Source organism: Aethalodelphis obliquidens, unplaced genomic scaffold (genome assembly GCF_003676395.1).
Source record: "Aethalodelphis obliquidens isolate GAN/ISIS:26980383/991018 unplaced genomic scaffold, ASM367639v1 scaffold16, whole genome shotgun sequence".
In the NCBI taxonomy this organism is placed as follows: Eukaryota; Metazoa; Chordata; class Mammalia; order Artiodactyla; family Delphinidae; genus Aethalodelphis; species Aethalodelphis obliquidens.
The window spans coordinates 16,943,885-17,015,973 of record NW_020837960.1 but is presented as its reverse complement, the minus strand read 5'-3'; the positions used below and the strand labels follow the sequence as shown (position 1 = coordinate 17,015,973).

Sequence of the window (72,089 nt, the reverse complement as noted above, 5' to 3'; positions counted from 1 at the left end):
ATCCTGAATATTTAAAACCACACTGACTTTACCTACTACAAATATGACAAGTAAAACAGAAGAAGAGACCAAACCACACTGACAACCCAGGAAGCTATAAATGCTGCACTGACTCATCATCTGATATTACATACTGAAATATTTAAGTATGTCCCGACTTTTATACCCATCCGGATCTCACATCCCTAAATAGACATAAACTATTTTCCAAGTGCAGAAATCAAGCTGGGTCCTCTCATCCTAGCTTTCTGGGAATTCTGACCACTACTCCCCACCTCCCTTCACCACACATGCATTTTCACCACTTGAGACATTGCAGGGTGAGGGAAAGAAAGAGAAAGAAAGAGAAGTCTCATGACTTCAGAAACTGGAAAGAGGAATTAAATTCTGAAAAGGAGAAAAGAATGGAAGTTTTGCTTAATTCAAGTATTGAGCAAAATATTGTTGCTTAATGATCTTTTAAAAGATACACTAGATCTTTTTAGCCATCTATTCCTTTATTTGATTTATAAGATGTGAAACTATAATGTAATGAAACTTGACCACACAAAAATCACTTCGCCCCACACACCTGATAACATCCCAGTCCCCCTTGCCCCCCAAATCATAGCTCGAGTGATAGGGCCTTACTTTGTACTCTTAAATATCAAGCAAACTAAATGCTAAAATGAGGAGCCTAACACGGTTGAACTGGGAAAAACACAAAGTGGAAATTTACCCCCTCTCGGAAAAATAAGTAAAGTATATGTTAAGGAAATGGGTAATTCAGGGAACCAGAGTACTTAAATAAATTCCCAGATGTTTGTGTTGCTGTCTGAACGTTTTAAAAAGGAAACAGCTTTTCATTACTTTATGAATCCTCCCTCATTATGAAGACAGTTTCAAAGCCCCCAGCATTCAGAAGAGAAAGCCTGTTCTTAGCGTTGTCAGGTTCCTGCTGCGTCTCAGTCACCACGAATGTTCCAGGAACCCACAGAAAAAGCTCAGGCCTGCAAACATGTCTGATTTTGACCTCCCAACCCCCAAGTCTGTGTTTATATAATTCATAATTAAGGTGGATTTATGAAGCTCGATAAAATCACATTTCATATTTCCCTAATCAATATTTCAAAACAAGTAAACCAACAGTCATTTTAACATTAACAGCATGGACAGGATAGCCATAAATCCCCACACCTTCCCCTGGACATCACACGTCTTCACTGGGAAGCTTTAACTGCCTTTGGCAGTGCCAATGGATGTGGTTAAAAATCAAGCAGAAAACATCCGAATATGCACACTCAGCCACATGATTTTCACTGTCTAAGACTCAAAATTTTTTTTCAAACAATTTTCACCCAATTTAGCTTGCCTTCCTTGCCTGTAAATTGCAATACTGCCAAGTTACAAGTTAAAGATTCTGCCAATTTTTCAGTTTTGTGAGCAAGAGAAGTCAGTGTATTTCCCTAAACGAGTAATGTGTGTGTGTGTGTATGTGTGTGTATGTGTGTCTGTGTGTGTGTGTATTGAATTAACACTTGGTTATAGCAGTATACCACAATAACATATGGAAATCTTGTTCAAAATTTCCAAAATAACTCGCACGCACGCGCACGCACACACACCCTTCGTGTATAGGTCATGGAAAAAAAAGTCAAACCCAGACTGAACTGAGAGGGACTGGGAAAGATATCATTTGTAAGTTATAAGTGCTAATATCCACTGCCATTATTGATTCAGTTTAGGGAGAACAATTTACCACCATCCTAGATCTTTATTCTAATGTGACTCATGTTACACATGTGAGCAAGTGACTAGTTTCAGCCTCCACACAAACAAATTTAACTTCTAGAGAAGTCTCCAAAGCAAATTTATAGCCAAAGACAGACTCAGTTCAGAAGCAGTGGTGGTCATGGTGGCGGAGGTTCTTCTTGGGTAATGTCTCATTTAGGCACAACCATGAGGCTCTGGAGAAGAAAACCCTCAGAACACCCTGCAGGCATGAGGCTGCAGCCATGGAGCCAGCTAATCAGCCTTCCTTCCTCAGACTATGCTGCTTTTTAAGAAAAAACAAAATATTGAGATAGCTTTTTAACTGCAAATATCTGGGAAATATCTACACTACACCCAGGGCTTTAATACCCTCCCTCCCTTCCCAAATCTAGGAAAGTGGTGTGCTCCCTGTCAAATAACCAGTACAGATCATAAATAGCCAGATGGTCATTGCAGTGTGAGGACCAAGAACTTGCATCCATTTTCAGCAAGAGTCCAACCATTCTGGAGGGTCAAAAGCCTTAAAAAATAAACATACCATAAATACTGAGACACAGACACACACACACAAAGATTAAAGGATACTCAATGTCACACACTTCATACTAGTGAAAAAATGGAAAATAACCCAAATGTTCAACAATAAGAAATTAGTTTGACAAAATGTGGTATATTCTTCCATAGATTATGATGTAGAAATTTTAAAATGATGTTATAGAACAATAATGACATAGGAAATATTCATGTATATTATTTAATGATAAAAGCAAGTTTAAAACACATTAGGGGGCTTCCCTGGTGACGCAGTGGTTGAGAGTCTGCCTGCCGATGCAGGGGACACGGGTTCGTGCCCCGGTCTGGGAAGATCCCACATGCCGCGGAGCGGCTGGGCCCGTGAGCCATGGCCGCTGAGCCTGCGCGTCCGGAGCCTGTGCTCCGCAACGGGAGAGGCCACAACAGTGAGAGGCCCATGTACCGCAAAAAAAAAAAACAAAAAAACACATTAGGATGTAATCCTAATTTGAAAAAAAAGAATACTGTATAAAGATATGACTGGAATGATAGACATCAATAACAGCATTATCTCTGGGTAATGATAGGAAAAGTAAATTTTATTTCCTTCTTTGTGTTTTACTGTATTTTCCATACTTTCTACGGTGAAAATATATTATTTTCATCATCAGGTAAAAAATAAATTTTATTTTTAAAATTAATCACATGTCATTCTTACAGAGAAATGGTTTCCTTTCTTCCTTTTTGTCCTATCCTACACCTCCACCCCCCAAAAACAAACAGCCTGAATTTCACCAGTTTTCCTGACTTCACCTGGGTTCTTTTCCTGTTTAAGTCAAGTGGAAACAGTCCTGGAGGAAATTAGACTGTAAAGACCAAATGCTTCATAAATTCATGTTCAAAGAAGGCAAGTAAGACCATAAGTGGCCAAAAGAATTTGGTGATGAAAATAAGCCACTAAATGGATTATTTACTTTAGTCTTTACTGATAAAAAAATATTAGCAAGCTTTGCATTCTTCAATTACATTTTGAAGCAGAAATTATGCCATTTTACTCATTTATTCATTCAGTCACTGTAGTCCATTTGGGCTAATATAACAGAATACCATAGACTGGGTAACTTAGAAACAAGAGAAATTTATTTCTCACTGTTTTGGAGGCTGTGAAGTCCAAGATCTTGGTGCCAGCAGAGTCAGTGTCCGGTGTGGGTCTGCTTCCTGGTCTATAGACAGAAGTCCTTTCACTGTAGCCTCACCTGGTGGAAGGAGCAAGGGAGCTCTCTGGGGTCTATTTTACAAGGGCAGTAATCTCATTCATGAGGATTCTACCCTCATAAGCTATCATCTCCTAAAGACCCCATCTTCAAAATACCATCAAAAAACCATTGGAGATTAGGTTTCAACATAGGAATTTGGCAGGGGTTGGACACATTCAGTCCATAGAAGCCATCAAACACTATGCACTTCTTATGTGCCCACATGGTGCCAGGCTTGGAACACAAGCCTGGTCCTTGGCTCAAATCCCTCACAGGCTGCTGAATTCCCAGCTGCACTTGTGGTTTTCAGGGCACCCACCTCTTCCTCACCCATCCTTTTCTTCAGCCACGGCAGTTCTTTATGTGTCAGCCTTCCATTAAAGTTTCACTGGAATAAAAGATTCCTTGGCTTAAAAAAATAAAAGAACGTTTGGAACTCTCTACTCTCCTATTATTTTATTATCAATTTTTTTTTTTTTTTTTTTTTTTTGCGGTACGCGGGGCTCTCACTGCTGTGGCCTCTCCCGCTGCGGAGCACAGGCTCCGGATGCGCAGGCTCAGCGGCCATGGCTCACGGGCCCAGCCGCTCCGCAGCATGTGGGATCCTCCCTGACCGGGGCACCAACCCGTGTCCCCTACATCGGCAGGCGGACTCTCAACCACTGCGCCACCAGGGAAGCCCTCTACTCTTATTTAATCAACTAGATGCTCTGGAGTTGAGTGGCAACCACTCACAATTTTAAATTAACTCATGGGTAAGACTATTAGCCCAAATGCTTCTCCCCCCAATATGATGTGTTATAATTGTATGCTATCATCATCTGCTTTGAAAACTTCCCATCAACCTTTCCCACCCTTTAGCATACCAAATTCCCTAAGTGGGTTTGAATTCTTAACCTTTGCTGGTAGAGTATAACCACATCCCAGTTAGGGACCAGGGGACTGTTTTTCTTTAGGCCACTTGACTATAATCAAGTGGTCTAGCTCTTTTTCCCAAATTCTGGTCTAGAACTAGAATAAGAACTATTGGAGAATTTGTTTAAAATGGAGAGTCAGGCCCCACCTCCAGAAAATCTGATTATATGAGAGTGAAGTGGGATTCCATGTTTTTAACGAGCTGCCCAGGTGTCTCCTAGCTTGATAAACACTTTTGGAGACAAAGATTCTAGCCTTGGTGAGGGAGGCTCAGAACGTTGTTAGATCTCAAGAAACCTTGGGCATCTGTCATAACACATTTTCATTATTTACCTGTTTATATATTCTATTTCACCCACTAGATTTGAAGCCCCTTTTGGAAAAGTAACTTGACATAGTCGCTGTATCCACTGGCTCAGTGCAATTCTACTATGTCTAATAAATGTTTGGCATTAAATTAATTAATAAAACAAAGAACAGCAGTAATTCATCAAATTCTGATCCTACTGGACTAAACTACTTTTTCCATCAATAGACTACTATTAATAAACCTGTTATTAGAGTTAATATGTTTTTTTCTCCTGTGAGATCCAATTCAGCTAAACAATTAGGGACAGCTTTTTTAAAAAAAAGTTTCTTACAGTTTGAGTTTTAAGAGTGCTCCATGAGGTAAACAGGATAAGAACAGTTATCCAGCTGTTTTAGCTGAGGACACAGGCCAAGGAAGGATAAAATGACTAGCAAGTACTCACAGTTTTTAGTATTTGCACAGGCAAGAATGCAGTGTGTTGTAGTGAAAAAGCATACTCTTTATTGCCGCGCTTGAATTGGAGCCCTGCCATTTACAAGCTGTGTGATCTTGAACAAGTTATTTAAATTTTCTGAGCCTCCCTTTTTTTTTGCATGTACTCTATACACAGGGACAGACAGCAGGTTTGTCTGAAGCATTAAATGCGTCTAGGAGAGTGTTTGGCACATAGCAGGAGCTGAGCACACATTGTATTCCTTCCTTCCTGACACACTCTCCACAGCAAGGACTCGGTTTGTCTTCGCCTGGCAGTAGTATGTACTCAACAAATATTTATTGAATTGATTGATTAACGTAATCCTAGGATTAAAAATAACCCCACAAACGTCTTTTCCTTTTACCTATCAAATGTTATCAATCTATAAAATTATAATATTACCATAATCCCTCCCCCAATCACAAACCCCAGATGGTCTACATACTAATGACAAGCTATATTCAGTTATAACCCAAGGAGAGTGACTTAGAGACTACAAACTGTGAAATAAAGAGGGAGTTTCCATTTAAATATAAGACTATACATATGTTTCTCTGTATAATAAAACAAAACTAATACATCAGCATCTCTTTATTCTGAAATTTTCTAGCAAGCAAGGATGGTAAAGACAAATTAATCACATGTGTGAATTCAATCTGTATAAAACATTCCTACTTATTGTGATCTCCTTAATTTTTATATTGGCAACCCTAAAATAACTTATAGGGATACTATAAGTTCACTCAACCCTATTTTTTCCACAGGGATTGAAAGTCCTCAAATGTGAATACTCTTAATATGATTTTCTTTTCAAGGATCATCACCCTCTGGGTTGCGAAAAGCCCTCATGAGAAGAGTGAACAGACTTGGAGTCAGATAGCTCTGCCACTTTGACTCGCCAAGTGACCTTGCATAATAAACTCACTAGGCCTCAGTTTCCTCATCTATAAAATGGAAATATAATAGAAATATAAACACCTACTTCATGGAGTTGTTATGAGGGTTAGGAAAGGCAATGTACGTGAAGTGCCTATGAAACACAGCAGGGACTCAATTTATTGTCCCTCCTGCCCCTACCAAAATGCTACAAACGGATTCAGTGGTTCCAATTAAAAGTACAACATCTAGGTATTTTCATAATTAATCATTAAGACATCAAACTAACATTTTTTAAAGTCTAGTTAGTTGCAAGACTTTTCCTTTGTCCCTCTAGAGAAGAGTCATTAGCTTATAGCAGTCCTGAGACTCACAAATGTCATGAAGGCACCGGCATTTCCAGAGAGGATAAGGGCTGTTTCAACCCATGAAAGCTTTCTCTTTCCTATGAATGCTCTCCAGATTTCTCCTTTGGACTTCCTTGAGCTACCTTGAGCTAAATGCCCCACCCCCATGATCTGACTTTCTGAGAGTTTAAAGCCTGCCCTGTCTGGTGCCCTTTATATTCCAGGGATGCTGAACAACTTTATTTCTCTGTATCTTCCATTGGATTGTAAACTCCATGAGGTCAGGGCAGTATCTTCTTCACTATTTTAGGTTTCATCTCAAATGTCAATTTTCTAACTGCAGTATCTTCACAAAATTTTCTGCTAGATGAGTTCTCTTAAAATTAATTTTTAAGGGGAATTCCCTGGTGGTCCAGTGGTTAGGACTCGAGGGCCCGGGTTTGATCCCTGGTCGGGGAACTAAGATCCCACAAGCCTCACAGCACGGCCAAAAATTCTTTTTTAAATATTTTAAATTCGTTTTTAGGTTTCTTTTTTTCTTTTCAAGGTGTGAAATATTAACCATGTAGGTAGAATAAGCATATATATATATATATATATATATATATTAATCTATACATGCCTCAGCAGATGCTGGCACAGAATACCAGATCCTTTAATAAAATAAAAGTGAATCTTCAAATCTTAACACCAGAAGGGAAATCTAGAGGGCATCTGATCTAGTGCAGCACCATGCCCCCCTTAGCATCATTTCCTGCCACCACCATGAAGGCCCCATGATGCACTGCTCACACTTTAAACCCCTCTTTTGGGTCCAGGTTAATCACCCAAGGCTGTCTCTCTACACCCCCACCCAGTCCTCTCCCCTCTATGTTCCAGAAATATTGAATTTCTTGTAAGTAGCCCTAAACAGCCATGCTCACTTCACCATATATAAGCCCATGTGTCCCTTTTCACAGCATATTTTAATTGCCTTGTTTTTTCTCTATAGAGAAAATTGGATTGTGAGCCCTGTGAGGTCAGGAAACGTCCTATTAATTATCCCATTCCTATTCCTGGCATGCAATGGGCTCTCAATAAATATGTTAACTGAATGACCTCCTTTTGGCAAGAGTTTCAGAAACACTTTACTAAAGAGTAAACAGAAAACAAATGGGAAAGAATTAAAATAGAAGGAACAGCCAGGAAAATATAGATATGCCATCCTAGTTTGGTCTCTGGGAGGTGGGAGTCTTGTGCCATCCACCTTTAGACTGGGCGTACCCACCCTGTCTTCTTAGTCCAGGCAGCAAAACTCCACAGGCCTCTTTTTCTTAGGGAGAGGGCTACCCTCACCACCTCCAGCCCTCCACACACAGCTCAGGGCCTGTCTCCTCCTCCTTTCCGTGCCTCCCCTGCCGTCCTCCAGGTAGGCCTTTCACCCCCATCAGACTAGTCCTGCAGGGAAGCTCACCTCCCCATCACAGGTCAGGACCTCCTCCCCCCACCCACCCCGCAGGCCCAGCAGTGTGTGGGACACACCACGTCCCAAGAAGGAGGCACAGACCTGAATGTGCCTGGTATAAATCTTTACCAGGCCTGTGACCAGCTCACAAGAGGGAAAGAGGAATGGCTCAAATTCACTTCTACAGGCAAAAATACCTATAGGCTCCTAAGAAAGCAGTCGGCCTTAAGATCACTGCAGATCTGGAAAACTTGTGTAATTCTTTTTTGGTGGAAGCAGAAACCTGACTCTGAGCTAACCCCTGACCAGAGGCCGCTGGGGCCTAGAAATACCCTTGTGAATTCTCCGCGTCTAGGCCGGGGCCTGGGGGTTCCCTGCCGTCCGGCCATCGTCAGAGGCCTCCCTGAGGGCTAGGCCGGCCCCAACTGGACGACCTGTGGCCCGACTGCGGCCCGCACGCAGAAGGCGGAGACCGCCGCGCCGCTTGGGCTGGGAGCGCCGCCGGGTCGCTCAGGCCAGGCCCAGCGCGGCCGCTTCGAGCTCTCAGAATCCTGCGACCCGCACCCCAAGCGCTTCCTATGACCGACCAGACCCTCAGAAACAGAGAGTTCCTCCCCGCCTTCCCCTCCCCGCCAAACTTGCCTGCTCCACGAAGCTCGAGAAGCGGTTCCCCTTGCGCGCCCCTCGCTCCAGGCCGAGCTTGGAAGCGCCTCTGACTTCGCTGCGGCGCCGGAACCCGCGTGGGCTGCCCTGGGCCGCCGCTGCTCGGTGGCCCCGGCTCAGCGCGCGAAGCCGTCCCCGCTGCCCCGCGCCCCTCGGTGCGAGGCCCGATCGGGACCCCAGGGGTCCTGGGAGCCGTGGCCCTTCCGACCCCTAGACATCCAAACCAGAGAGCCCTGGAGTTATTCCGGGCCGCGGGGGTGGTGGAGGATGGGGGTTCCATTCACGTCTCCGTTTGCAACAATAATGACACGTCCTGGTCCCACTGATGCCAGGAACCCCCCGAAGGCAAGCCGGTGGCTCCGCCGGCCCTTCAAGCGCGACGTCCAGTTTGCACGAAGTAATCACCAACTTCTGCACTCTGGGAAGGATTTTGAGGGGGAACCGGGCTGAGCCCCAGACAGCAGCTCCGGGCCGGACTTGGAACATACTTTTTTTTTTTTTTTCAAATCTGACCCGGATCCGTGGCTCTGAACTTATTGTGACCTCAGCGGCCCGCCTCGGGCTCTGCGCGAGCGGGAACCCGGTGCGGGACTCAGGATTCATGCTCGCACCCGGGGCTTGCAGACCACTGGAGGGGAGAGCGGGGAGGTATTCGTATGGGTTCACTTATGGGGTGTTTTTCTAGAACGAGATAAATAGATCTCAAAACAGTAAAGTCCTGGTCCCGAAGCCACGACCGCGCCCCTAGGTCTCTCCAAAGATCCCCTCCGGGCGCTTGTCTAAAAAGGGGACTTTGGAGCCCCAAGTTTTCCTCAGGCGCGTTGGGTTGAACTTGGGGGCAGCTCTCGCGAAGCGCGCATTGCGCCCACGCGCTCACCTTGGCGGGAGCCACGGACTAATTAGGTGCCCCTGTTCTCCCGCTCAGCCGACGGGGCAGCCCGGCTCCAAGGTGCTGAGACCTGCGGCAGACGCCAAAGTCACCCGCCGTGACCGGCCTCGTCATTTAGAAGGAGAAAGGGCAAAAGGGCTGCTCGAAACCCTTTTTTAATACTTGACAGTTTGAGGCAGGAGCCTTGTAAGCGGAGACGAACGTGCGATAATTCTCTGCTGTTTGAAGAGCAGTGCAAAGCTGCCAAGAAACTCACTACGACGTGACTGTTTACTCCTGCGAATGGGCCTCAAAGAAAATATGCTTGGACCAGGTGACCCGGCGAGATCCGCAAAGCCGCTCCCGGCGACTCTCTCCTCCAGCGAGTCCGAGACCGGGGAGAGAGGAGCGGGCAGGTGGGTTTCCTCCACCCCTGAGTGCTACAACCTCCTTCTCTATTTTCTCATTTTATTTTTTAAAATTAAAAAGACAGAGAGAGCGCGCGCACAAGTCTTAAAAGTGGATAGCTGAATAGCGTCTGATAAAATTTGCGCTATGAAAAACAGGAGGTCGAGATAGATCAGTGCGTGGGTGAAGGCTGCTCTAGCAGAAACTCGAGAAGTGAGCGGGAGCCCACAATTTTCGTTTTTACTGTAGAAATTGGTAAACGAAATCAAATGGCAATGGTTACCTATTACAGCCACTGAAAAGTTCGAAATAATTTAATGTGTTTCGGATTTATATGTATGTAATCACCATACTTTTTATTTTGTCTAGCTATTTCCATTAAGTTTTAATAAGCTATCAAAGTTCCCTGGATAAATTTTGTGAGGGTTTTTTTGGGGTTTTTGTGTGTGCGTTTTGTTTGGTTGTTTTGTTTTGTTTGTTTGTTTTGTCTGAGTGAGTGGAGATTACATGAACCAGAAGCGAAGTTTGAGCATAATTTTCTTAGCCACTGGGAAGTCTATCTCCTGCCAAAATTCCAAGGATGGGAAGAAGAAAGGGAGACTAAATACTCATTGAGTACCTACTATGTGCAGACAACCTGATAGGGCTGGCTTTATAAATTTTATTTAATATTAATAATTGTTTATCAATAAGAGCTCTTTTAAAAAGACCAAACACTTTCTTCTGCATCCGGACCTCAAAGGGACAGCTTCCATAATTTTATTTTATTTGCAAGAATTTTGTTTTTATTACTTCCTTCTTCTAAGTGACGTAACTGCTAAGCTTAGTGGAGAGATCCATGTTTAATGATATTAAAGTCTGTTAGTTTAACTGATTACATCTTTTAGTGTTAATCCTGTCTGGGGCGGGGGGTTCGGGGTGGGGAAGTGAAGGTGAGTCAGCACACGGTGAATTTCTCCTAACTCTTTAGGTCCCTGTAAAAATAAAGAAATCCCGAACTGCTCGGGAGGAGAAGGAACTTATAACTGGGAGGAGAGCACTGTCACTGAAAGCGATGGCGGGGGGTGGGGGGGGGGGCGGGAGGGAAATGCAAAGCAAAACTTTTTCGTCTCTGTGGATCAAAGGAACCGAAAACATGACCCGTTTTGTAAGGGCTATGCAAACACTGTGGCTTGTGCTGACCACTGATAGAGGCTGAGTTAGACTAGAGGCTACATATGTTACAAAGAATACGATGCAATTGCGTATGCGGAGCTTTAAAAAAAAAAAAAATGAGAAGGGAGTTGACAGTCAGATGAAGTGGGAAAAGAGGGGAGGAGAATACACCCAGGAGCCTGAGCAGCCAGGTAAATCATCAAAAACTCAGTTCCTGCAACTAATGAAAAAACCAATCTCACTGTAGTCCAGGGGAAATGGTTCGCTGACGCAAGGCTGATGGTGAGTCCATTTGTCGTGCTTCTTTTCCGGACTATCAAAAAAGTTATTTCGAGATTCAGCCAAATGTTTTGACTGGGAGACTGAAAACGGGACGAGGCGTTTCCTGCCTTAACGTCCGAGCCCGCAGCAGGGCCCAGAGCGGGGCGCGCTCCGAATCGCGCGCTTCCCGCCCGGGGCGGTTCAGAAAGGACGCTCCCCGCCGCCCTGGGAGAAGCGAGCCCGAGGTCAGGCGGCGGGGGCTGCTCGGGTTCCACGTGGGGCCTGAACTTCAGCCTTCCTCTGGAGGAATGCTCCTCTAGTTTTGTTCTGGAAGGGAAAATGGGCTCAGCTCTACGAGAGCTATCAAGAGTCCCACTCGCTGGACAAACCTGGAAACTCTGGAAGTTCTAAACTGAGCTTCCCTCGTTCCCTGAGTCCCTTTCTATCTTCTTTACCGGCGCTAAAGGGCTGCTTGCCGAGGGGGTGCTCTTTTAGATGATTTTTTTCCACGTAGACCGGAGAAGGGCCGCCGCCCGCTCCGAACGCGACTTGCCGACCTCAGCGCCCTGGGCTCGCGCGGCGCACCGCCCGCCCCTCCGCGCCCGCCCAGCCCCGCTCGCGGAAAGAGCCCGAGGGGGGAGTATCTTCTCCGCGGGCCAGAGCTCGGTGCCAGAGCGCTCTCCTGACATAACCTTGCCCAGGGTGGGCCAAGACGTGCACTAACCATCGCTTGGCTCCCCTGCTGCCGCTGCCGTCCCCACTACCGCCGGCAACTGCCTTGGACCCAAGAGCAGAAACTCTTGCCTCACAGCTCCCCTTGGTCCCCGCTTTCCCAGCCCTTTCCGGGATCCCACACCCCCACCCCACTTCTCCCGCCCGTCGGGGCCGAACACTGGCACCGCTCCTCGAGCCCGTTCCGCCGCGCCATTTTAACCCCTTGGACGTTTCCGCTGCGAAGAGGGCGGGAAACAGAGAAGAGCCGCCATCCTCACCTCACCTCACCCCCACGCCACCCCGCCCGGTCCTCACCTAAGGCGGCCCAGAGGGGATTATGAAACAACTCGGTGGTGGGCGCGGGTGGGGGACAGGCTACCTCCGGACTCCCGAATCTTTGGCAAAGTCTCGGGAACACTTGTGCTCCCCCAGGACAGTTTTCTTCGCCTCGGGGCGAGCGCGGGGTGTCCGAGTTTCTTAGCACTAGCTGCGAAGAGCTTCTCCCTTTCCCCAGCCCCTTTAAGGACATCTGATCTTCAGTCTCCAACTTTCTCCTCTCGTCTACAAGCTTCGTCTGCCGCGGAGAGCGACCCCAGGCGAGGCCGGGAAGGGAGAGAGCTAGTGTGGGGTTAACCCAAACCAGGGCGCCCAGAGGTTGGCTGAGGCCCTGCGGGTCGAGGCCCCGCGCGCTCTTAAGCAGGAGGGAGCCCCCGGGGATCCGCGCGGGGCATGTTGCCGCGCCTGAAACAGGCGTTCCCTTTTCCAGATCATATTCCGCATAAAATCTAAAGCCAGATGCATCGCTTGGGCAAGTTACCATTTTACTGCGAAAAGCACAGATGTGTTTCCAAACTGGACTCCAGATCAAGGTTTCTGGTGCGGGTTCCAGTGGCCTGCGCAAGGTTGGGCTTTCGATGCCTTAAGGGACTACCCGGACGGGTAACGTTTTAGATGCTGTAGTCTGAACCTAGCCCAGGCAAAGCATCATTTGCGAATGCGAAGATTTAAAATAAAAAGAAAAGGGGGAGGGGTGCGAAATAAAGACAACTGCGGGCTTTCAAGGCCGTGTGTGTACTTTTTAAGTGGGGCGGAGGAGAAAAGACCAACTTCATAATTATAGACGCCCAGTTTAGCAAGATAACCTGATGGAATCTCTGTTTCACGAAAATAAGTTACAAGAGGAAAAACTTGTAAGAAAGTGAGAACAGCGGCCACATATGAAACCAAAGGGCGAGCATGGTGAAAGCAAGCATTTTAATCAGTCTGTTGAGTGAGTCAAAAATAGCTTTTGCTGAGTTTTTTTTTTTTTAAAGAAATAGAAGAGTCTTTCCAAAAGTAATAGCCTACGGGTCTATTTCACCTGCAGGTCTCCTCTCATCATTGTATAAAGAAATTTGGGTGGAGTGGGCCATGTTTTTCACAGAACTTTCTGGTATTTGCAGTTGTGGTAAAGAGGGAAGGAATAAAAACGAACAAAATTAGTCTGGGATTGGCTGCTGCCTGTTACCGGCATAACATTAGCAGGAAACCAAGACTGCCTTCTCGAGATTCGCTTAAAAGAATTCAATTTTGCATCTTTTAAAATTATAGCCGTTTTTGAGTCCTTTCGGTGAAATGAATAACCAGAGATGCAATATCTAAACAATGCACACATGTACATAATTCCAAGTCTACTTATTTACAGAGTGAAAGGGCGCGGTGCGAAAGCGCCCCTGCACAGGTAGAGGTGTAACAGCTATGCGCTGCGCCGTGCATTAGGCGCCAGTGAGAGAAAACACAAACCCAAACTACTCGCACAGAAAACTATGTTTCCACATTCGACTCATTTAGGATCAAATGATTTTTTAACACTTGCCAAAACCCACAGCTATTGCTACAAGAAAGGTACCATGCAATGGAATAAAGTTAGCTGTTTATGTGGGCAAGGTGGGGCTTTTCGGGCGTTTGGCTACACAAATGTACTGGAGTGACAGGGCGAGCATCTTGCAGGCCAATCTCCCAGTGTTTGTTCATTGCGGGGGCAGGTGGGGGAACGAGGACGCCTTTTAGCTGATCAGACTGTAGCTGTCACCCCTGAGGGGTGGTTGTGGAGGTTACCTTCACCTCATAAAGATACTCATCCTTCTCTTAAGTGAAAAAGTCTGCGGCCGCTAAGGCCGCCCACACGGGCCGCGCCTCGTCCAAGTCTGCGCAGGCCGCCTTTGTCCCCGCAGTGACTACCGCGAGGGCGGGCGGGCGCGGAGGTTGTCACCAAAGTTCCCTTAAGTCCTTATACCGCGTAGAACTCTGGTTTTTGCGGGGAAGCGGGCTGCTTATCCAACCTCAGTGGAGCAACAATTCCGTGGGCCTCCACTCCCCGGCGGCCTCTGCGCGCCCTCGCTGCGCTCCCGCTCGCCCGGACCTCTCCCCGGGATCATCCGCCGGGGGCCAACGCTCGTGCCCGCGCCACCATCCTTTGCCTCTGCGACCCCTCCGCACGGTCCCAATCAGTCTCGAATTTCAACTCAAGACCCAGACCAAACTTTTCCTTCGGGGCCGGTATATTCTCACACGCGGTGGCTTTTCCCAAGGGAGGAGGAGCGATGGAGCTCCCGGCAGCTCCCGGGGGCCCTGCGGGGACCACCCGCCACCCGGTTTCCACGCAGCCCCCGCGCCCACCCTTGCCTTCCGACCCCAGACCTTGGCCTCCCACCGCCGCGCTCAGGGAAGCCGCCGCGACTAATGCGCCCCGGGTGCTTTCGTTTTGCTTTCGCTCCCTTCTCTCCGCAGCTGGGAAGACTGCAGAAGAACAAAGTAGGGGTGAAAAGCGCGTGTCCTGACAAAGTGATGGGTACACCGCTGTTCGGTCCGAAGCGGGCCGGGGGGAGGGGAAGGTTCAGGCTGAGGCCTGGGTACCCCTGTCCCTTTCAGGGGCGAGAAAAACCAGGTGGCCCTGGCTTGTTTTCTTCGCGCAAAGAAACGTGATTTGTAGATATTGATGCAACAAAATTGGCGCGGAAACGAATTCGCCTTCATAGGACTGTGCCTTTCAAATACAGAAGAATAGGCAGGGTAGAAAGGCGGGAAGAGAGGAGGCCGGGGCCTTTCACTAAACTGGAAGGAAACCGAGAGAGAAGGCTCGACAGCCGGGATCCGGCTCCCACACCAGGCCCTGAGCACCATCAGGTGTGAGGGGACTAACGCCTAGTCCCATTTGCTGCCGGTCCACTCAGCTCTGCGCTTTGGAAACCCAGCAACCACTGCACAGGCTCGCTTTTCTTCATCTCGCCTCCCTCTTTATGGCGAGCAAAGCACACGTATCCTACATCGATGAACCCATGGCCTAAGGTCTCCCCCTTTATTAAAAAAAAAAAAAAAAAAAAAGCCAAACCTGGAAAGGTTTCTCAAATAGAGGCATGCTTGCTGCTGCCCCGTGTGGCCCGTGCGAAAGCTCCCCTAGGACTGCACGCTCCCAGTGCAGGGCCAGGAAGCACGGCTCCGGGTAAGGGCCCATGCAGAGTCCCGCCCCCACCCCCGGCCTGCACTTGAGCCCGAACGCGGAGGGGTGCAACGGAAAAGTCTCTCCAAACTCTTTAGAAAAAAACGTAAGTCTTCCAGACTGTTTACCACACTGTCCACAGCTGCCCGGAAAGGTCCGACGCGTTTCCTGCACTCGTCCCAGCTCAGCCCGGGCTTTCCTCCACCCGTGATCTGAAGGGCTAAATTATTTTATTCCGACTCTGTAAAGTTAAACTGCGATCTAAATAAATCACTTAGGGAAATGACCGGAAGCTGCGAAGGTAAATTACACTCAAACCAGCTACTTGCACTTGGTTTTGTTAAAATAAGGCCTTCCTCTCGTATTTACCGCCCTCCTTGTTTACATCGAGCTCAGGAACAGAGGCTTTAGGCCGGCAAGGGAGCTCAGTTTCATTTCGGGGCGTATGGCGGGGCCTATCATTTCGTCATCAGGTTTTAAAGAAAAGTTCGAATGTTGTTGTCACAGATCTAACTTCCAGTAACTCCTCAAAAACTATATTACCCCCACTGTAGCTCAGGCCTGCAAACTCCTTGGTCCGCAGATGTCCGGGAAGCAGTTAAGTGAGCTCGCGCAACGCCCCGCTGCACCTGCGGAGGAGGGAAAGCGTCTCCGCGCGTCTCGGCACTGCCGCACCGTACTTCCCGCGCTCCGCCGGCCAGCCTTAGAGCTGCCGCCAGCCACCCCGGCGTCCCTCAGTCCCCCGCCCACAACCAGTCGTGCGGGGGTCTGGGGGGGCCTGGCATCCCAGCTTCTGGGGAAGCGGCCGCGCGAAGGACAAGTCAGGCCCCTGTCTCCCAGCGAGGCCCGAACGCGCGCACACTCCGCGCCGGGGCGGTGGCGCTCCCGAGACTGGGCGGGGTGGGGGAGGAGGGCGGAAGCACGGAAGGCTTGTGAGCACATCCAAGAGTCGCGGACCCCGGCTCTCCCCCCCCGAGTGACTAGGGTGCGGGTGCCCACGCTGTGCGCGACGCTTGGGCCACGGCCGGAGCCCACGAGCTGGGCGCACAGCTGAGCGAGGCAGCCGCCGCCGCCGCCACGGAGCCTGGCGGGCGGCGCGGAGCCCCGGGGAGCTGGTTTTCCCGGGCGGGCACGTGACGGGGTTGGCAGCGCTCTGGCCCGGGCAGGGAGGAGGGGGAAGCGGCGAGCAGGAGGCCGGAGGCGGGCGGGCGGCTGGCGCGCTGTGTACTTAGGTCGTGTGCTGGGGCTTTTCTCTCCCAGGAGCCGGCGGAGGGAGGGGAGGGGGAGGGGCCACCGCTCCGCCTTCTCCTTTTCGCAATGTTGACGCAATCTATAAATAGTGGAACAAAAGGACCAACTTCCTCGGAGCTTTGCTGAAACTGCACAAAAAATCGAGCTGGGGGGTTCCCTGGTCCCTGGCGATGGGGCGGGGAGCGCGGCGCCAGGGGAGGAGGCGGGCGCGGCAGCGCGGGCCCCGCCGAGAGGGGACACCTGGCTGAGGCACAGCTGCTGCCCGCCGCGCCGCGCCGCTCCACGCGAACCCAGGGCTCCGGTCCCTGCGCGGGCTCGAGAGCTCGCCCCGACCGGGGGTCTTCCTCCTCCGCCGTTGACAGGTCAGTCCGCACCGCCCCTTTCTACACTGGGTTTTCTATTCCCTCCCCCAAGCCTCTACTTAGAAGAGAATTGAGGGGGGAAAAAATGGAACGAGGCGCAGCAGTGACAGCCACCCAATCTGGAACCCCAGCAGTGCACGGCGGGGTGACCGAGGGGGCTCGAGGAGATGGTCCGCGCCTGCCCCTCGTCGTACAGCCCGTGGCCGCGCCGCGGCCCGCGAGGAAGCCAGGAGTAGCGTGCGCCGCCCAGGCGGCAGGGAGAGTGGAGGCGGGAGCGCCGCGGAGGCGCGCGCCGCCGGGCAGGGGGTCGACGGCTGGCTCCCTGCTGCCGCTCCCGCCTGGGGGCCGACCCCCAGCGGAGACGTGCCAGGACCTGGAGGCTGCTGAGCACAACTCGCCCCCTCTGAGCTCGGACCTGGCGTCTCCACCTCGTCCTGCGGTTGCTGTGGGAGGGCTGAACGGAGAAGCGCTGTCGCCGCACGCCACCGCACACCCTGGCTCCGGTGCCCACGCACCCAGCGCGCCGTCAACTGGGGGCTAGGTGAGGACATAAGGCATGCTCTCCTCCAGGAGCCCTGACCTGAGCGCGAGCGCCCGCCGCGCCGCCGTGGCGGTTACACTGGGCGCGGGGGAGGGGGCGGAGCTGGCGCTGTTGACAGCCTTGCTGGAGCGGGGAGGGCGAAAGTTGGGGAGAAGGGGTTGGGGGAGGGAGCGCGCGCGCGCGCGGGATTCAGCTGCGAGTGGGGGGGCTGGGGTCACGTGACGGGCAGACGCCCCCGCTACAGGCCGACAGTAGGGGTGACGTCACTATCCCCTGACTGCAGGGGGTGGCACTTCCGCTCCCTCCCCCAGCCCTACTCCCCCAGCCCCCAAACCAGCGGCCGCAGCCATTTCGAAGTGTGGGAGTGGACAGAGGGGAGATGGGGGTTTTCGTTATCGCCCTAGCTCCTGGCTGCTTCCCCAGCTGCCCATAGTCCCGGGCCTGGGACCAGAGCGGGTGCCGAGGCCGTCCTCTCCCGACGCGCCCCATTGTGTGAGCAGGCGGCGCAGGGCGGAGGCCTGTGCCGGCCCCCTGCGGCTCCCAGCTCCGGAGGGGGCGGAGACGGTCCCTGAGCGGTCAAGGCCAAGTCCGGCCGCGTCCCGAGAGCGCCATCGGCGCTCAAAAGGTCCGACACTCAACTCTTGGCTGGGAATAGGTGGCTTTGCCCGCGTTCTCCGGGAGCTGGGTGGTTGGGGACCCGCCTAGGGTCTAGCCTCGCGGGTGTGTGATAGGAGCCTGTCACCGCTCTGGAGGACTCGATTCCAGCAGTCGTTATAAGCTATTTGGGGAAACTCCGGGTTTTGGTGACTCAGCGCGGTAAGCGCTATTTATAAGTTTATGCGTTAGTAGCAGGGAAATACACTTCGTTGAGATCCGTCCGCCCAAGAAGGGCAAAGAGCTCTGTTTCGAGGCAACAATTAAAAGACAACTTTTTGAAAGAGTGAAGGGTTGACTTAAAGTCTGTGCTGTAAGACAAAGCAGGTCTCACGAGCAGACTTAGTACACGGTTTATCTCAAAAAGTTGGAACATCTTCCTGGGTAGATGGAGAATTTTAAGGACACATCATGATGTTAGACCGTCTTTTTTGGGTGGTGGTGCGTGAACCAAGGAGAAATAATTCAGATTAATGACCCAGCAGTCCTAGTAGATGGCAGAATATCAGAACTATGTTGTTTATTAATTTCAGTATTTGTTAAATACATAACACCATTTGTTGGCTGGGCATAAAATAAAGGAAAACTGGATGATGTTGAAAATTCATATAGGATATTCTCTAACAGGAAGGTGTGTGTTGTATTTATCATTAACACTCTGAGGGAACTATAAACTACACATTTACTACCCAATCTCACCCTCCCAAGAAAGCACTACAAAAATGTACACTACATCCTGGGGTTCTTCTTCTGTATAAGTGCTGCACAATTATTAGTCACTGCTTGTTTTACAGGTTTTACTTTACGTTTTATCTTCTTTTCTCCCACCCCCCACCCCAGTTTGTAAATCCAGGAGGTAGATGCTAAAAGAAAGAGCAATTGCTAGGCTGGATTCAGGGAGGCAAGAGTTCACACCTAGCTTGCTTAGCCTGCACAACTTTCTGTAGGTAGCATGGCCTGAGGTGCTTCTTAAAAGAAAGAAGGCAGTTTCCTGGATGGGCAAAAGTTAGACCAGCTAAGCAGAGAGGAAAGGAAAGGATTTCCCCAAGCTGAGCAAGCAAAGCATCATGTACAAAGGCCTGTAGTGAACAACCACAGCCAAGTAAGAATGGGTGGGATGTGAAAGGGGTAAAGAGAAGGGAAAGAAAGGAGGCTGGAAGAATGGCCAGGTCACACCCATGTAGTCCATGCTGGGGAGTTTGGACTTTAGCCTGAGACCTACAAGTCTTTATCTTTTGGGGGAACACATACCCTTTTGAGAACCTACGGAAAGCAATCTGGTCTCTCTCCAGGAAAAAAAGATGTACCTATAGACTTCTATTACAATTTTGCATACAATTTCAAGGGTTTACGCTGCTTTGTGAGTAAATGACTATTGGGCCTCCGGATTGAAACCTGCAGGAAAGGGAGAACCATGAAAGGATTTTTTTTTTTTTAGTGGAAATGCATGGTCAGGTATGAAAAGATTACAGGTCCTTGAAAAGATTACACCAGTTGGGGTCCTGGAGACTGGAAGATGGAAAATAAAATATCCTGTGATCTAAGTAAGAATCAACTAGAACCACTGCTGTGTACCTAGTGGCAGTGGGGATAGAGAGAAGAGGGGTTCAAGAAAGGTAATTTGAAAGAGTTGGTGGGATGGGAAAGTGACTGGCTGGTGGGGCCAGAACAAGGGATCCATCCCCATTCTGGTCTGGGGAGGGAGGAGACGTGGGCCTCGGGTTCAGGAGGAGGAACTCTGTTTTGCTTCCTTCATAAGGAATAAAAAGCTGTGGCTGGCTTGGTCCCTTTGTAAGACGGAAAAGGCTGTGTACCTTTTCAGTGAAAAAGAAAGCACCTTTCCAAAGATTTGAATTCAGAAGGGAGATGAGGGCAGGAGAAGATTAAATCTTGCTTTCCCCTCTTTTTTAAAACCAGGGATACCTAGTGAAGAAGAAAAGGAGAGATGGAGGGCGTCAAGCTTTCTTTTTCCGCAGCTCAACCACTAAGCCTTCAAGGAAAAGGACTTTGGCTAGAATGGGTCCCCATAATGGTGGGTTTTGTTCCTAACAGCACTTCAAAACCACACTTAATCATCCACAATTAGTACCTGGAGGTGCTAAGATCTCAGTCTGGCTAGGGAAACAAGGAAAAGTGGAGGGAAAGTGTTCCTAGTTGTTACAGCTAACCTGAGCTAGAGATTTAATGGAAGCAGGGACTCAAATACAAAACAAACCACCCCCAAAGCTTAGTTGTTTAAAACACATTACTTGCTCATGAATATGCAGTATGGGTAGGGCTGTGCAGACACCTTGTTTCCGGTCCACTGGGAGGCAGCTGGGGCAGCTCATAGGCCGAAGGCTTGCATCACCCGAAGGCGTGTTCACTTCCACACCTAGCAATCCGTACTCATGTATGGCTGGCACCTTAGCTAGGGCTTTCAGCCAGAACACCTGCACATGGCCTCTCCTTGTGGCGTGGGCTTCCTCACAACAGGGCTCTGGGCTCCAAGGGTCCCAAGACTGAGAGCCAGGTGAAACTGTATCACTTATGACCTAAGCGTAGAAGTCTGGAGCATCCTATCCACATTCTGTTCGCTAGAGGCAAATAACTAATGCCATACCAATTCTAGACAGGAGAATCAGACTCTACCTTTTAATGGGAAGAGAATTGGCAACGTGTTTGAAATCACCACACATATTAACTTCAGATAAATAGATGTATAAATATATTGTATATGAAAAATGTTTAAACATAAGAAACCAAATAAATATCCTCTTTTTGATATTAGAATGAAATATAAAAACCCAAACATTTCATCATTACAGCAAAGCAAATCGAGAGCCAATCTGATTGGGCAGTCTCATAATTATCCCCCATTTTTCTCCCTCATGACCATTCCCTCCCCTCCAGGTTAGGCCTCCTATACACAGACACTTCTCTCTCTCCTAAGCTAGGTAGGACACGCACAGTGGCTGCACCTTCAAGGAGATAATCAGGTCCTAAAAGTTCTTCCATTCCCTCCTTGAATTGTCCCTGACTTTGGACCTCACTAGATCATTGGCAAGGCCATCAATGACTTCAAAGTTAAAAAACAAAATGCTATCGAGATTATTCCTATAAGTAATTTTATAATAAACTCATGTTACATAATTAAAATAAAATGACATTTAAAGGGTTACATGTTTTTAGATGTCGGGATCTTTTTTTTTTGGCTGTGTTGGGTCTTTGTTGATGCGCGCGGGCTTTCTCTAGTTGCGGTGAGTGGGGGCTACTCTTCGTTGCGGCACGCGGGTTTCTCATCGCGGTGGCTTCTCATTGCGGAGCATGGGCTCTAGGAGCGTGGGCTTCAGTAGTTGCAGCACGTGGGCTCAGTAGTTGTGGCTCGTGGGCTCTAGAGCACAGGCTCAGTAGTTGTGGCACACAGGCTTAGTTGCTCTGCAGCACGTGGGATCTTCCCAGACCAGGGCTCGAACCTGTGTCCCCTGCATTGGCAGGCAGATTCTTAACCACTGCGCCACCAGGGAAGTCCCAGATGTCAGGATCTTGACTTTACTTGGGCTTGTTGGTTCATAAAACTCAGTAATTCTAAAGTGATGGTTGAGATTTTAGGTATTTTATAAGAATTTGCATGTTTCCTTGAGGTGATATAACACTTGATTAACATACAAAATCTGAATGACTCTTCTCCCACTTGTACAACGCACATTGCATGACACATTCTTATTTAGTTGGTAAAGGAGCTCAAGAGTTCTCTAAGGAACTGAAGATACTCCCTTTCTCTGTGTAATCAAGATAAAATAATCTTATAACCTAGTATCTTTTTAAATTCTCCCAAAGCTGATATTATTATAATTTATATATCTTTGATGTTCTCATAGAAAACTTCCTTTATGACTTACAGATAGAAATAGTGCTTAGGCCGTTTTAATAATTCATACTCTCCTAAAGCCTGTGCTCTATACATTTTGGTAATTTTGCATAATTATTTATAAGTCAAAATCACACTGTGAATTCATGCTATAGAGTACGGGTTTTAAAATAAGTACATTTAGGTAATGAGCAAATGTACATTTATGAACCTTTTGTGTGTGTGTGTGTATTTCTTAATGATTTTTGAAGTAGCAAACTTTTTAAAAAAATAAAATGAATTAATATCCTTGTTTTTAAAGTTCCTTATATGGCAGTGATAAAAACAAAATTGACAAAGTGTTCACATTAAACTAATAGACTTTGTTATCAGGCCCCAAACTGTTCCTAATTCTCAGTGACTTCATAGCTACCATGGAGGCAGCCCAAAGGAGCTTAAGTAAACACTTTAAAATTACGTAATGCAGTTCTGAAGGAGGAACAACCCCAGCCAAACTATGCAATATAGTTTTACAGAAACTATTTTTCTGTATGCCAGAATGCTTATTAACCTATCTATAGAATGACTTCATAGCAAAGATAACGTGAAAGTTGGAAGTAGGCCAGTCTGTTTTTAGGCCTCTTGAATGAAGGCAGAGTTGAGGAAATTATTTCAAAGTAGTTATCTAGTGAATGTTTTTCTTAACCTTATAGACTAAGCATTTTGAAGCATTTTGAAAAGTGCTGTAGTAAAAATGGCACATTAAGCAATAAATTCAATATGATTTCAATAAATAAAATATGATATTGCTGGCTGATAGTAATAACGCTCTATGACTACATTAAGAATTGAATACAATCTTACTTTTTATTAAGTAAAATAATTTGGATCCTTTTTGATGTTATCTTTCTTCACCTTTCTATGTGTTCAAGATATAATGTATTTTAAAAGAAATGCTGCCAAAGCCAATAAAACAATACATTTCTTCTGTATCTTAGCAAGGCTCTGTTAAGCATCATGGAGAAGACAAAGAATTATAAGTCCTTGAAATAGTAAAGTTATTGAGTGGATCAGCAAAAATGCAACTTTATCAAACTAAATTACAGAAAGAGTCTTCCCATCAGATTGACAGAGATTGAAAATAAGTGCTAACATGAAAGGATGCTCAACATCACTAATCACTAGAGAAATGCAAATCAAAACTACAATGATGTATCACCTCACACCAGTCAGAATGGCCATCATCAAAAAATCTAGAAACAATGAATGCTGGAGAGAGTGTGGAGAAAAGGCAACCCTCTTGCACTGTTGGTGGGAATGTAAATTGATACAGCCACTATGGAGAACAGTATGGAGGTTCCTTAAAAAACTAAAAATAGAACTACCATATGACCCAGCAATCCCACTACTGGGCACATACCCTGAGAAAACCATAATTCAAAAACAGTCATGTACCACAATGTTCATTGCAGCACTATTTATAATAGCCAGGACATGGAAACAACCTAAGTGTCCATCAACAGATGAATGGATAAAGAAGATGTGGCACGTATATACAATGGAATATTAGCCATAAAAAGAACCGAAATTGAGTTATTTGTTGTGAGGTGGATGGATGTAGAGTCTGTCATAAAGAGAGAAGTAAGTCAGAAAGAGAAAAACAAATACCGTATGCTAACCCATATATATGGAATCTGAAAAATAAAAGTGGTTCTGAAGAACCTGTGGGCAGGACAGAAATAAAGACTCAGATGTAGAGAATGGACTTGAGGACATGGGGAGGGGGAAGGGTAAGCTGGGACGAAGTGAGAGAGTAACATTGACATGTATATACTACCAAATGTAAAATAGATAGCTAGTGGGAAGCAGCCACATAGAACAGGGAGATCAGCTCGGTCCTTCGTGACCACCTAGAGGGGTGGGATAGGGAGGGTGGGAGGGAGACGCAAGAGGGAGGGGACGTGGGAATATATATATAAATACAGCTGGTTGACTCTGTTATACAGCAGAAACACAACACTGTAAAGCAATTATACTCCAATAGAGATGTTAAAAAAAGAAAAAAAGAAAAGAAGTGCTAACAGGTAGTGTTGCTAAGAATGCAATGAAATTTACAAACTCATCTATTACTATATTACTTTTCTGGAGTCAAAAGTGTCCAAATCTTTGATAATAGTAGTTCCACTTCCAGGAACCAATCCTAAAAAAGTTAGATATGAAGTCAAAGATTTATATATGATCATTACAGCACCTATAGAGAGGAGACAATCTGAATATTCAGTAGTAAAGGAGTGATTAAATAAACCATGGTACATCAATCTAATGGAATTTTTGCAACCACTAAAAATACTTAATGCCACAGAGAATTTAATTAATTTAATGTACAGATAAATCTTTTAGGTTACAAAACTATTTCTCCTCAAGGGTTGGGAGAAAAAATATACCAAAATATATTATGTAATTATGGTGGTTTTTACCTTCTTTTTCATATTTTCTAAAATGGGCACATATTTTAACAATCAGAAAAAAAATCATTAAAAGATTTCCACCAAAATATGTAAATCAAATAACATATATTTACATTTTCATAACACTAAGATATTTAATAGAGTAATACAACATATTAGTTACTTTTTACATGCATCTTTTCATTTTGCATACTTATAACAATGTCTGCCAGTGAATGGTCTCTGTTTCTAAAATTAAATTAGATAAGGTATAAGCAAGTACAGAGTATTATGTGAAGGGTATAATTTGAGGGGTAATCTTTGGTGGAAAAAATTGATTTGAGGAGAATTTGGGATAGTCAAAATCCATCTGTAAAGCCATAATGGCTGGACCTATATCATAATTTTTATAATAGTATTTTTTATTTTTAATTGTGGTAAAAAAACACATAACAAACTTTACCATCTTTTTTTTTTTTTGCCGTACGTGGGCCTCTCACTGTTGTGGCCTCTCCCGTTGTGGAGCACAGGCTCCAGACGCGCAGGCTCAGCGGCCATGGCTCACGGGCCCAGCCGCTCGGCGGCATGTGGGATCTTCCTGGACCGGGGCACGAACCCGTGTCCCCCTGCATCGGCAGGCGGACTCTCAACCGCTGCACCACCAGGGAAGCCCTTTGCCATCTTAATAATTTTAAAATGTACAGTTCAGTAGTATTAAGTATATTCACACTGCTGTATATAATAGTATTTTAAGGATAGTGTTTTTATTGGTTTCATAAAAACAATACATGTTCATTTATAAATAATTCAAACAATATAGAAAGTTATAGGAAGGTTTTTAAATCTCCTCAGATCCCAGATTTTACCATCAATATTAAGTGACCATCGTGGTAGGCATATTTCTATGCACTTATACAAATAAGTTAATCTTATTTAAGATGAGAATGTGCATACTTTTTAAATTTTTAAAGTGTTAAAATTATTTGAATTTGGTAGTAGTAAGATAAGCTGAAGGAATTGCTGAACTCTAGAAAAATGTTTCTTTGCCACAAGAGATTTCATGTCCTAAAATATCCAAAGTTTAAAAAATTAAGAGTTTGGAGATTTTTTTATCTGTATGTTTCCAATTTAGAAATGCAAGTTGACTCTGCCATGAAAAAGATATATTTTTATTTATGTCATTATTTTTTAAAGTGAAGGTTTTAATGTTCCTGTTTTGTAACCTTAATTCCTTTGGTCATTTGGTCTTGATCTCTATTTTAAAATCCAGTGGTCGCAACACACCTCAGTTCTCAATTCCTACTTATTAATTTTGATTCATCACTTAGCTATCTGCTCCTCACTAAGTAGTTTTTTTTTTTTTTTTTTAACATGGATTCGTGGATGTTATGTTTGCCTTTTTCATCAATTTCTGAATGTCACTTACTTAGATATCATAGTTTGGCGTCATGCTGGCTTTGCCTTAAGACTGCAAACATTTTTCCTTTGTTTTCTGGCTTTGAATATTGCTTAGAGGAAGTCTAAGGCCAGCATGATTTCCTCCCTCTGATAAGTTAGTTTTCGGCCTGGAGGTCTGAATTTTTTCCTTCATTCTTCATGGCTAATAGCTTAACCAGTATATGCCTTGATATGAATAGTATATGTCCATTTTTCTTTGAACATTTTATTCTGCAGATTCAGTTCTTTCATGATTTTGTGGAAATTCTCTTCTGTTACATCTTTAAGTGCTTCTTCTGATTCATTTGTTGCATTATGTACTCAGGGAGTTGAAGTAGGCTATATCATGTTGTCTTTGTCTCACTTGCATATTACCTTGTTTGCAATTACTTTGGTCCACTTTTCTTCTGCATTCACTTATTAAATTCAATTGTCAACTGGAATTTATTGAGTGCCAGCACCAGGGATAAATAAGATCACATCCCTTCCTTTATGTGAAGCTATGAAGCTTTTTACTTGAGAATAGGGGAGGGAGAAATAACATAACAAAGTCAGGTAGTGAGAATAAGAAACCCAGGTAAGGAAATGGAGGTGGGGGGGAATTGTGCATTTTAGATAATGCAGTGAGAGTAGGCCTCTCCGAGATGACATTTGAGAATAAACGTGAATGGAACGAGGCTGTGAGACAGGCAAAGACCTGGACAATCCAGATGTAGAGAAGAGCAAGTACAAAGGCCCTGCAGTGGAAAAGTGGTGTGTTCAAGACAGAATGATTAGAGCTGAATGAGTAATCAGAAACTGGTGAGAGGTGAGACTAGAAAGTTGGATAGGCCGGGTCACAAAAGGGGCTGAAGGCCTGAAAGAGGAGGCTGAATTTTGTTCCAACCGTGATGAGGAGCAAGGAGATGACATATGCTTTAGAGGAGTCACTCTGGCTGCTGCTAAGTATTTCAACAGCAATAAATTGAGTATAAAGAATTGGTCAGACAGGTGTTGTCTAACTGAAAAAGGAAAAGGGGAGCACTGAGATAATATAATAACTTCAGGAACTAACCTAGTCCTGGATAAACTTGGGAAGACCTGAAGTTACTAGAACCCCGGGGCTAGGAGGGGAGACCCAGCAGAGTTGGAACCCTGACCTGGGGCAGGGGGTGCTGCCCACTTGCTGCTAGTGGCTCTGAGAGGTGTGCTGAGGCTGGTTCTAGGGAAGTGGAAAATAGTTGAAATTTGGGGCTAACTGCTGCTGTGAGGGTGAAGGTCCATAACTGGGGCAATGCTGGCAGGTGCAGAAAGCCAACAAGGAGGAGCAAGTTCTTTTTCCCTCTTCCTGACTTTTAGTCTTTTTTTTCTAATGTCGCTTACTGACAGACTGTAGCAAGGATTCAGCTGGCAAAGTATAGAAATGTAGCTTGCAGAGTCCCAGTCCCAGCATCACAGAGTATGGAATGGTTTATTGCTAAGAGATAACAGCCTAATAACTGGCACAAAGAGGAATTAAGGATGACTTCTAGGTTTTTGTCTTGAGCAACTGGATGAAAATAATGCCACTTGTTGACATGGGGGAAACTTGGGGAGAAGTAAATTGACAGGGAGAAGAAAACCAGTATGTTTGTTTTGAATGAGTTAACTTTGCAGTCCTTATTGGACATCTGAGTGGAGTTGGTAGATACGGGTTCGGAGCTCGACAAAGGTATTAGGGATAGAATACAAATTTCAGGAGTCCTAAGAACACAGACAATATTTAAAATCAGAAAAATTGGATAAGATGACTGAGGGGGAAATTAATATTATGGTGAAGAAAAAAAAGGGTGAGGAATATGCCTGGGAGTCCCAAACATTTGGGAAAAGGAAAATGATCTGGCAAGAAGGTAACTGATGATCTCAACAAGAGCAGTTTAGGTGGAGCTATGGAGACAATAATCCTAATTGGAATGGACTAAAGAGATGATGTATGGTGAGGAAGTGGAAACTGCCAAGTAGAGACAACCTTTTAAAAGTTTGTTATAGGGGCTTCCCTGGTGGCGCAGTGGTTGAGAGTCCGCCTGCCGATGCAGGGGACACGGGTTCGTGCCCCGGTCCGGGAAGATCCCACATGCCGCGGAGTGGCTGGGCCCATGAGCCATGGCCGCTGAGCCTGCGCGTCCGGAGCCTGTGCTCTGCAACGGGAGAGACCACAACAGTGAGAGGCCCGCGTACCGCAAAAAAAAGTTTGTTATAAAAGGGAGCAGAAAAAATGGGCTCCTACTCACCAAGTAAGTGGAAGAGGATATGAGGTCTAGGGTGATGGTGTTTTTAGAAGGAAATACTACAGTATGTTTACTGATTGGAATAATCCAGTAAAGAGAGAGAAACTGAGGATGCAGGAAATGGAGGGGGTAATCACAGGAGCACAATCCTTGACTATACAAGATGGGATCCAGGGTACAAGTAGAGGGGCTTGCCTTAGATAAGAGCAGGGAGAGTTCACCCTTTATAAAGGAAGAGTACAGATGAAGTCAGGTTGATAGGTATAACGTGGGAAAAAGGAGTTTCTCTTGTGATAGCTTCTATTTATCAATAAAATGTTCGAAGTGAGGAGCAGGGAAATGTGGGAGATTTAGGAGAGAGGAGACAAGGCATAATCATCTTGATGAATTGACTAGGGAATGTGCTGGGATTTCCAGTCTTTTCTTTTGGTGAGAATTTGATTTCCAGCCATGCTTATTTCATTTCTTGCTGATCCAAACTTATTTATTTATTTATTTTGAAATAATAGTATTATTTTGGCCTTCATTGGCTTAGGTTGCAGACTTTTCTTTTTTCTCGCTGCTTCTGGTAATTTTTTTATAAATTTATTTATTTATTTATTTTTGGCTGCCTTGGGTCTTTGTTGCTGTGCGCGGGCTTTCTCTCGTTACTGCGAGCGGAGGCTACTCTTTGTTGCGGTGCGCAAGCTTCTCATTGCGGTGGCTTCTCTTGTTGCGGAGCACGGGCTCTAGGCGCACGGGCCTCAGTAGTGTGGCGCTCAGGCTCAGCAGTTGTGGCTCGCGGGCTCCAGAGCACAGGCTCAGTAGTTCCGCAGGCTTAGTTGTTCCGCAGAGCGTGGGATCTTCCCGGACCAGGGCTGAAACCTGTGTCCCCTGCATTGGCAGGCAGATTCCTAACCACTGCGCCACCGGGGAAGTCCCTGGTAAGGTTTTTAAAGGAGTTTTTACTGTTCTTTTTTTCGCGCAAACTATTTTGTAAAGTATTTGGGCAGGAAAATTTTGTGATCAGCCTTCACTCCCCATCTTTATCTGAAAGTGTAGAATAATGTTTTTAAATAGACTGCACTTCATATTTTTTCAACTCAACCTCTATATATGACAGATAATGTCATAGTAATATTATATATTGTATTATTATAACAGCCACCATTTACTGAATGCCTAGGTGCCATGTACTATGCTGGGTACTTTACATACATGATTTCTAAAACATAACAACCTTACAAGGTAAGTATTGTTGCCAGTTATTTCCACAAGAAACCTTTTTTACTGGTGGTTTACAGATCACAGAATCTTACTTGAAGCTCATAGCTGGCCAACATAAACAAGGTAAGAATCAATTTTTCTCCCTTTTGTGTCTGTAAAAAATTAGCACTTAAGACACTGTTCTTTTTGAAATACAAAATAATAGTTTGCAAAAGTGCACCACACAAACTAAGGGAGATTTTTATGGACAACTTTTTAACATAGGACTATATCATTAATCTCTTGGTGGGAGAGTTGCTAACTGACAGATTCAAGGAACTTGGTAATTTAATTGAGTATCCCTTCTCTAACCATCTCATCATCAACGAACATACTAAGAGCCTGCTATGTCGAAATAATTAATAAATTATATTAAACCACTATAATTTTACAAGTTATAGGATATGTACCAGTGTTTGTTTTGGAAACTCCATTGTTTGGATTTAAATCAATATCAAACTTTTCTTTTGGGCAACAATATTTATACTCGTGATGATACTGAAAACACATCATTGGGACATAAACACATATCTACGCCAAGTAATAGGTTTCTTTTTCTGATTATAAAAGTAGTACATGTAAGTGAAGAAAAATTTGAAAATATGTTTAAATAAAGTAAAGAAAAAATACTTTTTAAAGAGACAGCAAGAAAAAAACAACCAATAATTCCTTTATTTAGAGGTAACTGACTATTGGTTGACATATTTCCACGCAGTTTTTTAAGCTTATGAAGTTTAAACTGTTTGCTTGAGCACACTGTCTGTTTTTCATAACAATTTATCAGAAATGTTTCCTCAAATTATTTAAAACTCTTTAAAAACATTTTCAGTGGCTGCATTAATGATCCTTGTGTGGAGTAGTGTTTCCTTAAGTGGTCATTTAAGCTATTTTCCTTACTTTCTTATAAATAATGTTGCTATGAACTTTTTATGCATAAATCTATTTTAGCATTTCAGATTATTTGCTAAATTAGGATGAATTCCTAGAAATAGACTACAAGGCCAACATTTTTAAGCTTCTTCATCTGGTAAAAATTTTGCTGTTAAAAAAATATATATCTCTTTTAATTCTCTACATATATTTATATTGAAAATAAACCTAAGGAGAAAAAGGTATGAGGCCTACCTTTTAAAATTGAGATTAATGTTTAAATTTAGGCTCAGTGTTTTTGTTTTGCTTTGTTTTTATTTTAATATCTTACCTTTAAGGAAAAATCCACTCTTCAAAATATTAGTTACTTCTTTTTATCAGGTTTGAAACTTACATTTAATTTGAGATAGAAGTTTAAATGTATACTTATTTCAGCCTAATATTTCTATTTTTCAAGGTTTACCATCTCTTTTTTCCTATTTCCAAATTTGCTCACCCAACAGTGTTGCCTCCTGACTCATCATCAGTTTAATTTCACATGCACACCACTAATTCATGGTGGTGAATTACACATTCATCTGTGGATAAAAACCTAAATAAAATTACAGATCAAGGTCATTCCCAAATTTAGCAAATTTGGCACAAGAGTTTAAGAGTACCAAAATTAATATTATAGAACAGTTCAATTGTGCTAGACTGAACTTCAGAGCATATGAAGAACAGAGCACGTTCACCCAATTCTAAAATTAATTTAGAATGGTGATGGAATCACAAAACTTGGGAAAACCTCCAGAAGAAATAGAGCCAAAGCAAATAAGATTACTGCTTTGTAGTAGTTATGATTTAATAATTCACTCACCAGTACTTACTGAACATCTTTTATGTGTCAAACACTTGCTAGAAGGGAGTTGGAGTAAGCAAAAAGGTATAGGCCTGCCCTCCTGGAAGATACATTCTAGTGGAAGAGACAGACAAAAGTAAATGAACAAATAAGTAAAAGTCATAAGTTGTAATCTAGTCACTTTTATTACTTAGTGTTATTTATGTGAGACAAAGAAGTGATCTGAGTTCTCCCCCAAGAATTTTTAAAGCAGTACTGAGTAAGAAAAAAGTTAAAGATTTAGAATTATTAGGAAATAGATGATCTCCACAGATATTTTATGACTCTGATCATTACCATTCCATTACCATTGTGCCCTGTACCCACCCTCTCCAAAAGTACTCTCTCTAATCTGGTCTGACCCAACCTCAGATGAAGCATGTTACAGTAGAAGGTAAAATGTGCCAGATTTGGGGATCAAGGAAACCCAGGTTTTGGCAAGTAGCAATGGTGATATCGAGACCTTAAGTGAGACATTTAATTTTCCAGTGTCAGTTTCCTTTGCAAAACGATGAATTTTGACTAAATGATCTCTGAAATCCCTTCAAGCTTTAAAATTCACTGTCTGTGCATCTCTCCTTAAAACCTTTCTTCCATTATGCTCTTATTTATACAGGGGGTGGGGAGAAAATGCCATGAGGAAGGCTACAGACGTTGGAAAGAATAAGATTGATTCCTGTTTTTTTTGTTTTGTTTTGTTTTGTTTTTGCGGTACGCGGGCCTCTCACTGTTGTGGCCTCTCCCATTGCGGAGCACAGGCTCCGGGCACGCAGGCTCAGCGGCCATGGCTCACGGGCCCAGCCGCTCCGCGGCATGTGGGATCTTCCCGGACCGGGGCATGAACCCGCATCCCCTGCATCGGCAGGCGGACTCTCAACCACTGCGCCACCAGGGAAGCCCAAGTATATTATTTTAATAAATGTCAAATTCTGCATTGGTTTGATAGTTCACCAACTGAGTAAAGAAATCAGAGAGGTGACATAGTGTTTTATAACTACTCTAAAAACTATCCTGAGTGAGTTAAAAATCTTTTCAATTTAATAGTTTTTGTTTGGGAGAAAAGTAGAACCTCTGTTGTGCCTCTTTGTGAACTGGTGCAAGTTAAACATCTTTTTTATAGCTTCAAGTTACTTTTAAGCACCTATACAGTATCAATTTGGAATCTAAAGGAACATTCACATTAACAATTATTTCTACGAATAGCTATGGACTTTGTAGTCATAGATAGTAGAATTTTAGTGAAGGGATCTTTGGGGTCATATAATCCAGCTCTCATTTTGTAGAAAAGGAAAATGAAGCCCAGAAAAGTTTTTATGACTCACAGCAGTAAGCTTGGCGGGCAGAGGGGAAGGGCGCTGCTAACACTCTCTGTTGGCCTAATGCATGCCAGAGGGTAATCGGTTATAAGAAGAGTCTGTAGCTAACACAGTTGAACAAATCTAACAAAGAGGTCTGATGTGGTTCATAAGTATACATTTTCCCCTTAAGATTCTTGTTGGATGATCCATTCCACCTTAATTTATTACCACAAACACAAAAGGAAAGTGCCTTTACACAAATGGATGCTCCTACAAAATAAAACCCAAGAGAGAAGTTGGAGTCGGTTTGGCAGAGCTACAATGTTACACAACCCCTGGGGGGAACATTTATATATATCCATATGTATACATACCTGTAGCCTCTTAATTGTGCTTCAGGAAATGTCATTTACATACATTACAATGTAAATGTTGCCCACTGGAGTTGTACATCAGAGGACACTGCAAATATAAGTTTTGTACATTGAATTAATTACGGTAAGCTAATTGTCATTAACAGATCAACCCCAAAATGTATAATGGCTCAAGTTTGTTTCTTGCTAAAATAAACAAGTACTTCAGTACTTAGTTTTCAAGGTCTTTCTGTACCTAAGCTTTCAGTACCAAAGTTCCAAGAACTCCCTGGGGGTCTTTTCTCTTTCAGCCTGTAGGAAGGGGAGTTTTTAGGGGCGGGGACTCAAAGTAGTACATATAACTTCCATTTTCATTCCATTGGCTGTAACTTAAGTCATATGTCCATAGCTACTTAAGTCACATGTCCACAGCTGACTGCAGGGGAGGCTGGGAATAAGCTTATCTGTATGGCCAAGAAGTGAGAACATGGATTTTGATGTCTAGCTAGCAGCCACTGCTCACTTGGGTGCTCTCTCTCCACACACACACACACACACACACACACACACATATACACACACACATTCTGAAGTGATCATCAAAATTAAATAAACTCATACAATTATGCTTCAAATAGAATAAATTAGTAGTGGAAGAAAGGACCTTTCATTTAAGAATTGTATTCACTTCTACCCTTTCCCTCCTTCAGCCAGAACTAATTGTTAATTAATGCATAACAACAGTCAACTGAAATCTCAAAATGAAGGGAAAGAAGCAAATGTTTGCAACAATTACCTTTATAGATATATAGATATAGATTAGAAGGGCGTTGGCTTGGTTTCCCTATCCCATCAACTAGTCAAATTCAGAACTAAGACTCTTGACTGGGCTGCTTGTTTTAAAGGCACAAGGCCATCAAGTTCCCTTTTAATTACACTATTAGTAAATGATGTTTGAAAAATATTCAACTTTTTACACAACAAAGATAACAATTCCACAAACAGTAAATTTAGTGGGGGGGGGTTTCCTTTGAGTAAGTTGCCATTTTAATCCTCAAAAGTGTTCCCAATTACTCAGTTTTTAATAGAAGCACTGCATGGCTGCACTTTTGAAATCATAAACAGGAAGTGTGGTATATAAATGTCAGTAAAACTAGAACTGAATTCTGTGGTTTGATGTTTTTCTTCCCCTCATATTTTCATGTTAATGTCTGATTTTGTATGTACTTAGAATGACTACCTGAAGGCAAACAGTTAATTCATTACCTGATCAGTTTTCTCTGGCAACCTAACAATTTTGGGGCATGGGGGAAATACATGGAATAACCTAAATGTTGTACATTTTCATGGAGGAAGGAATGGAAATGACCTAGAAACTGCTGTTGATTTGGCATTGTTAGAAATTGCTTTCATGTATAGGGTGCACTTTATTGTTGCCAGAAGACAGTGTAGATGGAGAAAGAGGCCAGAGAATGAATGACTCTTAACTTAACTATTTGAAAACTATTATAGAAACTATTATAGAAAACACTCTTACACTTTGTACAGTCTTATTCTGAACCTCAGTAATTCCTTGAATGTGTTCCTCTGCACTAAATTCCTTTGTGAGACAACTAAGGAGTAGCTTAAGTACTGCAAAAATCCAGGATATTATCTCTGGTTCTTCTCTATGAAGAAGCTATGGTTCTTTCTATAGTTAATATTTTCTGTATAACATTATTTCAGTGTCTCTGCTACATGGACTTTTCTATGGAAATTCCAAGGAAAGATTAAAATTGACCAGTCCAGACTTGTATATTACATTAAATATTTCTGGAGAAATGTTACCAACATACAAATGCTTCTGGAACTCTAAAATGTTTTTCTTTAGGAAACTGTTTCTTTTCTTAATTTGTTCTTAAACTGAACACTGAAGGAATGAATTTGCTCAAAGTCACACAATATATGAGTGAAATACAAAAAAACAGAACCTATGTATCTAAACTCCCTTTCAAGGCAGATCACACTGATCCAGAGAATATGTTTCAAAAGGAGGTAGGTAGCTTGCCCATCTATTGAGGGTCTATCTTTCTGCAGCATATGAGGCATTGTTGAACAGCACATACAGTATTTAACACTTGAGGCATTATCTTTTAGTTGAAAATACAACATATATAGAAAATATATAGGAATATGTGAAAAGTAACATAATAAGAGTATATTAATCAAGTACAAACTACAAATAATTGCTAAGGGCATGTACAAAATGAAGTGATTTAAAACTAGATTGATATGGACAGAAGTTTAGTGGAATCGGAAAATCTCATGTGGATTTTTTGAAAGTGGCAATGGGTTTGGACTGCCAGAGAGAAAAGGTAACCATTCATTCATTCATCAAATATTTACTGAGTGCTTCCTATGTGCTATGTGCTAGGCACTGTTCGAGGCACTAGAGATGCAACAATATACAGAACTACTGCAGAGCAGGAATAGGCAGGTCATCTCACAGACACGATAAGAACAGAGAACACAAATATGGGAGTAGAGAGAAATGAAATACTAGGTCTTAAATACTAGGATGTTTCTAAATGGGAGAAAGATGTTTGGTATGACTTGAACTCCTTTTGTCATCACTGTCAGAACAGACTGCTTTCCCTTCTCAGTTGGTCAGCTCTCTTAGCCTCCTAGATAACTTTATAATGACCAGGATAACACAAGCCAAATAAATACTGCACATATAAAGATTCCCAGCTGAGGTGTATGGAGAGCAAAAAGGGAAAGAATGGCTAGCAGAAGTTGAATTTTATGGCTCCTTTTATCTTTCCAATGGTTTCTATCGTATATTATCAGTCTCTTGCCAGCCACGTCTCCCATGTGGTATTTGTCAAAGTCGTGATTCAATACCTGAAGGTTCTGCTCTCCTCCATTCCTTTCAAGTAGAATCACTGAAAGGAAGGGAGATTCCAGTTAAATTCCTTTTTTCTACTTAATCAGGTTTTCCGTATTCACCGAGCAATACTTCTCTACAGAGTGTTTGATGGAAAGTATTTTATGTTTTGTGTAGACTAGTGGGGAAAGGGATAAGATAGGATGGGGGCTAGGGAGAATACCAAGAGGCTACAATATAATTCTATACACTACAATACAAGAGGCTACAATACAAACTTGACATTTAAGAGCTTGGATTAAATGGGCAATTTTAAAAATGAAAAGGGATATATCAAGTACCACTGTAGAGAAGTAGCTATAAGAAGTAACAAGTTTAGCAGCTGTTTACCTATGGGAGGGAAAGAAGGAAATGAACCTAAGATTTTAAGTTTGAAGGTCCCAAAATTTGTGTTGTCACCAATAATAGCCACGAAATTTGGAAAAAATAGCTTGAAGGAAAAAAATGAACTTAATGTCAGATCTAAGTGGGATATCACTAGAAGACAGAGGACTCAAGCTTTCTCAATAAGCTACTGATGACATATGAAAGTCATCATTATATAGAAATAGATTGAAACCCTATGGGCTAAAAAGGGAATGCAATAAACAACATCAAATGGCTGCATATGAACTTTGATTGTAAGATGAGGAAAGCAATTTCAAAGCAATTTCAAAAGAGGTAATCTAGCTTTGGAACTCTTTACTTCAGGTCAGACAAAGCTGTCCTTTATTAAACATTATCTCTTCATGTTAGCTGACCCCTTAGTGGGTGAGGATAACAAGCTGAATGAATAAAATTAAAAGACTTTGTTTCTCTGGATTATCTCACTCAATGTTCTGAATTTTTAATTGAATGTCCTCCTAGCCAGCTTAAACAAATTATGTGCCTTAAGATAAAACACATAAAATAAATACCTAAAACTTTTCTTTGACTATGGTACTCCCATATAAAGGCTATGGCACTCCCGTATAAAGGCTATGGCTTCAAAAAGTATAAAAGGTACATTAATGCAAGTCATCCAAACTATTTAGCCCTTAAATGTGGGGCTTGTTTTAATGTAAAACTGTCAGACCAACATAAATTTTCATCCCCAAAGCAAATCTTGGCTATGGAACTAAATAAAAAAGCACTTTTAAAGAAGGTTCAATTTTAGAATGTGCTACCCTACATGTTTCTTTAAATAGCAAAGGATCAAGTTTGACCCTCCCTGAACTAAGGGTTTTTGTGATACGATTTCTGTAAACAGAAGATTATATCATAAAATATATTCAGCATCTTACCATTATCTAATCCAATATGGCTTTGGATTCCTACATTTATGTAGAAGTATCTTCATAGTAGCTAGCAATGGAACATTTATTTAGTACATGCTATATGTCGGACACTGTTAAGTGCTCAAATATTTATTATTTCATTTAATATTCACAACAGCTTCTTGAGGTATTATTAACCCATTTCACAGATGGGCAAAACCGAGGCCCAAGTAAAGTTATATCTTCAAGATAATGTAGACAGTCAGTGGGCAGAGCTAGGATTTAAGTCCAGATCTGTCTGATTCCAATGCTACTTTTTTTTTTAACATCTTTATTGGAGTATAATTGCTTTATAATGGTGTGTTAGTTTATGCTTTATAACAAAGTGAATCAGCTATACATATACATATACCCCCGTATCTCCTCCCTCTTGCATCTCCCTCCCACCCTCCCTATCCCATCCCTCTGCGTGGTCACCAATGCTACCTTTCTTAAGTCCTACTTTGCCTCCAAAAGTTACCTAAAAGCAATAAATAAGTAAACAAAAAAATAAATAAAACTTAATTGTTTTGGCTATTCTAGATCTTTTGCATTTCTATACAAATTTTAGAATCAGCTTCTCAGATTTTTTTTTTTTTTAAGCCTACTGGAATTTTTATTTGGACTGTACTGAACCTTTAGATCAATTTGGGGAGAACTGACATCTTAACAATATGAACCCATGAGCCAGGTAAATCTCTCCAATTATTTAAGTCATCTTTAATTCCTCTCAGTGTTATTTGTAGTTTTCAGTGTACAGGTCTTTCATGCCTTTTTCAGATTTATTCCTAAGAACTTTGTATTTTTTATGCTATTGTAAATGTTCTGTATTTTTTGCACTTCCATTTTTAATATTTGGTGCTAGAATGTAGAAATATAAATGACTGTTATATATTGATCTTCTATCCTACAATCTTGCTAAACTCACTTATTCTGGCAGCTTTTTGTCAATTCCACCAAGTGGAATAGGTGGACGATTATGTCAGTTTTATTTTCTCTTTTCCAACCTGAAATTGTTTTATTCCTTTTCTTTCCTGATTGTACTGGTCAGAACCTCCAATACTGAATAAAAGTGATAAGAGCAGAAATCCTTGTATTGTTCCTGATCTTAGAAAGCATGCAGTCTTTCATCAGTAGGTATGAGGTTATCTGTAGGTTTTGTGTAGATACCCTTTATCTGGTTGAAGAAGTATCCTTGCATTCCTAGTTTGTTGAGAGTTTTTAATATCAGAAATGAAAATTGGGTTTTGTCAAATTTTCTTCTACATCTATTGAGATGATCAATTTTTCTTTTTTAGTTTAATATGGTGAATTATACTTATTGATTTTTGAATGTTAAAACCAATCCTGTATTCTTGGGATAAACCCCACTCAATAATACTATCCTTCTTATATATGGTTGGATTTTGGTAAAATTTTGTTTAGAATTTTTACACTTATGTTTATGAGGGGGATTGGCCTGAGTTTTCTTGTTATGTCTTTGTGTGGTTTGGGTATCAGGGTAAGACTGTCCTCAAAGAAGAAGTTGGGAAGTATTCCCTCCTCTTCACGTTTCTGGAAGAGTGTAACTCGTATTTTTTTTTTTCCTAAATGTTTGGAAGGATTTGTCAGTGAAGCCCTATGGACCAGAAGTTTTCTTTGTGGGAATATTTTAAACTAATAATTCAACAGACAAATGACCATTCAGGTTATCTATTTCTTCTTGAATGAGCTTTGGTAGTTTATGTCTTTCAAGGACTTTGGCCATTTCATCTAAGTTGTTGACTTTTTTTTTTTTGCCTAAAGTTGTTCATAATATCCCCTTATTATCCTTTATTTGTAGAATTTATAATGATGTCACCTCCTCTCATTCCTGATTACTTGTCTTCCTGATATGTGTCTTTTTTTTTTTTTTTCCTGACTAGTCTGGCTAAAAGTTTATCAACTTTACTCACCTCAAGGAACCAGGCTTTGATTCCACAGATATTCTCAATTGATTTTTGTTTTCCATTTCATTGATTTCTACTTTGATCTTTATTATTTCATGATTTATTTTTTGCTTCTTTGTGTTTAACTTGCTCTTTTTTTCTAGTATCTTAACATCAAGTTGAGGTCATTGATTTGAGATATTTTTTGTATTTTCTAATATAGGCATTTCATTTATTCAAAATTTGATATGTTATATTTTTATTTCCTTCAGTTCAAAATACTTTCTGATTTCACTTTTGAGTCCTTCTTTAATCAATGGATTATATAAAAGCATGTTATTTTGTTTCAAAATATTTGGGGATTTTCCAGTTAGCTTTCTGTTACTGATTTCTTATTTAATTCCTTTGTGGTCAGGTCATACTTCAGCATGACTTGAATCCTTTAAAATATACTGAGACACGTTTTATGACCTAAAACAAAGGTCAGCAAACTTTTTCTGTAGAGGGTCAGATAGTAAATACTTTAAGATTTGTGGGTCACATACAATCTCAATATTGTTTTTTAGAAATCTTTCAAAATGTGAAAACCATTCTTAGTTCATAGGCCAATACAAAACCAGGCTAGATTTGGCCCCAGGGCAATAGTTTGCTGACCCCTGGCCTAAAATATGCTCACTCTGGGTAAATGTTTCATGTTAAAGAGAATATGTATTCTACTACTGTAAGTGGAATGTTCTAGGCAAGTCAATTAGGTAATATTGGTGGGTAGTGTTGTTTAAGTTTACTATATCCTTGCTAGGTTTCAACTTGTTCTAGCAATTATTTGAAAGAGGGGTACTGAAATCTCTGACTATAATTGTAGATTCTTCTGTTTCTCTTGCAGTTCTATCATTTTTTGCTTCACATATTTTGAACCTACTGTTATTTGGGGCATAAACATTTAGGACCGTTATGTACTCCTGATTAACTGGCCCCTTTATTATCTGAAATGACCTTCATTATCTCTGGTAATATTCTTCACTTTGAAATCTTACTTTGTTTCTAGATGTCAATCTAGCCACACCAGTTTTCTTTTGACTAGGGTGAGCAACAGCATGGTATATCTTTTTCCATCCTTTCATTCTTAATGTTTTTGCATTTTCATATGTAAAGTGTGTTGGGTCTTTCTTTCTATCAATCTGATAAGTTCTGCCTTTTAATAAGGATTTTTAGATCATTTCCATTTAATGTGATTCTTGATATGATTAGATTTAAGTCTATCATCTTACTGTTTTCTATTTGTTCCTTTTGTCCTATGTTCCATTTGTTTATTGTTCCTTTCTTCCTTTTTCTGCCTTTTTTCAGATTGAATTTTTATGGTTTCATTTTTTCTCATTTGTTGGCTTGTTACCTAATAATGTTTTATTATTCTACTGGTTGCTTGAGGGTTTATAGTCTACATATATAACTTATCACAGCCTACTTTCAAGTGATATTATATCACTTCACATATAGCAAATATCATATTTCTATTTTTCCCCTCCTGCCCTTTATGCTATTGTTATCATATATTTTACTTATGCATGCTGTAACCCCCATTATACATTGTTATTATTTTTGTTTGAACAGTCGATTTTCTTTTTTTAATATTTATTTATTTATTTATTTTTACGGCTGTGTCGGGCTTTAGTTGCAGCCCGCGGGCTCTTTGTTGCTGCATGCGGGCTTCTCTCTAGTTATGGCACTCAGGCTCAGTAGTTGTGGTGCGTGGGCTCTGTAGTTTGCAGCACGTGGGCTCTCCAGTTGAAGCGCACAAGCTCAGTAGTTGTGGCACGCTAACATTTATACTAACCGTGGTATAAATGGTATACCACGTGGCGTGGTATTTATACTAACCATAGGACTATTACGGTATATAATGCACATTCATTTTAAATTTAAGATAAAATGTGAAACTAAAGAAAATTCTATCTTGGGACCAAGTTTCTAGGGCTATTATTCACTCTTCTCTGCTATTGACCAAACCACACATTTGTGAAAAAGTCTTGAGGAGCAGTGACTTTGATGACTCTTCACAATTTTGTTTTGGCTGCATCGGGTCCTAGTTGCTGCACACGGGATCTCCGTTGTGGCTCACAGCCTTCTCTCTAGTTGTGGCATGCCGGTTTCCTCTCTCTAGTTGTGGTGCGCAGGCTCCAGAGCATGCGGGTTCTCTAGTTGAGGCGCTCAGGATCAGCAGTTGTGGCGCACAGGCTTAGTTGTCCGGCAGCATGTGGGATCTTAGTTCCCTGACCAGGGATCGAACCCATGTCCCTTGCACTGGAAGGCGGATTCTTTACCACTGGACCACCATGGAAGTCCCTATTCACGATTTTTTAAAATCTCTCCTAAAATTGGATGCTGTCAATAAATGTAGGTTATTCATAGAGGTTTTTATTTAATTTGAATATGTATTTCTGAACTGACCACTATATCCTGTTATTCAGCTCATGAATCATTTCTTATTTTAATCATGAAAAGTTTACTTGATTCCAAGTTTTTAAAACACCCATCATTATTCCTGTGAAGAAGAACTTTTACTTACCAGTTCTCACTTTCATCACTGTCAGTGTGCCTGCATCAGTCAGAACCTGCAACACTGTCCAATTTTCTGATTCCAATCCAGGATAGAATAAGAATGCATATAAACAAGCCTGTTAGAAGTAGACCTAAAATAAAGATAAATAGGCTCATTATGAAGACCCTACCGGAAAATCCATTTCTAAGACTGAATCCTAAGGAAATAAATAAGGCAAAAATTTAACGATTATTGATACATTGTTCCTTTTACCAGTAGAGAAAAACTGGTAGGCATCAATATAAATACTCCCAAATAAGAAACTGCTATGGTACATCCTTATATTCTATAGTAGAATACTTATTCAGTCATTAAAGTACATTATACTTGAATATTTACTGCTAGGAAATATATATGAACAAAAAACAGTTGTGAAAATTTAATAACGGGGGTTAATAGTGGTTATTTCTGGGTGTGGGATTATTCACCTTTTTCTACCTCTTGCCCATTTGTATCTTCTTTAATACCAATTTCTTATAATAGAAAAACACAAAGTTTTCAGAAATACTTATTCAACATGAATAAATACTATTCAAAATGATAAAGTCATCATTTGTTTATTCATTAATTCAACAAATATTTGCAGCATTAAATAAGACCTAGTCCTTGCCCTCATGACTCTTCATTTGTGGGCATGATTAACAGTCTTGGAAATTTTTTAGTCCTTGTTCCTCTCTTTCACTGTCATTACTTAATTGCCCAGTCACTCCTTCCCTTACTCATCGAGGACTTTGGCACTTGGCTGCCAGTATCCACCTCCCCTGCATTTTCTGCTATTGTGCGCCATTTCCATGTCCATACAGACAACCCATCCAACAACCTTGAACTCTGACTCCACCATCTTATAACCACTTCATTCAGCCTTCCAGACCCAGAGCCACACACCAAGAAATTACTCCATGGCCTTAGACTCCAATATCTTGATCTCTGACCACAACCGCTTACCACTCCAGCTTTTTTCACTCCATTTACTCACTTAAGACCTGCTTTCTTACCTTATTTTAACCTCTATTCCAAGCATTACTTCCCTAGTGCAAAATCTCATTATTTCCCTCCATGGCTATAAAAACACACAAAAATACTTCCATTTATTTAAAAAATAAAATGAAATTAAAACACCTTTTATAACATTCCCTTAGTATTTAAATTAAGAAACAACAACCATGATACCTTATTAGCAAACCATGAAGTTTTATACAGAAACATATATAGCTTGCACTACTTCCAGAGATTAGAAGGCTTGTTAATACCCCTATACATAAAGGTGTTTAGCATATAGCAGTTATTGCTTAACTATCTGTTCATTTTTGAATAAAGTAAATATGGCATATTTGAAGATACCCATAATAATCATTAAGCTGCATTTTAAACAGTTCAATAAATAATAGGACTCTTATTTTATAATTAGGGAGGAAATGTTCAAAAGCAAGTCCACAGGTTCAGTTTTAAGGGCAAATAAAAGTTATATACAAAGTATCTTTACATCAAGTAATTTAGAAGAAGCTTTGAACTTTATCATAATTAACAACTATATGTACTAACATTTTTTACATCGAAAGGATTCAACTTTAGGAATTTCAATTTTATGATAGGAAAGGAAATTGGGTATAAGTACAGGTAGATGGAAGGACCATTAGATTTAGCTACATGCTATAAGAATTTCTTATCAGGAAAAGGTTTCATATCTACTATACTGTATTAGTGGTTTTACAGTTTATTAGAAATATTGCAGTTCAGTCACATCAGCTTTGGGTTGTTTTGCCAATGGCATAAACATCTAATTGTAAAAACCGCATGTTTATAAAAATACATCCTCCAAAGGGGAAAAATGTTCTTTGGTTAAGTATGTGTGATACTTCTCTACATGGAACATTGAAATGAATTTAATCTTCTGTTCACTTCAAACATTATTTTTCTTTAAAGAGTTTCTTTAAAATCAGGTATATGGTCTGTATATACCATCCTGAGTTCACTGGGTCAAAAGTTAACAGTATGGGGTCATCAAGTAAATTAAATGTTAACAGCAAAAATTAAAGGAGTTAAATTAAAAACATAGGGCCTAATCCTATGACGAAGAAAAGTAAGGAAAAAGTGTTCCCATAAGAGCTGTAAACTGTTCACCTATTTAAAATAAATTACTTCTTCAGAGCTGCCTTAAAAAGTTAATTTGTTTAAAACACGTAAGCATTTCTTTGCCAAAAGAGAATGTGCTGTATTTTATTCTCCCTATTTCCCTATAGGTTTGTTCTACACGAAGTAATGTTTTTACATATTAAGAATAGAAAATGTAGCATGAGGCTCAACTGTCATAGAGAACAGGTCATACATCCTCAGTCATATCTCCTAGAGACCAGAGAGTCCCAATTTTACTTCTGTTTACTAGAAATGAATAAGAAATAAATGTTAATAGATTCCTGTCCTACTCAACTTCCAGGACAAGGCTAATCCCAAGTCAATAAAGTCTCTGACAAAGCCATGAGTTGTCATTTTAAATGTTTTTTACTCAATGTAAGGTTTATTATTCAATTTTCCTTTGATAAAGGGTCAAGAATAGATCCATGACTATTATTTACCAGTCCTTTTTATTACTTAAATTGCTCCCCAAATACACACATTTTTAATGACCAGACAAAAAGTTAACCAATGCTTGTGTATTTTAGACTATATATGGTATATGATTTACCATTTGGGGTGTCACTTTTTGAGATAGGCTCTGTTAAACTGGAGAACAACCAGAGAAGGAAACCAAGACTGTGAAGGGTTTAAAATCATAGATGTTTGGAGAATGGAGATTCAGTTGTCCTCATGGTTGAAAGTACTAGAAGTCATACTTAAGGTGTTATCACATGTAGGTGGGAATGAGTTTGTTCTCAGCAGCTCCAAGGGGCAGTTACAAATAGGTGTGTTTTAACTTTTAATATTCTACGATTCCAAACCTGAATAGGCTAAATTTCCTTTACTAAGGAAATTTAAATTATTTTAAAACAATGTTTCAAAACACTGTATTTAATATATCATTTAAGGCCAGCATTTTCACACTAACTTTTTAGAAAGTAAATAACAAACAAATGGGTTTATCCCTTTCCAGGTATCCTTATTGGTAATGGGTTGTGAGGTGGGTAGTTCATACTTCTTCACTAAATATTATAATTATTAATTGTAAATGAATGTTAGTTCAGTCCTATAATATTAGTTCCACGAATGTGGAAGCAAAACAATTCTTTATATAGGAGAAAAAAACCCTTATACCTCCATAATCCTAACAGAATCAGAGTTGAAAATATGTACGAATCTGTTATAAATGACTTTCAGAAACTGGGGCTCTAAACCATGCAAAGTAAATTTCCCCAAACAAATATATTTCCTGATCCATGTGTAAATTTTCTCCCCTATAACTAATATGGATATACTCTAAAAAGAAACTACTCTAAGAGTAGTTTCTTTTTTTGCCTTTTGTGATTTTTAAAGGATCATCCAAAAATATTTATGGATAATAAAGTACTTATAAACTGATACGTAATTAATTAAAGCATATAGTTATGAACCATTTAAGTAACTTTTTAAATTATTTTTTAACATCTTTATTGAAGTATATTTGCTTTACATTGTTGTGTTAGTTTCTGCTGTATAACAAAGTAAATCAGCTATACATATACATATATCCCCATATCCCCTCCCTCTTGCGTCTCCCTCCCACCCTCCCTATCCCACCCCTCTAGGTGGTCACAAAGCACCGAGCTGATCTCCCTGTGCTATGCAACTGCTTCCCACTAGCCATCTATTTTACATTTGGTAGTGTATATATGTCGATGCCACTCTCTCACTTCGTCCCAGTTTACCCTTCCCCCTCCCCCCTCCCCATGTCCTAAGTCCATTCTCTTACTTCTGAGGAGGATTTTATCATTGCTTTTTTAATGTATCAATTAGCTACAGGGAAAAGAAACTACCAAAGTTACTTCACAGAACAAAGATTCTGTCAATATCTGAAATAAATGACACACTTGCATTTTAAAAAGGGAATGTAAATGGGTGAATATGTGGGAAAAACTCACCACATTACCAACAAATTTCAGTAAATGTTGTACAGGTTTATGATTAGTGCACTAGATACTGTGAACCTAATGAAACAGTTGTTGTCTGTCTTGAGGTCTGACACTTCACAGACCTAAAAAAGACAAAAAGTACTTTGATGTATTTGTTAAACAAAAAAAGTACAGAAAAATACTTAGATTTAGTATTTTACCAATATATACAATATTTTTACCAATACACTAACCTGATTAGAAGCTTAATTTGAAATTATCAGGTAAATATTAAATTTGAAAAATTAAAAACTCATAGTAGAAAATAAATAGCTATGGATATATGACAGAGATTAGAAACATTTTCAAACCAGCCATTGTTAAACCTTATTCTTTTTGCCTTTTATTATAATTCTTCTAGTTTACTAGTTATAATATTCCTGGAGGGGGAAAATCCTAAGCATAGCTATTTATAGCACAATGTTTTAAATATATGATAATAAACAAGTACAGTCTTAAAACAAAATACCTTGTTCATAAGTGATACTCAGTAAACATCAATTTATTTCAGAAAACAGCCTTAACAATCAATCTAGAGCAGTTTTAACTCACAGATTATAAGAATACACAGAACATAATAGAGTAAAACAAGTAATTCTCAGATTTGTTCAGGTGGCAGAGCAATTGGTGATCCTCTCTCTCTTTGCTGAGTTCCATTCATTCCCATTAAATATTAATGCCAGTAACTGTGCTGAAGACACAGAACAAGGACAGACAGATTCCAGGCCATTATGAAACTCTCAAAACCAGAATTGGGGAATTCCCTGGTGGTCCAGTGGTTAGGACTCAGCACTTTCACTGCTGTGGCGGGGGTGGGGGGTGGGGGTGTTCAATCATTGTTCGGGAAACTAAGATCCCACAAGAGCTACATTCCTTTCTGGAGGATCTAAGAAAGAATCTGTTTTCTTGCCTTTTCCAGCTTCTAGAGGTTGCCCTCCTTCCTTGGCTCATGGCCCCCTTCTATCTTCAAAGCCAGCAATAGCTGGTTGAGTCTTTCTCACATCTCACCACCCTGACACTGACTATTCTGCTTCCCTCTTCCACATTTAGAAAAATCGTGGAATTATATTGAGCCTACTCAGATAATACAGGAAAATCTATTTTTAGGTCATCTAAGTAGCAAACTTAATTCTATCTACAACCTGAATACTCCCTGCCATGTAACATAACATATTCACAGATTCCAAGGATTAGGATACGGACATCTTTAGGAGAACCATTATTATGCCTATCATAAAAATGAATCATTTTCCTCTACCTTTCTTCAGGAACTCCATCGACCATCATCCATCTCTAAAATTACGTGCAAACAGTTCACATATGCACATGATTCTAGAGAAAGAATCTGTAACTGTCAACAAATTCTCAGTGTTTAAGAATCACTGGACTAGCTCATAGACTATCAATGTTCCTTAGAAAGATAGTTTGGCAGGGTCAACAATGCCAAATTTTAGACTGGCTTTTATCTTTTTAGCTTTGATCAGAAAACCTTGATATGCATTGAAAGTTTTTCCTTGTACTTTTCCTCTGTGTGTTTTAGAAGTAGTTCCAATCATCCTAATTATACCTCTAACATCTTGCACTTACAAACATTTTTCCAGTTGGTATGCATCATTTTGTGATGATGCTAATAGTAAATCCAGTGAATTTTCCACAGTTTACTCAATAATTTTACTACTACTAGACATTGCAACCCAACCCCCCCCCCTTTTTGCTATTTTATTTAATATGCTGCAATGGGCATCTTCCTATATAGATCTTTTTCCATAGTTTGGATTTATTTCACCTAGACTCCTGAAATTGGAATTTCTGGCAGGAAAAACATGACTATTTCTATAATCTTTTTTATTATTGCTAAATTACTTTCCAAAAGGTCTGCTTTAATTTACATTGCCACCAGCCTTTACTCACTCATACCGTCAATGTGAGGAGGTTTTTTAAATGTCTTTCGTGCATTCAAAAGAATATTCAAGGGTCATTTAAATTCTTATCAAAGTTATGAACTAAAAAACTTTAGTTCTTCCTTAACTTTTAAATTCAACTTGAAACTCTGTTATTAGTCTTTGTAAATTTGTGTGTGTGTGTGTGTGTGTGTGGTACGCGGGCCTCTCACTGTTGTGGCCTGTCCCGTTGCGGAGCACAGGCTCGGATGCGCAGGCTCAGCGGCCATGGCTCACGGGCCCAGCCGCTGCGCAGCATGTGGGATCCTCCCGGACCGGGGCACGAACCCGTGTCCCCTGCATCGGCAGGCAGACTTTCAACCACTGCGCCACCAGGGAAGCCCAGTCTTTGTAAATTTTAACAGCAATCACTTTTAAGGATGCTTTTTAAGGTCTCTTAAATATTTAGCATTTAGAATTTTATAACTTCTATAACTTCTGCTTTCCTTAAGTACTTAAAGTTTGATTAATAAATAAAACCTCTCCAAGAACTTATTTGAAAAAGAAAAACAAGAAAAACTTGTATTTGTTTTTCTCCTTTTGCTAACTGTGTATTGGTTAACTCTATTTTTCTTATAGACCTATCTCTTTATATATTGAGGATATTAACCCTTTACCTACTTTATATGTTAAAAATATTTTTTAGTTTGTCATGTGTCTTTACTATTTATAGCAAATTTTTTTTCTGGTGTATACATTTTTTGTGTAGCTACCAATGTTCTCCAAGATTCTGTGTTGAACCTTTTTATCAGTCTACATACCTCCCTCAGTGATCTCATCCAATCCCACAGTTTAAACTACCATCTACAATTGGTCAACTAGTAAATCTACAGACAACATGCAAACCAGACCTTCCCCCAAATTCCAGACTTCCAAATCAAAAATCCAATCCTAATATCCAGTTACCTCTACAGAGGATGGAAGTACGTACTTGGCCCAAAGGCATATAAAAATCAACATTTCTGGGCTTCCCTGGTGGCGCAGTGGTTGAGAGTCCGCCTGCAGATGCAGGGGACACGGGATCGTGCCCCGGTCCGGGAAGATCCCACATGCCGCTGAGCGGCTGGGCCCGTGAGCCATGGCCGCTGAGCCTGCGCGTCCAGAGCCTGTGCTCCGCAACGGGACAGGCCACAACAGTGGGCGGCCCGCGCACAACAAAAAAAAAAAAAAAAAAAAAAAAATCACATATCATAATCCACCAAACCTGTTCTATTTTCCCTCAGGAAATGGTACCAAGAGACACTCAGTTGCCCACACCAGAAACCTAGGAGTCCTGCTACACGCCTCCTCTCTCTCTTCTCCATGTATTATACAAAGGCTCCTAAGCCTCTTTAGTCTTACCTTCCAACTTTTTCCATCCTAGCTAACTCTGCTCTAGCCTCATGGGCATTGAATTTACTGGTCCTTTCTGCTCAGGACATTAACATACACTCCTCCTTTGCCTAGAGTGGTCTTCCTTCCTAAGTCTCAGTTTAACTGTCCCGCCTTAGAAAGGCCTTACTTAAATCTTCAGTGTTAGGTCCCCATGGTGTACGCTTTTAGGGCATCCTGTGTTTTCCTGCTGTTGTAATTTGTATGATTATTAACTTAATCCTTGTTTCTCTCAGTAGACTACACCATAAAGGGAGGAACTGTGGCTGTTATGCTTATCCCTATATGCTCAGTACCTTGAACAATACATAACACAGAGTAGGTGCTAAATAGTTACCTGGGAATAGTTACATAGTTAATACTGAGTAAGTAAATCCAATCTTGTTTATATTTCACTTCTAATTCTTTGGTTCAAATACGTTTTTATTTCTTGCCTAGATACTACAATAGCCTCTCCAGGACTTTCTATCACCGCTCTTGCATTTTCTAATCTGTTCTCCAGTACCCTTGTTAAAGTGAATTTCTAAAATATAAATCTGATCGTATTACTCATTGGTTTAAGATTTTTCAATTGCATCAATGTAAAAGTGATATGTAAGGCCCTTCATGGTTTAATCTCTATCCACTTGATCAGGCTAACCTTTCTCAACTCCTCCAAAGCACCTAGGCAACAAATCACACAACTACCTGAATATTCTTGACCATGCCAGGTTCTTTCTGACTCCTCTGTTTCCTTACACTCCAGTGATTCTGCTTAAAATGCTCTCTATGGCCTACTTCTGCTCTCTCTTTTACACTGGTTCCTCGAAGGCTTCGCCAAGGTATCCTTCAAGACGCAGCTCAACCACCACCTCCCTCCTAAAAAGCTTTCCTGAGCCACCTATTCCTTACCTGGGTTAATGTTCTTCCTGTACATTTCAAATTATAATTTTTAAAGAATTTATCTTTCTTCCATTAGACTTTCAGCTCCTTGCTAACAGGGACTACATACTTCTCATCTCTATATATCCAATTCTGATATGGACTTTGGTAAATGTTTGACTAATCTGTGTGCCAGTACATATCAAACATATTCCCACTTCTGAGAAATCGTCTGATAAATAAATGAATAAATAAGAAAGTTAATTAGGAAAATATAAAAATGTTCACTTCAGAATTATTTATAATAACAAAAAATTGAAAACAACCTAGATGTCCACCAATAAAAGAATGGTAGAATCTGCTAAATGATACATAGCAGAGAAATTTAGAATGAGATTGTAAAAATGATATAGTAACTCAGATGCTTCTTACATGTTAAGTGGAAAAAGAAAACTATTTCACACTATGACCCTATAAAATTATATGTACAGATATTTACTAAGGGAACATGAAAATTGTATGAGTTGTTAATGTGGATTGTGATTTCATGACTTTATTCAGAACTTTATAAATATTGCTATGATATCTTCTCAATTATAATACAAATAATAATATACATGAGCTTAATTTTATTAACATATATGTACATCTTAGTGTATGCATATTTTAATGTGCATATATATGTATATATTTCCTAGCTCTGTCTCCTGAAAGGTCCAAGAAGCAGCAATGAGCATACCTAACCTTGATATCTAATACCATTCTCCACTAAGAGGAAACAGGGCTCTGGAGAAAAAGCTAACACTAGGGCTAGGGCAGGGTAAGCGCAAGCTAAATTTGGAACATCTTATTATACCAGAAAGCAAGGAAGTACGCCCAAAAAATGATATAAGCATACCACAAAGACAGGACCCAAACTAAAGGTGCTTCCACTAGCTAAATCTGGGACAATTCGAACACTAAAATAATTAAATACAGGCTTAAATATTTAGAGGTGAAAGGTCATGATGTGTGTAACTTACATTCAAATGGTTCAGAAAAAAATGTACAAAATATACACATATAGGGCTTCCCTGGTGGCGCAGTGGTTGAGAGTCTGCCTGCCGATGCAGGGGACACGGGTTTGTGCCCCGGTCTGGGAAGATCCCACATGCCACGGAGCGGCTGGGCCCGTGAGCCATGGCCGCTGGGCCTGCGCGTCCGGAGCCTGTGCTCCACAACGGGAGAGACCACAACAGTGAGAGGCCCGTGTACCACACACACACAAATATATATATATATATACACACATATAAATATAGAAAGAATACAGGAAAACAAGGTAAATACAGAAATGGAAAAACATAGGAATTCATAAGTTAATGCAGATAATAAATAGATAAATAGAGGAGAAGAAAGGGCTCTGTTTGCAGTAGAATGCTGTGGGCTGACTGGTAAATGTGAAAGGAGTATTAGATTTGTTGAATCATTTTGCAACCATCATGGTAAAATTATATCAGCAATAATGGATGCTATATTTAAATGGGAACTTTGATGAAGAGCAAGCTTTATCTTCAAATATTTCCCCACAAATTGATTATTTGCCAGGAAGGAAAAAAACAGTAACTATACATTGGAAAATTCGGGCCATATATGGATCAGGTGGTCAAAATTAACATCATCAGTGAGGGACATATGGATATCATGTGCTTCCAGAAGTGGTACCCTGAGAAGGACATAATACCACCTGTGCAGTAGTCCAGTTAAAAATGCAAAACCTCAATTTAATCATGAGGAAACATCAGACAAAAACAAAATAAGGAATGTTCTATCAAAAAGGAGGGTGGAAGGAGAAACTATATTCTTCAAAAATATCAAGGTCATAAAAGATAAAGAAAGGCTGTGGAAATGTTTCAGTAAAAGAAGCTAGAGTCAAGACCCACTAAATGTAGTGCCTGACCCCAGACTGGCTCCTGTACTGGAGGGGGAAATGGTATAAGGACCAACCTACAAAATGCGAATGTGGATGGTAGACTGAAGTATTTTCTCAATGTAAATTTATGAAGTTGACAGGAAATACACACTTAAGTATTTAGGGATCAAGGGCCAGGATGTATGTAACTTAACCTCAAATGGTTCAGAAAAAAAATTGCATATAAAGAAATATATATATATATATATATATTTGGAGAGAGACAGAGACCTTGCAAAAGAGCAAGTAAATGATATGGGTGTTCTCTGAACTATTTTTATTTTTGCAACTTTTTGTAAATTTGAAATTATTTCCAAGTAAAAGAGTTTTTTTTTAAACTAAGTCCACCTCAGAAAAACAAGACCAACAGGAAAATAAAAGCTATTTATGTAGCTTTTACATCTATGCAATTTGCATCTATGCAAATTGTTTTTAAAACATTCACCAGTGTATACTGAGTTACTGTTCAAAATGTTTTTCTTTAAGAGGCTTCATTCTTCCTTAAAAGATGAACAGACCTATAGCTTTCACAGTTTTATCTAAATAAGCTAATATGTTGAAGCCAACATTCCATCAGTGGCAGCTTACTCATCAGAAACAGCAGGAGGGAAAAAAAGCATTGAAATTACAAGACCTCTGCTCTCCACACTACCCATATTTACCATTCATTTGCTGGTGATTGCACTGCAGTTTCCAAGTAAAACCTCAAATTTTAAATTATGACTTCAGTTTTACTCTTATGACAAGTCAAGAAGAGTATGCAGAAAAACAAACTGGGTGGGTGGAAAGGGGTGGGGGTAGGGTGATTAACTCTTCACTGTATTGAAAATGAAAGAAAGTTGACAACTTCTACCCCAGCTGAGTCCCTAAATAACTGAGTTCTTTCTTCACATAAAGTATATCACTGTGTGGAGTATTAAACTTCAAGGAAGGTATTCTTACTAGCTTTTTACCTGTGAATCTGATGATCTGAAGTAAAAGTACTCTTTTTTTTTTCTTTAAAATTCAACTCGGGAATTTGCACCCCCTTGTGGTCAAACATAAAATTCTTCATTTTCAAAACACCATTTTTTTTTCCAGTTGGTTTCAGGCTTAGGAACCAAGTTACCTGATTTTGTTTTCTCCCATATTAGTGAATCAAGAAGCTTTAATGAAGGATTGTTGGTTTATTAAACAGGATCTTAAAACAGGACTTAAATCTTCTAAAAGTGACCTCTACATAAACTTTAGTATGTGGAAAATGGGAGATAATAATTGCACCCACCTCATGAGTTATTATGAGGATTCAAGGAGAAAATGGATATGCATGCTTAGCTGACACATTGTAGGTACTCAATAAATGTTATTATTTATTAATATCATCATCACTTTGGAATTCTCTTGACAGAATAAATCTTAAAAGGGGACTGGATTTAAAACTTTACCAATTCATGATGTTCTAGTACAATCTTGCAAATAAATTCCCCAAATATACCACTTATCCAGACTTCACCTAGCTGATTCTCTCCACAGGTATATTTTTAAATTACAAAGGATATGTATTTATCTCTAGATGATAGAAATTTGGATGGTTTTTACTTTACATTTTAGAGTGGTTTTATTCCCTTTTCCCTTTAACTTTAATAATTAGAAAAAGCAGTAAAACGATTCCATCTTCTTAGGTTACTCTTAACATCTTTATTCATCTGACAGAAATCATTACTCTATTTGGCAAAAATAATTCGTCAGGTTGATTTATCATTTTAAGGGGCTCTTGAACACAAATGCTAATTCCTAACGGCCCTAACTGTAGTTTTTTAAAATACCTCTAAAGAAACCATTTTAAAAGATCAGTGTTAATAACTGACTTACAACAATAGCTAACATTCACTAATATACCAAGCACTGTTCAAATACCTTTAATATATTAGCTCATTTACATCCTTACAACAACCGGTTGAGGTACTAGCATTAATCCTTTTACAAAAGATCAAACTGAGAAAAAGTAACTCATGCAGGGTCACAAAGCTAGTAAATAGCAGAGCTGAGCTCCAACCCAAGCCGTTTGGTTCCAGAGTCTACTCACTTAACCAGTGCACAAACGTACCATAGAGACGTAAGCCCCATACTACTCAATCATGTTACTTCTTGATGATGTCAAATTATTAAAATCCATTTCTCTTCCAACTGTACCACAATAATGCAAACCATGCTAGCCTTCTCCCATTTCCTTACTTCTTAGCACTTCAGGCATTTTCACCTGCGTTGTCTAATTTAACTCTCACAATGATGTATGTCTTTGTACACTCAGTTATGATTCATCACAAGTTGTTTTACAACAAAAAACTAGAAATAAGTGTAGCAATGCCCCAGATTTTAAACTGTTGGATTCTTTAGAAAATTCATTGTAACTTGGGATCAGGAAAAAAAGCAACCAGTTTTAAAATAATCTTAAAATGTAATCATTTAGAATCAATGGCAGTTTGTTTTTTTTTCCATCTTAACTAGCCTGTGGCAGGTAGGATAATTCTCTCAAGCAAATGAATGATTAAAAGAGATTTTTAAAGAAGGTGTTCCAGTATTGACAAATGTATCATCATCTACTGTCTTACCATAGTGTCCAGTTTTTGACGTTGGACAGATCTACCTAGGTCTTGTGCTTCTACTTACTAGTTATAAAACTTAGGGGCAAGTTTCTTAATCTGAGTCTCAGGTATCCTCTTGTGTAAAATAAAGATAATGCCTACTTCATAGGGCTGATATGGGCAGTAAACATGATCATTCCGTAAAGCGTTTATTTTAGCACCATGGCAGCCCAGAGTACAGTCAATATATGGTATCTAGCTATTATTACTTTACCAGTGCGTGACACAACAGAAACCCGTCTTTGCAAGATTAAGTTACCTTACCAACCGTTTTTTTTAAAAATCACCCTAAGCGATCCCAAAGACTGCCCAATAACCCATTTACCTCTCCAAAATCGAGCAGAATGTTTAAGAACAAGAACGCGGTGAGAGAAACTAGATTCAGTGAAAGTGCCTTCATAACAGGGAACCTAGAACCGGGCTCCAGCACACGCGCGCGCACACACACGCACACACACACACACAGGTTGGGTCGCACAGCATGGTAGAGAACGGCCCGGGCTCCAGAATCTGACAGATGCGGACTCGTCCACGTGCTTGCTACCTGTGCTACCTTAGGGAAATTACTTACAACGTCTCTGAGCCTTCGTTTCCTGGTCTGCAAACGGAGAATGATAATAGTACCTACCTCATAAAGTTGTTCTGAGGCTTAAGTGCGATAGCTCCGGTAAAGCGTTGACTTAACAGCAAGAGCTGTACACACAGGCGGGGTTGATTCAAGTACACGTGTATCCATACACACGGTCTCAGACACATTCCGTTGGAGTTTAGACACTGGCAATAAGATGTTTTTCTTTTCGCCTAAGCTGCACCCTTATTTGTTTTCCTTGAACAGTAGAATAAATGCCTATCGACTGATACGTCATCTACGGACCCTCGGGCCCACACTCCGCACGGCCCCTCTACCTCTTAGGCTGAGCATAGGAGCTGCACGCACGCGCAAGAAAAGAGAAGGGCTGCGACTGAGTAAGCGAAGGCAGAACGGTGAACACTCGATGATTCTGCGCATGTTCAAGGCGTGGGGGGGTTGGGGTAGGAGTTTGCGCATGAGCAGAAGTGTCGGGAAAGCTAGAGTACGGAGGTTAGGAGGCGGTATTGACAGCTGTGGAGGCAGCCCGCGTTCCCGGCATGCCCCGGGGCGGCGGGGTTGGCTCTAACGAATTTGAATGAGGAGCCTCAGCGCTTTCGGCGCCATTTTCGAGTGATGCCTGATCTCATCAATCTAGCGGGAGAGACGGGATAACCTGTCGGCGAGCGTATCGCCACTAGGACTCAGCCGAAAAATTACTAAAAAAATCGCCAAAAATTACTTCGAGCAAAGGGCACTTGGCGGAGTTTCGCCAGGGTTGGCGCAGCCGGTAAGAGCCTGAAGAAGTAGCAGAGCGGGACTCGGGAGGTGGCAGTGGTGGGACCGGCAGGCGGTGGGGGGGGGGTGCAGGGAGTGGGAACTGGGTCCGCCTTCATTTTAATCGCCAAAAATGCGAGGAGGTAGGGTTGGGGGTAATTGGGTGTCTGAGTAGGCGGCGGCGGGCAGAATGTGGCGGGAGCGCGGAGAGTCGGGGGTGTGGGGGGAGGGGAGTTGCAGTTTGAGCGGGACGCGGACGCGCTGCGGCTGAGCGGCCGCCGCCCAGCGGATCTGTCAGCAGGACCCCCCGCCCGGGGCCGGAGACGGGGCGCGGCGGGGCTCGGCAGGCAGAGGCTCCTTGACAGGAGGAGGGGGACGAGCGCCCCTCCCCCATTGCCGAACCGAGCAGTCTTTTATGGCAGTTTTCCCGGCCCGCTGCGGCTGTCTTCCCGTGACAAGAAACTTAAGGTCGGCGGAAAATTGAGGACCCGGAGTAGCGGGTGCCTCCCGGCCGACGTGCGGATAGTACCCTCCGCGGGACCCAGTCGTTTATATTGTCGTCTTTGATGCCAAAGCATGAGATGCCCTAGCAATGTGAGTTTCTCCACGCCGCCCTCCTGCTCTGCGCGCCTGGGTCTCGGCAGGGGTAGCACTGACCGAGTCTGGCTTTTCCAATTTGGACAAGATGGGGCGGGGGCAGGCTTTTGAGGTTTTAGCGGGCTCCTAGGAAAGATGCTGGACTTTCGCTTTTTGCTCGGGATTTTTTGTCATTTACTCTCACGGTGTCGTCCTTTCTTGGGGGGGGGCGGGGGTGTGTTCTTGGGTGAGATGAAAGATGGGGCTTCGACCTTGCGATTTCCTTCTCAGAGTCGCACTTTTCTGAGAAGACTTTTTCTTTCTCCAGTCTTTGAAACGTGTCTCAAGGAAAAAGGCAATCTTTGAAACTGTATTAATGTTTTCCTCCCGAAAAGTCTTTACCCGAAGAACTTAACGGTAATTTTGCAATCCCCACCTTTTCTTGGGAGCTCTCTTGGCTTTGACGCGGAGGGGAAAGGGCTATTTGTCTTTCCCTTTAGTGATTTTTTTTTTTCTCGTAGTTTCTACCAGTTTTTACTCGACAACTCTTGAATGATTTGAGCCAGTGACGCCTTTAACTTTAAGTAATACTTTATAGTTAGATAATGGCTTTTGTAAAATTCCTCATTAAAGATGTACCGGATCATGAATCCCTTTCTGCGCTGAAGGCACCCTAGATTAACCCTTTGCTGGTGTGATGTATTGCGTATGGGGCGCGCGACTCTGAGTTGCGAATATGCAGGAGATGATTTTTGCAGCAGCTATTCAGTTGTTCGAAAAGAGGGATAAGGCTTTCAGTCACAGACTTTTTAGGACCGCCTGCCTAAAGTTTTTCCCTCTGGAATTGATGTAACGATTGATTGATTTCTTATTTCTGTAAAGATTGGGGCACCCGCCCTCACTTAGAATCTTTCCCCGAAGAGAGTAGGAGAGCGCAAAGTGATGTTTTTCAAATTGTGTCTAACGGAGCTCCCAAAACACCGAACTTGTTACCCCCTGATTGGCTGGAAGGAAGCGGGACTGGGGGGTTTGAATGTTGAACACTAGATTATAATTCTCGGCTTTCCAAAAAATTATACATTTAGAAAAACACGTTATGAAACATTAAGACGGGGAGTTTAAAAAAAAAAAAAGCTGGTGTTTAGTATTTTTTCTTCCATAAAGGATTTTCGAGTGATTTTGAAATGTATATTAAAAGAAAATCCTAGAGAAGACGATTTTCGCAAAATTGTAATTCTGCTGGCTGAAATTACAAGACTTTTATATATTTGCCCCTGTTCTCTATTGGTTAAAAACTGAGTTTAGGATTTTTTTATTCCTCTGACAGAATTTTTTCATCTTAACCTACATGTATTTGTTAGATGCAGATTATGGGAGAATTGTTTCTTTTATTTCCATGAAAAGAAACTTCAATTTTCTTAATGTTAAGAATGAGCACATTCCACATTTTCCACAAAAATTGGATACATTTCTTAAACTTTTCACATATAATTTAAAATATATAGGTTTTGCTATTTCAGCCATTGCAATGGACTTAAAACCTTATTTGCAATAAATTTATGTTGCTTAATTTAGACAATACAACAGGTAAGTAGCACAGGTGCGTGTGTATGATTTCATTTATAAATTCATTATGAAGAAATATATTGCATAGAACAGTGTGGGTGTGTTGTGTTTTATTTGGTTAGTTTTCAGTTGTTTAATGTTGCTTGAGACAACCGTCAATATATTTCTTTTTATTACCAAGCTTGTCATTCCGTTTAGTTGCATCTTGATAAAAGGCGGGTGTGGTTTTCAAAGAACATCGGTAAACTCACTGATAAACAAGATAGCCATAGATGGTTTTTTAAAGGTTTTTTAATAGAAATTTATATGCTTTTATTAATAGTAATTGAAATTTTGAAACTTAGAGTTTGTATTCTCACATTAGGTCAGATGTGCATTGTGAGAAAATATTCAAATGAAAAGATCCTACGACTTTTATAAATCTCTGTAGAGCTATAAATATAATTTATATTAATAAGGGGAATAGCTGAGTTTATAAGTCATACTATTTTGTATTGCCTTCAAAACAAGAATTGGAATGACACAACCTATGTTCATTGCTTTTTTTCAAAGCTGTTTATTTTGAGTCATCTCATGAAAATTTCATAAGAGATGCTAATTATCCTCTCTATAAAATTTGCTTTAATGAAACTGTAGAAGACCCTATTTCTATTTTAAATGTAATTTTACCTAAGATACCAGAACCGGTGGGTTTTGCTTTTTCACTGTTCTGGTTTTTGTGTTTTAATTTTCATTCAAATTATTATGTGACTTGGAGAGTTTTGAGGGTAGGATGGGGAAAGGCTTTAAATTCCACCAGGCTGGTTAAATTTAACCATACTTTTTTAGTGTTTTGGTTTATGGGTTTTTTTCGTTTGTTTTGGGAGGTGATAGGTGAAGGACTGTTTTGTTTAATAAGCCATTTTGAAAAGAAGTGAAGGGGTTCCTTTATTTAAAATACTACACTAAAGCTTGAGAACACACTAGCACCTAAATAAAATCCACAAGCATTCAAAATATTTTCCCTTTTATGTGGTGCTAGATAAGAGGAAGATTTTGGTTTTAGACTTGTGGGCGTGTAGGTATGAGTTCCAGCAGATGTATATTATTATATTATGTATATTATCCATATTTCTCTGCAGAAATGGATAATTCTAATTTATTTTCTATTGTAAGGGCTAGAAAAGTCTTGTATTACCACAGGAAAACAATGGTGGAGAAAGGTGTTGCTACCGTAGCTCAGCTCTTTTCAAAGCTATGTTTACATTTTGTGGGGGAGAGGGAACTAGAGAAGGTAAGGTATCAGTCTTCCTGATAGCATTGATTTTCATTTGTTTGCCCTTCATACTCTTTTATAAAAATGCGGTTTTAGACTTTGTTTTAATGCTGTTAAGTTGTCTTAGTTGTACATTTACAAAATGTAGCCTCAGGTGTTTGTATGTAACACTGCTTTTTTCCTAATCAGATTAATAATCACTTTTCATGTTTATCTAGAGCTAAGGATGAAAATTTCAATACCTTTCATATTCTGGATCCCTTGTTTCATCATGCTTTGTGTGCTACATTTTTGTTTATTTTTTGTTTTGTGGAGACATATATTTTTATCTCTGCTTACTTATTAGTATGTAGTAACTGTTCAGAATGTCACTAAATAACTTCAATCCAGAAATATTAGTCGGTTGATTTGGTTTACAAAAAGAAAAAAAAAATGCCCAGCGACTGTATTAGAGATTTCTTCTACAGGATACATAAGCTTTCTCCAATTAAAAACATCAGAGTATAAATTTACACACGATTTTGAAATTTTATTCTATAAAAATTTGTCTCTCTTATTTTAAAATATTACTGGGCTAAAATTGGCTCTTGTCTTTTTTTCCTTTTGTTTAATGAAGCTTACTAATCTTCACTGATTTCTTTTTAACCCTTTTTTAGAAGAAACAGATTACTGGTCTGATTATAACTAGAAAACACATCTTAGAAAGAATTGTCAGAGTATTACTCTACATGTTGTTTTGTTTTGTTTTGTTTTAATTCAGAAAACTTAGAAACATTGTGTGCCAGGCAACTAATTTTGGCATGTAATTAGAATTCAAACTATGACTTGCTGAAATTTGGTAGCTCCAAATCTCTTAAGGAAATCAGTAATAAACTACCACTTTCTTTGAAATAAGTGTCGAAAATGAGATTAAGCCACTTTTGCATTTAATTTTTACAAGTGACAGTAGTAGAACTTTAAAGTCTCGATTGTCTTAATATTATAGGAGTAACATCAGTTGTAGAATGTCACATTACTAATATGTGTTTATATATTTTTCTGATTATTTGCATGAACAAATGACTGTAGAGCCTTCCTAGAAATATTGCTTTCTGGTAGGGAAATGATTTTCTCTTGCCTTTTTTTTTTCCTTTGCCTGTCTTAAAGATACTTTAAAGGATCTTTCTTTTAGAAAGACAAGTTTAAAGTATTGGAAATATATAAAAGTATTAAATATATATATGAATTATATTCTTAATATTTTTTATCAAATTATGAGAAGTTAAATATACTTTTGTTTGATCCTGTCATATTTCACTGAAGAATCTTTGCACTGGAAAGACTTGTCGTGGGTTCTGAGTGTAAAAAGCTGTATTTTGTAATAGATTTGAGATTTGAATTTTAATATTTCAAGGTTTTCTTAACATCTTTTTTATCATACACATTTGATTTAATATTTGTCTTCTATCTGAACCTCTTTTGTTCTTTATTATCTAGTATTTTTTGTTTCCCTACTATTTAAAAACAGCACTTGCAATGGAGTACATATTGGTTTCTTCTATTATCCTGTGATTTTTTAAAATTAAGATATCTTCCTTTACTGTATGCTCACATATAGAAAACTGTCTATATCTTTTGAGGAAGACTATGTACAATTATTCTAATTTTTTAAATGTCATGGTTTCAGGGTTAGTGTTTGTGAGTTATATATGTGTGTTTTTTGTTATTAAACAATCAGATATTTGGCTGCAGAGGAATAAAGGGTTATTTTATTTTAAATAAAAATGGAAAGCTCAGAGCATTGTGGTTCACATATAGTACATTATAAACCTGTGGTAATTTAACAATTTAATATTTTTGTATAGTTGATTGCCACTAAATTATTAAGATTCAGGTGAAACAAATGAAAACACCCTTACATACATTTAGTTACACCACCTCTACTTGGACACATTAAAAAAGCCAGTGGCCCGATACTCATCCATTTATTACTTACAAATATTTTAATTTGTTTTAAAAGTAATTTCTAAGTTTTGTTCTGTTAGACTGTAATGTCTTAAAACGTTTGGAAATATCAGTATTATTATTCACTCAGGCTTGGTAAAAGACTGAAGTTGAAAATGATGGTAATTTCTGTCACCATTAAAACATACGATAATTTGGGGAGAAAGGTATTTAAAAATTTGTCTCTATCACTTTGAGTAACTTCTTAAACTGTGGATTTTATGAGTTTTAGAGGCACAAACTATATTTCTGTTTTCCTTATGGAGTCCCCTTTACCAGTCCTCTTATAACTACTTACATAAACACACACACTCATCTACACTGCTTTCAAAATGAATGCTCTAAAGAGAAATGAAAGCAGAAACATATTAATCTGATTTGTTTGAAGAGGCTTCAGATGATAAAGCATATCACAGGTGTTTCTAATCAAGATATTTCTATTTTTAAAACATTATTTTCAAGTTAGGGTTTCTTTGAATATAGGCAAGATTGGGGTCGTTTTGAAGATCTTACTTCTGTGTTCAGGGATCCACTGTGAAACTGCAGGAGGCGGAAATCTGTTGAGTGTCTTCATGCTATAATACATGACATTTTTATTGCAGGTTTTGACCTTTAGGAGAGAGCCAATTCTGGAGAACAACCTAACTTCTTTGATTGAACATTCACATAATGCATTGGAACATGATAGGAGGTTAAGGTATACTAATGAATTTTAAAAGCATACAATTTTATATCTTTGCAATATAATTGAGCTAGACAATTGGTAAAGCCAGAACATTTTGGTGAGCTAAAATCAATATTTACTAATAGACAGAAATCATCCAGTGAAGTGGCCACAGTTGAGTTCTCTTGATTTATTAAAACTTCAGGTTTTTTCCATATAATTGATGTTCTTATCATCTTGTATTAGGTCCAACTCCAAATGAATTTATTTATTCTAAAAATAAGTGTATACATAATGATCTTTCTTTTTTTTTTCTTAAGGTTGTTATTACAGTGTTATATGTAAAAGTCTTAAATAGTGGATTTTTCATATTATAAAATGGAAGGTTTAAATCAAAAGGAATTTGGTGTTTCGCTCTTTGACAGGTATAGTGGTAGATAGACCCTACAAAATCAGATAAGATTAATGAGAATATTTTAAGAGAATTTAAAGTATTCCAAGGACTGTCCTAACCAGAAGTGGCAATTTGGTTGAAACTGAAAAACCCACTTTCTTAAGCAGAAGCTAGCATCTTACTCATAGGTACTCTGAGTAAAATATTTAAATTGTTCATATCAAAAGTTGCAAACTCTTTAAAAATAAACTGTAGAATTCCAGAACTTCCAGTGACTTTGGTCTTTACCTCCAAAATACTTTATCACAGAACCACTTTTCCAGCATGTTTATTTGCTTTGAAATAAAATTTATAGTTTTAATTGAAGTTTTCAGATACTTAGCTGATAAAAATTTTGGCTGTTTTCTAAATTGTAATCTGGTATAGTGAAAATTCATTGAACAGTATTACTAAGTATTGGTTAAGTTTTGATTAGTAAAGTATAAATTACATGAAACACTAACCATAATATGTTTTTTAAAACACTATTTGCTAAATAAAGTGAGGTTTACTAAAAAATAATATAATTTTTTCTTTAAATTTATTTTCACCTAAAAATATTTACTTTATATACTTAAGATATAGGAAATCACAAAGGTTTGTTTTCATAAGAAGAGTGTAATCTTAGTCTTTAAGAGTGAAGTGTATTTATCACCATGGACATAGAACTGCCTTTATCTTTAAAGAATGTTAAAAAAAATTTTTAAGTAAATTCTCAGATGTGTGTTTAAGAATGTGTTTGAACATTGAGATACACATCAAAATACTTTAAAAATCAGATATTTCTGTTTTATTAGATATTAGGTGATCCAGGAATGTGAATCCGTTGACAGTTAAGGTTAAGTAAAACGTTAAAATTTAATAGAAATCAGTTTGATGTAAGGGTGGAGTTCAGATATTGGTGTCATTATACTGTAAGGTGCTTGTTTGAGATAAATACAAGGTATAGAAAGTCTTCATAACTTTGATTTGAGAATGTTATAAAAAAGCAGCTTAGTTTGGATAGGATGAAAATGAATACAGTTTTTGCCCTTTAACTTAACCAGTGTTTTCTAGGTTAGAGAACATTGAGATGAAAAGTGAAAAATCCAATTTCTGGGTATCTGGGGGAGGGAAAAATCCAGGTTCAGTTTATCACTTTCAATTCAGATATCTTTATACACAGCCTTAATGAGTTAAATGGGGAAAGAGAGACAGCTTTTGAATTTATATTGTGGAAAAGATATAAATTAGAGTTGTTCCTGATTTAGAGAGTTTATGATTTGTGATCTCTGAAGTTGTCAAAACTTATTATTTAGACACAAGTATTTAGCATCATGAAATTGTCCCATAGATAGCTTATAAACTTCCAAATTTTTAGCTTAGTAAATAATTTAACATCTAAAAGAGTTGGTGTAGATATTAAGTTTTCTTCTATTTGGTCAGTTCTTACAGAGTAAGAAACTTTAACCTAATTAGTAGTATGTGTTATTTTAGGAGACAGGTTAATAAGGGCTTTTACTGCTACATGTGATTGGCTGTCCCTTAAAGGACATTTTGTAAGGATTTTGACTGTTTTTAATTTACAAACCTGACTATCTAACTAAGCCTTACATGTAGTTCATTATAACAGAATTTGGGGGAAAGGATTTATTGTGTTATATTTTTTACAGTGATAGATTTCTATCTTATTTGTGCAATATTTATATTTTTGGATAAGTGCATTTTCAGGGTTAAATGATGTTTATTTTCAGGAAAATTCTTAATTGTTCCCAAAATACAGTTATACTGTCAGTGTTCTAGTTTTATTGAAATAGTTATCCTTAGGGGGAGAAGAATATTTGGATAAACTAGAATAGAGGTAATTTAACATATCTATGTATGAGGGGACTTGAAATTATTCATATTTGTCATTGATGTATAATGCTAGTATATAAGGACAACTTATATTTTAAACAGTTTGTCAGCTATAAAAATTTTCTTTGAGGTTTTATGGTGTTACTGAGGATTCATTAAAGAGTAGATACAATTTCTTAATGAAAAAATTTTAAATGTTTATTTGAGGCAGTTTTGTACATGTGTGTATTTTATGTTTTCTTTTTCTGACTAGCAAATAGATCCTTAATGTTTCAGTTTTCTTCAGATAAGACGTAATGCATCAGAATTGTATTGTCAGATAAGCATTTTCAAAAGGCAATAATTAATTAATGTCAGGACTTAGTTTTTTTATTTAATATCATTTTGAAGTAGAACTTCAGTTCTCAGCACCACAAACCACACTTTTGATATTTCATTAACATATGTGATTTGGCTTAGTTTTACTTTCCTATTTTCATGGTTAGAGTCACTTGGAAGAGAAACATGCAGCCTGATTCAAATGTAGTTGCTGAGACTGATTAATTGACTGGTTATTCGTTTATTAATTTATTACTGTTTGTAAATGTCTTAATTTTTAAAAATCTTTCTTTGATATTTGCTGTAACTTTTTTATTGGATAGCTTTCATAATAAACAAATATATTTAGTAATTTTGTTATCCTGTGATCCTCAGATTTTTTTTTTTTAATTTTTATTATTAACATTGTTTGTTATTAAGCTGCTGCTAAGCAGAAAAATGACTTTTTCAATTTTGATAAAAATTAAAGATTGGGGGTTTTTAACAAAATATTATCTGAATTGTAAATATTACTATATTTTATACTTTTATTTATCTTAAACCTAGCCTTCTTGACTAGCTATTTAAGTTTATCAGCCTATTCTTGCATTTAAAAAATAATTTACAGATTTCCTAATTTTTCTGACTTTTTAAATATTTTTCAGAATCAAAAATACTTAAATGTTAAAGAATAAGAATTTCTTTTAAATTTAAAGTTATAAGTCCGTAAATAGAATCATTTAAGTTTAAAGATAATTTGACAGAACAAATATTTCTATTTCTGTTAGTCATCAATTGATATGTACTGACTAAGTTTTTAGCTTTGTATTACACATTCATAGTAGCTTAACTACATGTGGAAATTTTTTTTAATAGCTGGAATTTTTGTAAAAACTTTATGGGCTAAAATCTTACTTATTTGCTAATAGTGTCTGATGTCAAACATATATTGGTGATTAGATATGTGGAACCTGGGAGACTGGAGCTCTTTATTAAGCATAATATAATTTCATTTCTTGATTAAAGTTTAGATGCTTTCTTATTTTCCAGAAGAATGGCTAGGGAAGATAGTCTTTATGAATTCACCCTGAACCTGGTTAAAACTCTTCTGAGAATTTTGATAATTGAGCAGTTAGATCTAAACTAGGAGCTGAAGTGTCATTACATGTGTCATTAATTTTTTTCCTTAGATACATTACAGGTTCCATTTCTAATCAAAACATCAATTTTGTCTTTTCTTCTCTCTCCATCCCACTTTTTAAAGAAAAAATTCCTTCTTAACTAATTTTATCATGTAATGAGAAAAGCAGACTTACTAGGTAGGTTGAGCTGAGCCAGTTTTTTCCTCTCTGTGTTAGTTGCATATGCTTTTCTCAGCTTGCTGCTTCAGTGGAAGCAACAGTGAATAAACAAGTATCACCACAGCCCTTGTTCTTGCTCTTTACAGTTGGGAGCAGGGTCTGAGAGATTGCTGCTGCTTGTCAGCTATTGTACAGAATAGCATCAATATGCAGTAATGGTGGCCAATAGAGCCTGCACCCACCAGCTTTTACAGACCAAGTGAGAGAGGCCAAACTGTCAGTGTAATCCATATATAGTATAATGAATACATTCTTTGACAAAAAGGTATTTTATTCCCAAAGCAGCTTAAAGAGAACAGTAGATGCTTATAGTTCTTAGACTTTTACTGTTTTTTACTATTTACTCTGGTTTTAGTTCATTTAATTTTTATTCGGTTAATTCCATCTGTTTGAATGGAAAACTGTCTTGATTCTGAAAGTACTTATGGTATGTTTCACGCTTTGGTAGCCTAGAATAAATTATTAATAGTTAGTTGCTGATAACACAAGTTAGGTAGTACACTTGAGGAAAGAAAAGTTGACTATGGCCACATAAGAGTGTTTCTTTCACTTTGGGACCATATGCTAAGCCCCATATTATCTTTATTTTATAACCCAGTCTAAACAAGGCCAAATTTTTGTTCATTTCACTGTAACTAAAAAGAACAACACCCTGTACTACTTGGTGTTGTGTATAAAGACAAAGCAGGCTGCAGGTGAAAGTACATAAGCCTTTACTTTTTCTCACTATTAAAATAATGTCTTATATCTGAACTTTGTATATGGAAAGTTCAGATTATTCTAAATCTTTTGGAAATAGGATTCTGTAATTTCAAATAGTATAAAAAGTGTTTTTGATTTTTAATGATTTGAATTTGCACAGATGTGCATAACCTAAATACTATCTGTATATTTTTCTCCTCTTTTGTATCCAAATTCTAATATGTTGTAGTTAAAGGGAAGTAAATATTGGATTTCTGTTACAATTCTGATTTCATTTGTAGCATTCTTGGTGGAAAACTACAAATGGTGTTTTTAGTGTGTAAGCCTAATGCCCCATCTTAAAGTCCAACATTTACAATAGCATTCTTTTAAAAAGGTAACCATGGGGTGTTTTGTTGGTTGGTTGGTTGGTATGGGTTTTTTCCCCCTAATACTACAGTGTGTTTTCATTAATATGTTGATGTAATTTAACAGATAACATATTAATTACTGTTACCTACTGTTAACCAAAAAAGTGAGTTACATAATGCTTTATATTGAAAATACCTTGTTTTTACTACTAATTACTGTGTAAAGTATCTGTGGACCACCTGTACCAGAATAACCTAGAGTAAAGCATTTTTCCAGATGTGCTGAATCAGAATCTCTGGAGCTGGACTTAGGAATTTGTGTTTTTTATAAACACTAAGTGAGTTTTTTTTTTTAGAAGCACCACATGTGAGAACACTGCCCAGAATGAATTGGGGAAGAATTCTTCACACTAATAAACCATTTACATTTTCTGCTTTTTTTTTTTTCCTCTAAGCTCAGTAACTAATGATGAATCTTATCATTTCTAACACAGTAGCTCTAGATTAAGTCTTGCTATTTCTTCAGTCATATGAAGAAAACCTATATTATGAGAGCTTATTTTTGTTCAAGTACCTTGGACCAAATTTTAAGTATTTGTTTGGAACATTTAGTATACCTCTATTTAACCTGTACTTGATGAAAACAGAGGGAGTTGATCACTTAAGAATTTTTTAAATTTTCAGTTAGATAGTAGCTATTTATCTTAAATGTACTTCTAAATATGTATTGGAGAAAATACAGAAAGGAGAACTTTTCATATGCTGCTTGTGAGAGCATGTGGCAACATCCTACTAAAGTTGAAGATATACCTAGGCTTTAACTCAGCAATTCCATTCCTAGATGTTTTAGATAAACTAACACATTTGTAGTAAAGTCTTATTTATTTTTACTTTTAATGGGAAAAAATTGAAAGCAATGTAAATGTTAAGTAACAGGAGAATGACAAAAAATTGAAAGCAATATAAATGTTAAGTAACAGGAGAATGGCAAATATGGGACATAGTCATGTGATAAAAAATGTTTATTATACAGCTATTAAAATGAGAGCTATGTGTATCATCACAGATGAATGTCTTCAGCAAACAAAAAAAGTTGCAAAAGATTAGATACAGTATGATAACATTATATGAAGCTTGAAAACAATGATATATATTGTTTTAAATACTTGAATTTGTAATAATAGTGTAAAAAGATGCATAGGAATTAAATACCAAATTCAGGATTGTAATTATGTCTTAGGAGAGAGGGGAATGGGATCCAAGGTATGGTACAAAAGGAACTCAACTATATGTGTAGTCTTTTTTTCTTTAAAAAAAAAAAAGGTAAATAAATAAAAGCAAAGTATGACAGAATATTAGAATTCAATACAGCTGCATTGGAGGGCCAGGGGTAGGATGTGGGGATTCATTTTACTATTCTCTTGATTTTTTCTGTGGATTTGAAATATTTATTTTTCAAATAAGTTTTAAAAATGTACTGTCCTTTTTGGTGAAGATATTCTACAATAAGATATACACTTGGAATACTCCATTAAGGGCGTGGATTGGATTTATTCTATTCTATGTCTTGTAGTAAGTGCTTAACTGTTAGTTGGTGTACAAACTACAACTTACAGTCATGGCCCACAGAAATCAAACATTCTAACCAACTTACGTTGCTAGGATATTTTTAAATTTTAAATAAATTCTTTTATTTTTGAAGATGAGCCATACTGTTTCCTTCCTTTGCATACTGGCTTTTAATCCTCCCTACTCTTATAAGGAAAGGACAACCATGGAAATAGTTTCTCTTTTTTTTATCACTACTCTTTCGTTTGCTCTTTAATTCAGGCAATTTCATGACTGTGTTTTCTTTTATTTTGGCCATAGATCATAGCATACTGTTTTCAGAAATTTCTACATGCATTTTAAGCTCCAATCTAAGCTTTGTATTTATACTGTATTACAGTAGAATTCTTGGAATTGGGCAGTATATGGATTTGTAGATTTCATGTGTATGTGTGTGAGACAAAGAGAAAGAGATTGGTCAATGTTGAGGTATGAAACTGAATTTATCTTAAAATATCTGCAATTATATGATGTCTTCCAGAAGCCTCAGTGTGCTCCAAGTTAGATATTGAAGTGTGAGTTTTAGTAACACTCACATATTTGACTTTTAAACTTCAAGAGGGTGATAGTAATAGAAAAGTGAATTTAAAAAATTAATGATAGTACTCTGTACTGAAATATATAAATGCTGCTGCTAGGTATTTCTAATCTGTGATTGTTCAGTGCTATATAAGGATCAAAAAACAATGATTGTCAACCTCAGTTGAAAATTTTCTAACGTATATAATGTGATCAAATTTTTTAAGTCTTCCCTCTTATTTTTTCCTAGGTGAATAACAACAAAATGAAGACCATATAAAACAAGCCCCCTACTTAGCCCTGCAATTCTTACCTTGTAAGTATTAACTCACAGTCCCCCTGCCATTGCTGTAAAAAGTTACTGTTTGGTGTCATATTTTGCTTTATTTCTGAATTTTTTTTCTACCATCCTAGAATGACAACTTTCTAACCTCCCCTGACCCCCAACACATTGAAGTTTGATGTTAATTTAGTCCATTTTAGAGCAAAAATAATGTCATTGCCTTGGGTAAGTTTTCTGTTTTGGAAAGGATTTTACAGCCAGGCTGTATCATCTCTAAATCTGAGAATCATAATTTTAAACCCTTTTCCTTCAAAGGAATTTATAAATAAGTAGTGGTCTTTTTTATTATCATCATTATTCAGGTTTATTGACAGTTATTTTATGGTTTTATAAAGTGGAAGTGTCCTCTCCACTGGAGAAATAGTTTTTTTCATTTATCTGTTTTTACATTTTACTAGATTACACTTCTGACTTCTTTGTGACGTGCTTAAAATTTAGCTGTTAAACTTCAAGAGGTGGGAAAAACAGGAAGGCAATCCCTTTTCCTTCCTTTTATATATACACATGCACACCTCTTAGAATAAGAAACATTTTTACCCTGATTCATTTTACTTTTGAGAAACTTGTAAATGCTAAGGGAATAATTCTAATAGGTTAGCTGAAATTAATATCATACCCCTAGAAAAACTGTCAAAAACAAGGTTATGGTAAATACACAAGATACTTATTTCCCTAAATTTGAGACCCTAAAATCAGTTACCAAAAAGATTCATTTCCATGTATTCCTTCAGCTAATTTACATCTCTAAATAAAAGAAACTCAACTGCTACTGTTTCTGTTCTTGATATTGAGGGATGGCCCTGTTTAAATGAAAACTAGTGCTTCAGGTGCTTCTCTTACATTACCTCATACCATTGCATTAGTGACCCAGTAATAATGTGTATTATTATTAAATAATGTGTATGTGTCAAGGAGTGACTTTATGATCATAGATCAGCCATTGAGCTCAATTAAGTAGTTTTTAGGGTGTGAATCAATTAAATATTGAAAATTTGTAGTAATGAGCCAGTTTGAAGAATAGTAACCAAATGCCACTGATCACTTCTTTTTATAATTTTTTCCCTTTATATTTTTGTTGCTGGAAAACTAGAATGGAAACATTTGCAAATCCCCAAAGAATCCTATATAATCCAGGCTTGGCTTTCTTAATTGGTCCCTTGGAAGCCAGCTCAGCTTTTCTTCAACTTAAATCTCAGAAAAAGAAATCTTTTCAGTTGGTATTGCAGTCTTACTGTAGACTGGAGGGCAGTCCACTTTTCAAAAAGAAATAGGTATCATTAATTTCCAACAGATTTATAAGTACAGATAACATCACATTCTTAAGCTCATTTCATCTCCTTTATAAATTTCTAAGCAAGCAGCCTTGCTTGGATACTCTCCAGCATCTTTTAAAATAGGTCATTTGTGGTATTTCATAGTTGAAATGCTTACTCTTGTCTCTTCTATGTAATATGCCTGGAGTTACTTTTAATCTTAGATACTAGAATAGCGTTGTTTCCAATTAAACAATACCCAGAAGAATAGGCACATAGTGACAGTGGTCATTGATTCTTCATGATTGTGTGTGTATTCCGTCTTTCTCTCTTTTATGTTTATTTTACACTATTGTTTCTTTTTTTAATATTTGTTTATTTGTTTGTTTATTTGGCTGTGTCGGGTCTTAGTTGCGGCACACAGGATCTTCGTTGAGGCATGCGGGATCTTTCATTGCGATGCATGGGCTCTTCGTTATGGCGCGTGGGCTTCTCTCTAGTTGTGGTGTGCGGGTTTTCTCTTTAGTTGTGGCACTCAGGCTCCAGAGTATGTGGGCTCTGTAGTTTTGCAGCACACAGGCTCTCTAGTTGAGACCCGCAAGCTCAGTAGTTGTGGCACACGGGCTTAGTTGCCCCACGGCATGTGGGATCTTAGTTCCCCGACCAGGGATCGAACCTGCGCCCCCTGCATTGGAAGATGGATTCTTTTACCACTGGACCACCAGGGAAGTCCCCATTGTTTTTTTAAGAGAGGGATTTTTTTTTAACTATTCACTTGTGGAATATGGATGTTCCAGAAATTGTGGAGTATTAGTGTTCCATATGTTTGATACTGTAAAAATTAAATAATGATAGTGTTTTTGATTCATTTTTACAAATTGAGTAGAGATGAAATATTTTTCAAATTTGTTTTTCAATTTTAAGCTCTTAAACTTTTGTTGCTTAACATAAAACATTTAGAAATAGTCACACTTCTTCCTACTTTTTCTTTTTTGAGCTATGTTTTTTGATTTTTATATATTTCTGTTATGTGAATTTAAAATAAATTAATGTATCATTTGGTGCTAAATAAAATAACATCTTTAGGTTCATTGTCAGCACTTAATATCATTGCTTCTGTCTCTTTAATCTACAATAACAAAAATTTTAAGCGATTGACTTTGTAAATAAGAAACAAAAGATAAAGCAGAAAATTCACTATTCAATGCTGTCAGTGTTAGTAGTCCTGTAAACAAAAGTGATGGAGATAAATTACCTTGTAATTCAGGAGACTTATTAAATTTGCCTGCTGTCCAAGAGATAAGCTAGTGAAAAGAAATGACAACTATTTCTCACATAGGACTGGTTATCGTTTTTAGAAATCAAGTTATCAAGTTAGCCATAGAATAGCAATGGCATGTAATTATACCATTATAGAAAATATTGTCAGTTCTTGAATTATAAATAGTGTAAATGTAGGATTGACTAAAAGTACTGGAAATAAAACCAGAATGTTGTAATCAGTAGGGCGGTAAGCAGTCAATATGGCAAATGATATAAAATCTGTTGTGTTTTCAATGAAAATGTAATGCTTTTTTTATGAGTCCCTAGATGTAGCTGAAATTTCTCCTATTTTTAA

General features: G+C 39.4%; 2 long non-coding RNA genes across 4 annotated transcripts; one reads left to right on the top strand and one right to left on the bottom strand.

Annotated features, from left to right (window-relative positions):
* Positions 1-21,660: 21,660 nt before the first annotated feature.
* LOC113625637 (uncharacterized) lies at positions 21,661-55,235 on the bottom strand. Of its 3 annotated transcripts, XR_003434760.1 has the most exons (6): positions 55,009-55,235; positions 41,519-41,642; positions 35,732-35,772; positions 32,870-32,957; positions 31,177-31,272; positions 29,066-29,231 (listed from the first exon to the last, which is right to left on the bottom strand). It is a non-coding gene; the product is annotated as an uncharacterized LOC113625637 (long non-coding RNA). The 3 variants fall into 3 exon arrangements; XR_003434759.1 differs by lacking the exons at positions 29,066-29,231; positions 35,732-35,772 and adding an exon at positions 21,661-21,810; XR_003434758.1 differs by lacking the exon at positions 35,732-35,772.
* A 390-nt stretch (positions 55,236-55,625) lies between these two features.
* Positions 55,626-70,867, top strand: LOC113625638 (uncharacterized). The gene is made up of 3 exons (XR_003434761.1): positions 55,626-55,738; positions 69,126-69,191; positions 69,290-70,867. It is a non-coding gene; the product is annotated as an uncharacterized LOC113625638 (long non-coding RNA).
* The last annotated feature ends 1,222 nt before the right edge of the window (positions 70,868-72,089 follow it).